Raw genomic sequence first — 72,089 nt, 5'->3', positions numbered from 1 at the left:
TAGTATATTGACAGTATAGTTTTCTTTAAAAAATCCACTTAATTTTCTTTACCCTATTATTAAAAGGGTAATTGACAAAAACAAACTACATTGTCACCAGAAGAGCAATACAAAATGTACAAGTGATATATTAAAATCATCTTTCCAGCTTGAATTTCAATGATGCATTGGGGCAACGATTTTGTGAGAAACATCTTCACCCTTAAATAAAGATTTTCTTAATTCCTTACCTGTGTGCTAATTAGATATCACCTTGTTTTCACATTAAACAGACTTCTACATGAGAAAGCAGCAAGGATGCAGTGGCGTTAATGTTTCCTGGTGTCAACCTGTATTATTTCAGTAGAAATTGATATGAGGATGCATCTTGCTGCCTTTCCAATGAAGCAAGTTTAATTTAGTAATAGGTGAAAAACCATCCCTACAAAGGTGTTAATCAGAGACTTGGCTTTGTGGACACTTTTCAGAGAACAAATTTGTTAGCATAAAAATAAAGCCAGAAAATGAAGAGCTGTTTAATCACTCAATTGGATTTTTTTTGCCAGCATATTTCTTTTTCTCTGCAACCCACTGCTAAATTGTGCTTCCTATCTGTTTTTATAAAATCCTTGAATCAAATCTAACTCTGATTACATCAGAGAAGGCCAGGTACCCTACACCATAACAGGGGGTTTGAAATTTTGACTTGTCTACTTAAAGATCACCAAAATCTGATAACAAGGTCAATTACGTCCCTGGGTGGGATTGAATCACCAACCTTTTGGTTAGTAGCCAGACACACTAACCAATTGCGCCACAGAGACACTTTGTAAAAATTACATACTGACAAAGGCTAATAAGCATACATCTAGAACGTTTCCTAGAAAAACTTTAAAAAGTCAATAATCTGGAGAGTTTTTGTAAGATGTTTCTTCCATCAACTAACGAAGAAACACATTGGTACTTTCCCATGATGAGTGAGTGCTTCAGGATCTCTTGCACTTATATGTGCAGCAGAGTACTCCAATGGAAGCATGCTGGGCCCATAACCCAGAGGTAGGCAGATTGAAACTATCCTCTGCTATATGCATTTTTTTTTGTTAATTAAAGTAATCCAAAACTGGGATTGATATTTTGGTTCTTTTATTTTTACTTAAAGTACAATAACTTTTACCATTTTAATTTGTTTTAATAGTATATTGACAGTATTGTTTTCTTTCAAAAATCCACTTAATTTTCTTTACCCTATTATTAAAATGGTAATTGACAAAAACAAACTACATTGTCACCAGAAGAGCAATACAAAATGTACAAGTGATATATTAAAATCATATTTCCAGCTTGAATTTCAATGATGCATTGGGGCAACGATTTTGTGAGAAACATCTTCACCCTTAAATAAAGATTTTCTTAATTCCTTACCTGTGTGCTAATTAGATATCACCTTGTTTTCACATTAAACAGACTTCCACATGAGAAAGCAGCAAGGATGCAGTGGCGTTAATGTTTCCTGGTGTCAACCCGTATTATTTCAGTAGACATTGAAATGAGGATGCATCTTGCTGCCTTTCCAATGAAGCAAATTTAATTTAGTAATAGGTGAAAAACCATCCCTACAAATGTGTTAATCAGAGACTTGGCTTTGTGGACACTTTTCAGAGAACAAATTTGTTAGCATAAAAATAAAGCCAGAAAATGAAGAGCTGTTTAATCACTCAATTGGATTTTTTTGCCAGCATATTTCTTTTTCTCTGCAACCCACTGCTAAATTGTGCTTCCTAGCTGTTTTTATAAAATCACTGAATCAAATCTAACTCTGATTACATCAGAGAAGGCCAGGTACCCTACACCATAAGAGGGGGTTTGAAATTTTGACTTGTCTACTTAAAGATCACCAAAATCTGATAACAAGGTCAATTACGTGCCTGGGTGGGATTGAACTACTAACCTTTTGGTTTATAGCCGTACACACTAACTGATTGCGCCACAGAGACACTTTGCAAAAGTACTTACTGACATAGGCTAATAAGCATTCATTTAAAACGTTTCCTAGAAAAACTTTAAAAAGTCAATAATCTGGAGAGTTTTTGTAAGATGTTTCTTCCATCCACCAACAAAGAAACACATTGGTACTTTCCCATGATGAGTGAGTGCTTCAGGATCTCTTGCACTTACATGTGCAGCAGAGTACTGCAATGGAAGCATGCTGGGCCCATAACCCAGAGGTAGGCAGATTAAAACTATCCTCTGCTATATGCATTTTTTTTGTTAATTAAAGTAATCCAAAACTGGGATTGATATTTTTGCTCTTTTATTTTTCATTAAAGTACAATAACTTTTACCATTTTAATTTGTTTTAATAGTATATTGAAAGTCTTGTTTTCTTTTAAAAATCCACTTAATTTTCTTTACCCTATTATTAAAATGGTAATTGACAAAAACAAACTACATTGTCACCAGAAGAGCAATACAAAATGTACAAGTGATATATTAAAATCATCTTTCCAGCTTGAATTTCAATGATGCATTGGGGCAACGATTTTGTGAGAAACATTTTCACCCTTAAATAAAGATTTTCTTAATTCCTTACCTGTGTGCTAATTAGATATCACCTTGTTTTCACATTAAACAGACTTCCACATGAGAAAGCAGCAAGGATGCAGTGGCGTTAATGTTTCCTGGTGTCAACCTGTATTATTTCAGTAGACATTGAAATGAGGATGCATCTTGCTGCCTTTCCAATGAAGCAAGTTTAATTTAGTAATAGGTGAAAAACCATCCTTACAAAGGTGTTAATCAGAGACTTGGCTTTGTGGACACTTTTCAGAGAACAAATTTGTTAGCATAAAAATAAAGCCAGAAAATGAAGAGCTGTTTAATCACTCAATTGGATTTTTTTGCCAGCATATTTCTTTTTCTCTGCAACCCACTGCTAAATTGTGCTTCCTAGCTGTTTTTATAAAATCAGTGAATCAAATCTAACTCTGATTACATCAGAGAAGGCCAGGTACCCTACACCATAAGAGGGGGTTTGAAATTTTGACTTGTCTACTTAAAAATCACCAAAATCTGATAACAAGGTCAATTACGTCCCTGGGTGGGATTGAACCACCAACCTTTTGGTTAATAGCCATACACACTAACTGATTGCGCCACAGAGACACTTTGCAAAAGTCCCTACTGACAAAGGCTAATAAGCATTCATCTAAAACGTTTCCTTGAAAAACTTTAAAAAGTCAATAATCTGGAGAGTTTTTGTAAGATGTTTCTTCCATCAACCAACGAAGAAACACATTGGTACTTTCCCATGATGAGTGAGTGCTTCAGGATCTCTTGCACTTACATGTGCAGCAGAGTACAGCAATGGAAGCATGCTGGGCCCATAACCCAGCGGTAGGCAGATTGAAACTATCCTTTGCTATATGCATTTTTTTTGTTAATTTAAGTAATCAAAACTGGGATTGATATTTTTGCTCTTTTATTTTTACTTGAAGTACAATAACTTTTACCATTTTAATTTGTTTGAATAGTATATTGACAGTATAGTTTTCTTTAAAAAATCCACTTAATTTTCTTTACCCTATTATTAAAAGGGTAATTGACAAAAACAAACTACATTGTCACCAGAAGAGCAATACAAAATGTACAAGTGATATATTAAAATCATCTTTCCAGCTTGAATTTCAATGATGCATTGGGGCAACGATTTTGTGAGAAACATCTTCACCCTTAAATAAAGATTTTCTTAATTCCTTACCTGTGTGCTAATTAGATATCACCTTGTTTTCACATTAAACAGACTTCCACATGAGAAAGCAGCAAGGATGCAGTGGCGTTAATGTTTCCTGGTGTCAACCTGTATTATTTCAGTAGAAATTGAAATGAGGATGCATCTTGCTGCCTTTCCAATGAAGCAAGTTTAATTTAGTAATAGGTGAAAAACCATCCCTACAAAGGTGTTAATCAGAGACTTGGCTTTGTGGACACTTTTCAGAGAACAAATTTGTTAGCATAAAAATAAAGCCAGAAAATGAAGAGCTGTTTAATCACTCAATTGGATTTTTTTTGCCAGCATATTTCTTTTTCTCTGCAACCCACTGCTAAATTGTGCTTCCTAGCTGTTTTTATAAAATCACTGAATCAAATCTAACTCTGATTACATCAGAGAAAGCTAGGTACCCTACACCAGAACAGGGGGTTTGAAATTTTGACTTGTCTACTTAAAGATCACCAAAACCTGATAACAAGGTCAATTACGTCCCTGAGTGGGATTGAACCACCAACCTTTTGGTTAATAGCCGTGCACACTAACTGATTGCGCCACAGAGACACTTTGCAAAAGTCCATACTGACAAAGGCTAATAAGCATTCATCTAAAACGTTTCCTAGAAAAACTTTAAAAAGTCAATAATCTGGAGAGTTTTTGTAAGATGTTTCTTCCATCAACCAACGAAGAAACACATTGGTACTTTCCCATGATGAGTGAGTGCTTCAGGATCTCTTGCACTTACATGTGCAGCAGAGTACAGCAATGGAAGCATGCTGGGCCCATAACCCAGCGGTAGGCAGATTGAAACTATCCTCTGCTATATGCATTTTTTTTTGTTAATTAAAGTAATCCAAAACTGGGATTGATATTTTGGCTCTTTTATTTTTACTTAAAGTACAATAACTTTTACCATTTTAATTTGTTTTAATAGTATATTGACAGTATAGTTTTCTTTAAAAAATCCACTTAATTTTCTTTACCCTATTATTAAAAGGGTAATTGACAAAAACAAACTACATTGTCACCAGAAGAGCAATACAAAATGTACAAGTGATATATTAAAATCATCTTTCCAGCTTGAATTTCAATGATGCATTGGGGCAACGATTTTGTGAGAAACATCTTCACCCTTAAATAAAGATTTTCTTAATTCCTTACCTGTGTGCTAATTAGATATCACCTTGTTTTCACATTAAACAGACTTCTACATGAGAAAGCAGCAAGGATGCAGTGGCGTTAATGTTTCCTGGTGTCAACCTGTATTATTTCAGTAGACATTGAAATGAGGATGCATCTTGCTGCCTTTCCAATGAAGCAAGTTTAATTTAGTAATAGGTGAAAAACCATCCCTACAAAGGTGTTAATCAGAGACTTGGCTTTGTGGACACTTTTCAGAGAACAAATTTGTTAGCATAAAAATAAAGCCAGAAAATGAAGAGCTGTTTAATCACTCAATTGGATTTTTTTTGCCAGCATATTTCTTTTTCTCTGCAACCCACTGCTAAATTGTGCATCCTAGCTGTTTTTATAAAATCAATGAATCAAATCTAACTCTGATTACATCAGAGAAGGCCAGGTACCCTACACCATAAAAGGGGGTTTGAAATTTTGACTTGTCTACTTAAAGATCACCAAAATCTGATAACAAGGTCAATTACGTCCCTGGGTGGGATTGAACCACCAACCTTTTGGTTAGTAGCCGGACACACTAACCGATTGCACCACAGAGACACTTTGCAAAAATTACATACTGACAAAGGCTAATAAGCATACATCTAGAACGTTTCCTAGAAAAACTTTAAAAAGTCTATAATCTGGAGAGTTTTTGTAAGATGTTTCTTCCATCAACCAACGAAGAAACACATTGGTACTTTCCCATGATGACTTAGTGCTTCAGGATCTCTTGCACTTACATGTGCAGCAGAGTACTGCAATGGAAGCATGCTGGGCCCATAACCCAGAGGTAGGTAGATTGAAACTATCCTTTGCTATATGCATTTTTTTTTGTTAATTTAAGTAATCAAAACTGGGATTGATATTTTTGCTCTTTTATTTTTACTTAAAGTACAATAACTTTTACCATTTTAATTTGTTTTAATAGTATATTGACAGTATAGTTTTCTTTAAAAAATCCACTTAATTTTCTTTACCCTATTATTAAAAGGGTAATTGACAAAAACAAACTACATTGTCACCAGAAGAGCAATACAAAATGTACAAGTGATATATTAAAATCATCTTTCCAACTTGAATTTCAATGATGAATTGGGGCAACGATTTTGTGAGAAACATCTTCACCCTTAAATAAAGATTTTCTTAATTCCTTACCTGTGTGCTAATTACATGTCACCTTGTTTTCACATAAAACAGACTTCTACATGAGAAAGCAGCAAGGATGCAGTGGCGTTAATGTTTCCTGGTGTCAACCTGTATTATTTCAGTAGACATTGAAATGAGGATGCATCTTGCTGCCTTTCCAATGAAGCAAGTTTAATTTAGTAATAGGTGAAAAACCATCCTTACAAAGGTGTTAATCAGAGACTTGGCTTTGTGGACACTTTTCAGAGAACAAATTTGTTAGCATAAAAATAAAGGCAGAAAATGAAGAGCTGTTTAATCACTCAATTGGATTTTTCTACCAGCATATTTTTTTCTCTGCAACCCATTGCTAAATTGTGCTTCCTAGCTGTTTTTTATAAAATCACTGAATCAAATCTAACTCCGATTACATCAGAGAAGGCCAGGTACCCTACACCAAAAGAGGGGGTTTGAAATTTTGACTTGTCTACTTAAATATCACCAAAACCTGATCACAAGGTCAATCATGTCCCTGGGTGGGATTGAACCACCAACCTTTTGGTTAGTAGCCAGACACACTAACCGATTGCGCCACAGAAACACTTTGCAAAAAGTACATACTGACAAAGGCTAATAAGCATTAATCTAGAACGTTTCATAGAAAAACTTTAAAAAGTCAATAATCTGGAGAGTTTTTGTAAGAATTTTCTTAAATCAACCAACGAAGAAACACATTGGTACTTTCCCATGATGAGTGAGTGCTTCAGGATCTCTTGCACTTACATGTGCAGCAGAGTACTGCAATGGAAGCATGCTGGGTCCATTACCCAGAGGTAGGCAGATTGAAACTATCCTCTGCTATATGCATTTTTTTTGTTAAAGTAATCCAAAACTGGGATTGATATGTTAGCTATTTTTTATTTAATTAAAGTACAATAACTTTTACCATTTTAATTTGTTTTAATAGTATATTGACAGTATTGTTTTCTTTCAAAAATCCACTTAATTTTCTTTACCCTATTATTAAAATGGTAATTGACAAAAACAAACTACATTGTCACCAGAAGAGCAATACAAAATGTACAAGTGATATATTAAAATCATCTTTCCAGCTTGAATTTCAATGATGCATTGGGGCAACGATTTTGTGAGAAACATCTTCACCCTTAAATAAAGATTTTCTTAATTCCTTACCTGTGTGCTAATTAGATATCACCTTGTTTTCACATTAAACAGTCTTCCACATGAGAAAGCAGCAAGGATGCATTGGCGTTAATGTTTCCTGGTGTCAACCTGTATTATTTCAGTAGACATTGAAATGAGGATGCATCTTGCTGCCTTTCCAATGAAGCAAGTTTAATTTAGTAATAGGTGAAAAACCATCCTTACAAAGGTGTTCATCAGAGACTTGGCTTTGTGGACACTTTTCAGAGAACATATTTGTTAGCATAAAAATAAAGCCAGAAAATGAAGAGCTGTTTAATCACTCAATTGGATTTTTTTGCCAGCATATTTCTTTTTCTCTGCAACCCACTGCTAAATTGTGCTTCCTAGCTGTTTTTATAAAATCACTGAATCAAATCTAACTCTGATTACATCAGAGAAGGCCAGGTACCCTACACCATAAGAGGGGATTTGAAATTTTGACTTGTCTACTTAAAGATCACCAAAATCTGATAACAAGGTCAATTACGTCCCTGGGTGGGATTGAACCACCAACCTTTTGGTTTATAGCCGTACACACTAACTGATTGCGCCACAGAGACACTTTGCAAAAGTACATACTGACAAAGGCTAATAAGCATTCATCTAAAACGTTTCCTAGAAAAACTTTAAAAAGTCAATAATCTGGAGAGTTTTTGTAAGATGTTTCTTCCATCCACCAACGAAGAAACACATTGGTACTTTCCCATGATGAGTGAGTGCTTCAGGATCTCTTGCACTTACATGTGCAGCAGAGTACTGCAATGGAAGCATGCTGGGCCCATAACCCAGAGGTAGGCAGATTAAAACTATCCTCTGCTATATGCATTTTTTTTGTTAATTAAAGTAATCCAAAACTGGGATTGATATTTTTGCTCTTTTATTTTTCATTAAAGTACAATAACTTTTACCATTTTAATTTGTTTTAATAGTATATTGAAAGTATTGTTTTCTTTTAAAAATCCACTTAATTTTCTTTACCCTATTATTAAAATGGTAATTGACAAAAACAAACTACATTGTCACCAGAAGAGCAATACAAAATGTACAAGTGATATATTAAAATCATCTTTCCAGCTTGAATTTCAATGATGCATTGGGGCAACGATTTTGTGAGAAACATTTTCACCCTTAAATAAAGATTTTCTTAATTCCTTACCTGTGTGCTAATTAGATATCACCTTGTTTTCACATTAAACAGTCTTCCACATGAGAAAGCAGCAAGGATGCATTGGCGTTAATGTTTCCTGGTGTCAACCTGTATTATTTCAGTAGACATTGAAATGAGGATGCATCTTGCTGCCTTTCCAATGAAGCAAGTTTAATTTAGTAATAGGTGAAAAACCATCCTTACAAAGGTGTTAATCAGAGACTTGGCTTTGTGGACACTTTTCAGAGAACAAATTTGTTAGCATAAAAATAAAGCCAGAAAATGAAGAGCTGTTTAATCACTCAATTGGATTTTTTTGCCAGCATATTTCTTTTTCTCTGTAACCCACTGCTAAATTGTGCTTCCTAGCTGTTTTTATAAAATCACTGAATCAAATCTAACTCTGATTACATCAGAGAAGGCCAGGTACCCTACACCATAAGAGGGGGGTTGAAATTTTGACTTGTCTACTTAAAGATCACCAAAATCTGATAACAAGGTCAATTACGTCCCTGGGTGGGATTGAACCACCAACCTTTTGGTTTATAGCCATACACACTAACTGATTGCGCCACAGAGACACTTTGCAAAAGTACATACTGACAAAGGCTAATAAGCATTCATCTAAAACGTTTCCTAGAAAAACTTTAAAAAGTCAATAATCTAGAGAGTTTTTGTAAGATGTTTCTTCCATCAACCAACGAAGAAACACATTGGTACTTTCCCATGATGAGTGAGTGCTTCAGGATCTATTGCACTTACATGTGCAGCAGAGTACAGCAATGGAAGCATGCTGGGCACATAACCCAGAGGTAGGCAGATTGAAACTATCCTCTGCTATATGCATTTTTTTTGTTAATTAAAGTAATCCAAAACTGGGATTGATATGTTGGCTCTTTTATTTTTACTTACAGTACAATAACTTTTACCATTTTAATTTGTTTTAATAGTATATTGACAGTATTGTTTTCTTTCAAAAATCCACTTAATTTTCTTTACCCTATTATTAAAATGGTAATTGACAAAAACAAACTACATTGTCACCAGAAGAGCAATACAAAATGTACAAGTGATATATTAAAATCATCTTTCCAGCTTGAATTTCAATGATGCATTGGGGCAACGATTTTGTGAGAAACATTTTCACCCTTAAATAAAGATTTTCTTAATTCCTTACCTGTGTGCTAATTAGATATCACCTTGTTTTCACATTAAACAGACTTCCACATGAGAAAGCAGCAAGGATGCAGTGGCGTTAATGTTTCCTGGTGTCAACCTGTATTATTTCAGTAGACATTGAAATGAGGATGCATCTTGCTGCCTTTCCAATGAAGCAAGTTTAATTTAGTAATAGGTGAAAAACCATCCTTACAAAGGTGTTAATCAGAGACTTGGCTTTGTGGAAACTTTTCAGAGAACAAATTTGTTAGCATAAAAATAAAGCCAGAAAATGAAGAGCTGTTTAATCACTCAATTGGATTTTTTTGCCAGCATATTTCTTTTTCTCTGCAACCCACTGCTAAATTGTGCTTCCTAGCTGTTTTTATAAAATCAGTGAATCAAATCTAACTCTGATTACATCAGAGAAGGCCAGGTACCCTACACCATAAGAGGGGGTTTGAAATTTTGACTTGTCTACTTAAAAATCACCAAAATCTGATAACAAGGTCAATTACGTCCCTGGGTGGGATTGAACCACCAACCTTTTGGTTAATAGCCATACACACTAACTGATTGCGCCACAGAGACACTTTGCAAAAGTCCCTACTGACAAAGGCTAATAAGCATTCATCTAAAACGTTTCCTTGAAAAACTTTAAAAAGTCAATAATCTGGAGAGTTTTTGTAAGATGTTTCTTCCATCAACCAACGAAGAAACACATTGGTACTTTCCCATGATGAGTGAGTGCTTCAGGATCTCTTGCACTTACATGTGCAGCAGAGTACAGCAATGGAAGCATGCTGGGCCCATAACCCAGCGGTAGGCAGATTGAAACTATCCTTTGCTATATGCATTTTTTTTGTTAATTTAAGTAATCAAAACTGGGATTGATATTTTTGCTCTTTTATTTTTACTTGAAGTACAATAACTTTTACCATTTTAATTTGTTTGAATAGTATATTGACAGTATAGTTTTCTTTAAAAAATCCACTTAATTTTCTTTACCCTATTATTAAAAGGGTAATTGACAAAAACAAACTACATTGTCACCAGAAGAGCAATACAAAATGTACAAGTGATATATTAAAATCATCTTTCCAGCTTGAATTTCAATGATGCATTGGGGCAACGATTTTGTGAGAAACATCTTCACCCTTAAATAAAGATTTTCTTAATTCCTTACCTGTGTGCTAATTAGATATCACCTTGTTTTCACATTAAACAGACTTCCACATGAGAAAGCAGCAAGGATGCAGTGGCGTTAATGTTTCCTGGTGTCAACCTGTATTATTTCAGTAGAAATTGAAATGAGGATGCATCTTGCTGCCTTTCCAATGAAGCAAGTTTAATTTAGTAATAGGTGAAAAACCATCCCTACAAAGGTGTTAATCAGAGACTTGGCTTTGTGGACACTTTTCAGAGAACAAATTTGTTAGCATAAAAATAAAGCCAGAAAATGAAGAGCTGTTTAATCACTCAATTGGATTTTTTTTGCCAGCATATTTCTTTTTCTCTGCAACCCACTGCTAAATTGTGCTTCCTATCTGTTTTTATAAAATCACTGAATCAAATCTAACTCTGATTACATCAGAGAAGGCCAGGTACCCTACACCATAACAGGGGGTTTGAAATTTTGACTTGTCTACTTAAAGATCACCAAAATCTGATAACAAGGTCAATTACGTCACTGGGTGGGATTGAACCACCAACCTTTTAATTAATAGCCATACACACTAACTGATTGCGCCACAGAGACACTTTGCAAAAGAACATACTGACAAAGGCTAATAAGCATTCATCTAAAACGTTTCCTAGAAAAACTTTAAAAAGTCAATAATCTGGAGAGTTTTTGTAAGATGTTTCTTCCATCAACCAACGAAGAAACACATTGGTACTTTCCCATGATGAGTGAGTGCTTCAGGATCTATTGCACTTACATGTGCAGCAGAGTACAGCAATGGAAGCATGCTGGGCACATAACCCAGAGGTAGGCAGATTGAAACTATCCTCTGCTATATGCATTTTTTTTTGTTAATTAAAGTAATCCAAAACTGGGATTGATATGTTGGCTCTTTTATTTTTACTTACAGTACAATAACTTTTACCATTTTAATTTGTTTTAATAGTATATTGACAGTATTGTTTTCTTTCAAAAATCCACTTAATTTTCTTTACCCTATTATTAAAATGGTAATTGACAAAAACAAACTACATTGTCACCAGAAGAGCAATACAAAATGTACAAGTGATATATTAAAATCATCTTTCCAGCTTGAATTTCAATGATGCATTGGGGCAACGATTTTGTGAGAAACATTTTCACCCTTAAATAAAGATTTTCTTAATTCCTTACCTGTGTGCTAATTAGATATCACCTTGTTTTCACATTAAACAGACTTCCACATGAGAAAGCAGCAAGGATGCAGTGGCGTTAATGTTTCCTGGTGTCAACCCGTATTATTTCAGTAGACATTGAAATGAGGATGCATCTTGCTGCCTTTCCAATGAAGCAAGTTTAATTTAGTAATAGGTTAAAAACCATCCCTACAAAGGTGTTAATCAGAGACTTGGCTTTGTGGACACTTTTCAGAGAACAAATTTGTTAGCATAAAAATAAAGCCAGAAAATTAAGAGCTGTTTAATCACTCAATTGGATTTTTTTTGCCAGCATATTTCTTTTTCTCTGCAACCCACTGCTAAATTGTGCTTCCTAGCTGTTTTTATAAAATCACTGAATCAAATCTAACTCTGATTACATCAGAGAAAGCTAGGTACCCTACACCAGAACAGGGGGTTTGAAATTTTGACTTGTCTACTTAAAGATCACCAAAACCTGATAACAAGGTCAATTACGTCCCTGAGTGGGATTGAACCACCAACCTTTTGGTTAATAGCCGTGCACACTAACTGATTGCGCCACAGAGACACTTTGCAAAAGTCCATACTGACAAAGGCTAATAAGCATTCATCTAAAACGTTTCCTAGAAAAACTTTAAAAAGTCAATAATCTGGAGAGTTTTTGTAAGATGTTTCTTCCATCAACCAACGAAGAAACACATTGGTACTTTCCCATGATGAGTGAGTGCTTCAGGATCTCTTGCACTTACATGTGCAGCAGCGTACAGCAATGGAAGCATGCTGGGCCCATAACCCAGCGGTAGGCAGATTGAAACTATCCTCTGCTATATGCATTTTTTTTTTGTTAATTAAAGTAATCCAAAACTGGGATTGATATTTTGGCTCTTTTATTTTTACTTAAAGTACAATAACTTTTACCATTTTAATTTGTTTTAATAGTATATTGACAGTATAGTTTTCTTTAAAAAATCCACTTAATTTTCTTTACCCTATTATTAAAAGGGTAATTGACAAAAACAAACTACATTGTCACCAGAAGAGCAATACAAAATGTACAAGTGATATATTAAAATCATCTTTCCAGCTTGAATTTCAATGATGCATTGGGGCAACGATTTTGTGAGAAACATCTTCACCCTTAAATAAAGATTTTCTTAATTCCTTACCTGTGTGCTAATTAGATATCACCTTGTTTTCACATTAAACAGACTTCTACATGAGAAAGCAGCAAGGATGCAGTGGCGTTAATGTTTCCTGGTGTCAACCTGTATTATTTCAGTAGACATTGAAATGAGGATGCATCTTGCTGCCTTTCCAATGAAGCAAGTTTAATTTAGTAATAGGTGAAAAACCATCCCTACAAAGGTGTTAATCAGAGACTTGGCTTTGTGGACACTTTTCAGAGAACAAATTTGTTAGCATAAAAATAAAGCCAGAAAATGAAGAGCTGTTTAATCACTCAATTGGATTTTTTTTGCCAGCATATTTCTTTTTCTCTGCAACCCACTGCTAAATTGTGCATCCTAGCTGTTTTTATAAAATCAATGAATCAAATCTAACTCTGATTACATCAGAGAAGGCCAGGTACCCTACACCATAACAGGGGGTTTGAAATTTTGACTTGTCTACTTAAAGATCACCAAAATCTGATAACAAGGTCAATTACGTCCCTGGGTGGGATTGAACCACCAACCTTTTGGTTAGTAGCCGGACACACTAACCGATTGCACCACAGAGACACTTTGCAAAAATTACATACTGACAAAGGCTAATAAGCATACATCTAGAACGTTTCCTAGAAAAACTTTAAAAAGTCTATAATCTGGAGAGTTTTTGTAAGATGTTTCTTCCATCAACCAACGAAGAAACACATTGGTACTTTCCCATGATGACTTAGTGCTTCAGGATCTCTTGCACTTACATGTGCAGCAGAGTACTGCAATGGAAGCATGCTGGGCCCATAACCCAGAGGTAGGTAGATTGAAACTATCCTTTGCTATATGCATTTTTTTTTGTTAATTTAAGTAATCAAAACTGGGATTGATATTTTTGCTCTTTTATTTTTACTTAAAGTACAATAACTTTTACCATTTTAATTTGTTTTAATAGTATATTGACAGTATAGTTTTCTTTAAAAAATCCACTTAATTTTCTTTACCCTATTATTAAAAGGGTAATTGACAAAAACAAACTACATTGTCACCAGAAGAGCAATACAAAATGTACAAGTGATATATTAAAATCATCTTTCCAGCTTGAATTTCAATGATGCATTGGGGCAACGATTTTGTGAGAAACATCTTCACCCTTAAATAAAGATTTTCTTAATTCCTTACCTGTGTGCTAATTAGATATCACCTTGTTTTCACATTAAACAGTCTTCCACATGAGAAAGCAGCAAGGATGCATTGGCGTTAATGTTTCCTGGTGTCAACCTGTATTATTTCAGTAGACATTGAAATGAGGATGCATCTTGCTGCCTTTCCAATGAAGCAAGTTTAATTTAGTAATAGGTGAAAAACCATCCCTACAAAGGTGTTAATCAGAGACTTGGCTTTGTGGACACTTTTCAGAGAACAAATTTGTTAGCATAAAAATAAAGCCAGAAAATGAAGAGCTGTTTAATCACTCAATTGGATTTTTTTTGCCAGCATATTTCTTTTTCTCTGCAACCCACTGCTAAATTGTGCTTCCTATCTGTTTTTATAAAATCACTGAATCAAATCTAACTCTGATTACATCAGAGAAGGCCAGGTACCCTACACCATAACAGGGGGTTTGAAATTTTGACTTGTCTACTTAAAGATCACCAAAATCTGATAACAAGGTCAATTACGTCACTGGGTGGGATTGAACCACCAACCTTTTAATTAATAGCCATACACACTAACTGATTGCGCCACAGAGACACTTTGCAAAAGAACATACTGACAAAGGCTAATAAGCATTCATCTAAAACGTTTCCTAGAAAAACTTTAAAAAGTCAATAATCTGGAGAGTTTTTGTAAGATGTTTCTTCCATCAACCAACGAAGAAACACATTGGTACTTTCCCATGATGAGTGAGTGCTTCAGGATCTATTGCACTTACATGTGCAGCAGAGTACAGCAATGGAAGCATGCTGGGCACATAACCCAGAGGTAGGCAGATTGAAACTATCCTCTGCTATATGCATTTTTTTTTGTTAATTAAAGTAATCCAAAACTGGGATTGATATGTTGGCTCTTTTATTTTTACTTACAGTACAATAACTTTTACCATTTTAATTTGTTTTAATAGTATATTGACAGTATTGTTTTCTTTCAAAAATCCACTTAATTTTCTTTACCCTATTATTAAAATGGTAATTGACAAAAACAAACTACATTGTCACCAGAAGAGCAATACAAAATGTACAAGTGATATATTAAAATCATCTTTCCAGCTTGAATTTCAATGATGCATTGGGGCAACGATTTTGTGAGAAACATTTTCACCCTTAAATAAAGATTTTCTTAATTCCTTACCTGTGTGCTAATTAGATATCACCTTGTTTTCACATTAAACAGACTTCCACATGAGAAAGCAGCAAGGATGCAGTGGCGTTAATGTTTCCTGGTGTCAACCCGTATTATTTCAGTAGACATTGAAATGAGGATGCATCTTGCTGCCTTTCCAATGAAGCAAGTTTAATTTAGTAATAGGTTAAAAACCATCCCTACAAAGGTGTTAATCAGAGACTTGGCTTTGTGGACACTTTTCAGAGAACAAATTTGTTAGCATAAAAATAAAGCCAGAAAATTAAGAGCTGTTTAATCACTCAATTGGATTTTTTTTGCCAGCATATTTCTTTTTCTCTGCAACCCACTGCTAAATTGTGCTTCCTAGCTGTTTTTATAAAATCACTGAATCAAATCTAACTCTGATTACATCAGAGAAAGCTAGGTACCCTACACCAGAACAGGGGGTTTGAAATTTTGACTTGTCTACTTAAAGATCACCAAAACCTGATAACAAGGTCAATTACGTCCCTGAGTGGGATTGAACCACCAACCTTTTGGTTAATAGCCGTGCACACTAACTGATTGCGCCACAGAGACACTTTGCAAAAGTCCATACTGACAAAGGCTAATAAGCATTCATCTAAAACGTTTCCTAGAAAAACTTTAAAAAGTCAATAATCTGGAGAGTTTTTGTAAGATGTTTCTTCCATCAACCAACGAAGAAACACATTGGTACTTTCCCATGATGAGTGAGTGCTTCAGGATCTCTTGCACTTACATGTGCAGCAGCGTACAGCAATGGAAGCATGCTGGGCCCATAACCCAGCGGTAGGCAGATTGAAACTATCCTCTGCTATATGCATTTTTTTTTTGTTAATTAAAGTAATCCAAAACTGGGATTGATATTTTGGCTCTTTTATTTTTACTTAAAGTACAATAACTTTTACCATTTTAATTTGTTTTAATAGTATATTGACAGTATAGTTTTCTTTAAAAAATCCACTTAATTTTCTTTACCCTATTATTAAAAGGGTAATTGACAAAAACAAACTACATTGTCACCAGAAGAGCAATACAAAATGTACAAGTGATATATTAAAATCATCTTTCCAGCTTGAATTTCAATGATGCATTGGGGCAACGATTTTGTGAGAAACATCTTCACCCTTAAATAAAGATTTTCTTAATTCCTTACCTGTGTGCTAATTAGATATCACCTTGTTTTCACATTAAACAGACTTCTACATGAGAAAGCAGCAAGGATGCAGTGGCGTTAATGTTTCCTGGTGTCAACCTGTATTATTTCAGTAGACATTGAAATGAGGATGCATCTTGCTGCCTTTCCAATGAAGCAAGTTTAATTTAGTAATAGGTGAAAAACCATCCCTACAAAGGTGTTAATCAGAGACTTGGCTTTGTGGACACTTTTCAGAGAACAAATTTGTTAGCATAAAAATAAAGCCAGAAAATGAAGAGCTGTTTAATCACTCAATTGGATTTTTTTTGCCAGCATATTTCTTTTTCTCTGCAACCCACTGCTAAATTGTGCATCCTAGCTGTTTTTATAAAATCAATGAATCAAATCTAACTCTGATTACATCAGAGAAGGCCAGGTACCCTACACCATAACAGGGGGTTTGAAATTTTGACTTGTCTACTTAAAGATCACCAAAATCTGATAACAAGGTCAATTACGTCCCTGGGTGGGATTGAACCACCAACCTTTTGGTTAGTAGCCGGACACACTAACCGATTGCACCACAGAGACACTTTGCAAAAATTACATACTGACAAAGGCTAATAAGCATACATCTAGAACGTTTCCTAGAAAAACTTTAAAAAGTCTATAATCTGGAGAGTTTTTGTAAGATGTTTCTTCCATCAACCAACGAAGAAACACATTGGTACTTTCCCATGATGACTTAGTGCTTCAGGATCTCTTGCACTTACATGTGCAGCAGAGTACTGCAATGGAAGCATGCTGGGCCCATAACCCAGAGGTAGGTAGATTGAAACTATCCTTTGCTATATGCATTTTTTTTTGTTAATTTAAGTAATCAAAACTGGGATTGATATTTTTGCTCTTTTATTTTTACTTAAAGTACAATAACTTTTACCATTTTAATTTGTTTTAATAGTATATTGACAGTATAGTTTTCTTTAAAAAATCCACTTAATTTTCTTTACCCTATTATTAAAAGGGTAATTGACAAAAACAAACTACATTGTCACCAGAAGAGCAATACAAAATGTACAAGTGATATATTAAAATCATCTTTCCAGCTTGAATTTCAATGATGAATTGGGGCAACGATTTTGTGAGAAACATCTTCACCCTTAAATAAAGATTTTCTTAATTCCTTACCTGTGTGCTAATTACATGTCACCTTGTTTTCACATAAAACAGACTTCTACATGAGAAAGCAGCAAGGATGCAGTGGCGTTAATGTTTCCTGGTGTCAACCTGTATTATTTCAGTAGACATTGAAATGAGGATGCATCTTGCTGCCTTTCCAATGAAGCAAGTTTAATTTAGTAATAGGTGAAAAACCATCCTTACAAAGGTGTTAATCAGAGACTTGGCTTTGTGGACACTTTTCAGAGAACAAATTTGTTAGCATAAAAATAAAGGCAGAAAATGAAGAGCTGTTTAATCACTCAATTGGATTTTTCTACCAGCATATTTTTTTCTCTGCAACCCATTGCTAAATTGTGCTTCCTAGCTGTTTTTTATAAAATCACTGAATCAAATCTAACTCCGATTACATCAGAGAAGGCCAGGTACCCTACACCAAAAGAGGGGGTTTGAAATTTTGACTTGTCTACTTAAATATCACCAAAACCTGATCACAAGGTCAATCATGTCCCTGGGTGGGATTGAACCACCAACCTTTTGGTTAGTAGCCAGACACACTAACCGATTGCGCCACAGAAACACTTTGCAAAAAGTACATACTGACAAAGGCTAATAAGCATTAATCTAGAACGTTTCATAGAAAAACTTTAAAAAGTCAATAATCTGGAGAGTTTTTGTAAGAATTTTCTTAAATCAACCAACGAAGAAACACATTGGTACTTTCCCATGATGAGTGAGTGCTTCAGGATCTCTTGCACTTACATGTGCAGCAGAGTACTGCAATGGAAGCATGCTGGGTCCATTACCCAGAGGTAGGCAGATTGAAACTATCCTCTGCTATATGCATTTTTTTTGTTAAAGTAATCCAAAACTGGGATTGATATGTTAGCTATTTTTTATTTAATTAAAGTACAATAACTTTTACCATTTTAATTTGTTTTAATAGTATATTGACAGTATTGTTTTCTTTCAAAAATCCACTTAATTTTCTTTACCCTATTATTAAAATGGTAATTGACAAAAACAAACTACATTGTCACCAGAAGAGCAATACAAAATGTACAAGTGATATATTAAAATCATCTTTCCAGCTTGAATTTCAATGATGCATTGGGGCAACGATTTTGTGAGAAACATCTTCACCCTTAAATAAAGATTTTCTTAATTCCTTACCTGTGTGCTAATTAGATATCACCTTGTTTTCACATTAAACAGTCTTCCACATGAGAAAGCAGCAAGGATGCATTGGCGTTAATGTTTCCTGGTGTCAACCTGTATTATTTCAGTAGACATTGAAATGAGGATGCATCTTGCTGCCTTTCCAATGAAGCAAGTTTAATTTAGTAATAGGTGAAAAACCATCCTTACAAAGGTGTTCATCAGAGACTTGGCTTTGTGGACACTTTTCAGAGAACATATTTGTTAGCATAAAAATAAAGCCAGAAAATGAAGAGCTGTTTAATCACTCAATTGGATTTTTTTGCCAGCATATTTCTTTTTCTCTGCAACCCACTGCTAAATTGTGCTTCCTAGCTGTTTTTATAAAATCACTGAATCAAATCTAACTCTGATTACATCAGAGAAGGCCAGGTACCCTACACCATAAGAGGGGATTTGAAATTTTGACTTGTCTACTTAAAGATCACCAAAATCTGATAACAAGGTCAATTACGTCCCTGGGTGGGATTGAACCACCAACCTTTTGGTTTATAGCCGTACACACTAACTGATTGCGCCACAGAGACACTTTGCAAAAGTACATACTGACAAAGGCTAATAAGCATTCATCTAAAACGTTTCCTAGAAAAACTTTAAAAAGTCAATAATCTGGAGAGTTTTTGTAAGATGTTTCTTCCATCCACCAACGAAGAAACACATTGGTACTTTCCCATGATGAGTGAGTGCTTCAGGATCTCTTGCACTTACATGTGCAGCAGAGTACTGCAATGGAAGCATGCTGGGCCCATAACCCAGAGGTAGGCAGATTAAAACTATCCTCTGCTATATGCATTTTTTTTGTTAATTAAAGTAATCCAAAACTGGGATTGATATTTTTGCTCTTTTATTTTTCATTAAAGTACAATAACTTTTACCATTTTAATTTGTTTTAATAGTATATTGAAAGTATTGTTTTCTTTTAAAAATCCACTTAATTTTCTTTACCCTATTATTAAAATGGTAATTGACAAAAACAAACTACATTGTCACCAGAAGAGCAATACAAAATGTACAAGTGATATATTAAAATCATCTTTCCAGCTTGAATTTCAATGATGCATTGGGGCAACGATTTTGTGAGAAACATTTTCACCCTTAAATAAAGATTTTCTTAATTCCTTACCTGTGTGCTAATTAGATATCACCTTGTTTTCACATTAAACAGACTTCCACATGAGAAAGCAGCAAGGATGCAGTGGCGTTAATGTTTCCTGGTGTCAACCTGTATTATTTCAGTAGAAATTGAAATGAGGATGCATCTTGCTGCCTTTCCAATGAAGCAAGTTTAATTTAGTAATAGGTGAAAAACCATCCCTACAAAGGTGTTAATCAGAGACTTGGCTTTGTGGACACTTTTCAGAGAACAAATTTGTTAGCATAAAAATAAAGCCAGAAAATGAAGAGCTGTTTAATCACTCAATTGGATTTTTTTTGCCAGCATATTTCTTTTTCTCTGCAACCCACTGCTAAATTGTGCTTCCTATCTGTTTTTATAAAATCACTGAATCAAATCTAACTCTGATTACATCAGAGAAGGCCAGGTACCCTACACCATAACAGGGGGTTTGAAATTTTGACTTGTCTACTTAAAGATCACCAAAATCTGATAACAAGGTCAATTACGTCACTGGGTGGGATTGAACCACCAACCTTTTAATTAATAGCCATACACACTAACTGATTGCGCCACAGAGACACTTTGCAAAAGAACATACTGACAAAGGCTAATAAGCATTCATCTAAAACGTTTCCTAGAAAAACTTTAAAAAGTCAATAATCTGGAGAGTTTTTGTAAGATGTTTCTTCCATCAACCAACGAAGAAACACATTGGTACTTTCCCATGATGAGTGAGTGCTTCAGGATCTATTGCACTTACATGTGCAGCAGAGTACAGCAATGGAAGCATGCTGGGCACATAACCCAGAGGTAGGCAGATTGAAACTATCCTCTGCTATATGCATTTTTTTTTGTTAATTAAAGTAATCCAAAACTGGGATTGATATGTTGGCTCTTTTATTTTTACTTACAGTACAATAACTTTTACCATTTTAATTTGTTTTAATAGTATATTGACAGTATTGTTTTCTTTCAAAAATCCACTTAATTTTCTTTACCCTATTATTAAAATGGTAATTGACAAAAACAAACTACATTGTCACCAGAAGAGCAATACAAAATGTACAAGTGATATATTAAAATCATCTTTCCAGCTTGAATTTCAATGATGCATTGGGGCAACGATTTTGTGAGAAACATTTTCACCCTTAAATAAAGATTTTCTTAATTCCTTACCTGTGTGCTAATTAGATATCACCTTGTTTTCACATTAAACAGACTTCCACATGAGAAAGCAGCAAGGATGCAGTGGCGTTAATGTTTCCTGGTGTCAACCCGTATTATTTCAGTAGACATTGAAATGAGGATGCATCTTGCTGCCTTTCCAATGAAGCAAGTTTAATTTAGTAATAGGTTAAAAACCATCCCTACAAAGGTGTTAATCAGAGACTTGGCTTTGTGGACACTTTTCAGAGAACAAATTTGTTAGCATAAAAATAAAGCCAGAAAATTAAGAGCTGTTTAATCACTCAATTGGATTTTTTTTGCCAGCATATTTCTTTTTCTCTGCAACCCACTGCTAAATTGTGCTTCCTAGCTGTTTTTATAAAATCACTGAATCAAATCTAACTCTGATTACATCAGAGAAAGCTAGGTACCCTACACCAGAACAGGGGGTTTGAAATTTTGACTTGTCTACTTAAAGATCACCAAAACCTGATAACAAGGTCAATTACGTCCCTGAGTGGGATTGAACCACCAACCTTTTGGTTAATAGCCGTGCACACTAACTGATTGCGCCACAGAGACACTTTGCAAAAGTCCATACTGACAAAGGCTAATAAGCATTCATCTAAAACGTTTCCTAGAAAAACTTTAAAAAGTCAATAATCTGGAGAGTTTTTGTAAGATGTTTCTTCCATCAACCAACGAAGAAACACATTGGTACTTTCCCATGATGAGTGAGTGCTTCAGGATCTCTTGCACTTACATGTGCAGCAGCGTACAGCAATGGAAGCATGCTGGGCCCATAACCCAGCGGTAGGCAGATTGAAACTATCCTCTGCTATATGCATTTTTTTTTGTTAATTAAAGTAATCCAAAACTGGGATTGATATTTTGGCTCTTTTATTTTTACTTAAAGTACAATAACTTTTACCATTTTAATTTGTTTTAATAGTATATTGACAGTATAGTTTTCTTTAAAAAATCCACTTAATTTTCTTTACCCTATTATTAAAAGGGTAATTGACAAAAACAAACTACATTGTCACCAGAAGAGCAATACAAAATGTACAAGTGATATATTAAAATCATCTTTCCAGCTTGAATTTCAATGATGCATTGGGGCAACGATTTTGTGAGAAACATCTTCACCCTTAAATAAAGATTTTCTTAATTCCTTACCTGTGTGCTAATTAGATATCACCTTGTTTTCACATTAAACAGACTTCTACATGAGAAAGCAGCAAGGATGCAGTGGCGTTAATGTTTCCTGGTGTCAACCTGTATTATTTCAGTAGACATTGAAATGAGGATGCATCTTGCTGCCTTTCCAATGAAGCAAGTTTAATTTAGTAATAGGTGAAAAACCATCCCTACAAAGGTGTTAATCAGAGACTTGGCTTTGTGGACACTTTTCAGAGAACAAATTTGTTAGCATAAAAATAAAGCCAGAAAATGAAGAGCTGTTTAATCACTCAATTGGATTTTTTTTGCCAGCATATTTCTTTTTCTCTGCAACCCACTGCTAAATTGTGCATCCTAGCTGTTTTTATAAAATCAATGAATCAAATCTAACTCTGATTACATCAGAGAAGGCCAGGTACCCTACACCATAACAGGGGGTTTGAAATTTTGACTTGTCTACTTAAAGATCACCAAAATCTGATAACAAGGTCAATTACGTCCCTGGGTGGGATTGAACCACCAACCTTTTGGTTAGTAGCCGGACACACTAACCGATTGCACCACAGAGACACTTTGCAAAAATTACATACTGACAAAGGCTAATAAGCATACATCTAGAACGTTTCCTAGAAAAACTTTAAAAAGTCTATAATCTGGAGAGTTTTTGTAAGATGTTTCTTCCATCAACCAACGAAGAAACACATTGGTACTTTCCCATGATGACTTAGTGCTTCAGGATCTCTTGCACTTACATGTGCAGCAGAGTACTGCAATGGAAGCATGCTGGGCCCATAACCCAGAGGTAGGTAGATTGAAACTATCCTTTGCTATATGCATTTTTTTTTGTTAATTTAAGTAATCAAAACTGGGATTGATATTTTTGCTCTTTTATTTTTACTTAAAGTACAATAACTTTTACCATTTTAATTTGTTTTAATAGTATATTGACAGTATAGTTTTCTTTAAAAAATCCACTTAATTTTCTTTACCCTATTATTAAAAGGGTAATTGACAAAAACAAACTACATTGTCACCAGAAGAGCAATACAAAATGTACAAGTGATATATTAAAATCATCTTTCCAGCTTGAATTTCAATGATGAATTGGGGCAACGATTTTGTGAGAAACATCTTCACCCTTAAATAAAGATTTTCTTAATTCCTTACCTGTGTGCTAATTACATGTCACCTTGTTTTCACATAAAACAGACTTCTACATGAGAAAGCAGCAAGGATGCAGTGGCGTTAATGTTTCCTGGTGTCAACCTGTATTATTTCAGTAGACATTGAAATGAGGATGCATCTTGCTGCCTTTCCAATGAAGCAAGTTTAATTTAGTAATAGGTGAAAAACCATCCTTACAAAGGTGTTAATCAGAGACTTGGCTTTGTGGACACTTTTCAGAGAACAAATTTGTTAGCATAAAAATAAAGGCAGAAAATGAAGAGCTGTTTAATCACTCAATTGGATTTTTCTACCAGCATATTTTTTTCTCTGCAACCCATTGCTAAATTGTGCTTCCTAGCTGTTTTTTATAAAATCACTGAATCAAATCTAACTCCGATTACATCAGAGAAGGCCAGGTACCCTACACCAAAAGAGGGGGTTTGAAATTTTGACTTGTCTACTTAAATATCACCAAAACCTGATCACAAGGTCAATCATGTCCCTGGGTGGGATTGAACCACCAACCTTTTGGTTAGTAGCCAGACACACTAACCGATTGCGCCACAGAAACACTTTGCAAAAAGTACATACTGACAAAGGCTAATAAGCATTAATCTAGAACGTTTCATAGAAAAACTTTAAAAAGTCAATAATCTGGAGAGTTTTTGTAAGAATTTTCTTAAATCAACCAACGAAGAAACACATTGGTACTTTCCCATGATGAGTGAGTGCTTCAGGATCTCTTGCACTTACATGTGCAGCAGAGTACTGCAATGGAAGCATGCTGGGTCCATTACCCAGAGGTAGGCAGATTGAAACTATCCTCTGCTATATGCATTTTTTTTGTTAAAGTAATCCAAAACTGGGATTGATATGTTAGCTATTTTTTATTTAATTAAAGTACAATAACTTTTACCATTTTAATTTGTTTTAATAGTATATTGACAGTATTGTTTTCTTTCAAAAATCCACTTAATTTTCTTTACCCTATTATTAAAATGGTAATTGACAAAAACAAACTACATTGTCACCAGAAGAGCAATACAAAATGTACAAGTGATATATTAAAATCATCTTTCCAGCTTGAATTTCAATGATGCATTGGGGCAACGATTTTGTGAGAAACATCTTCACCCTTAAATAAAGATTTTCTTAATTCCTTACCTGTGTGCTAATTAGATATCACCTTGTTTTCACATTAAACAGTCTTCCACATGAGAAAGCAGCAAGGATGCATTGGCGTTAATGTTTCCTGGTGTCAACCTGTATTATTTCAGTAGACATTGAAATGAGGATGCATCTTGCTGCCTTTCCAATGAAGCAAGTTTAATTTAGTAATAGGTGAAAAACCATCCTTACAAAGGTGTTCATCAGAGACTTGGCTTTGTGGACACTTTTCAGAGAACATATTTGTTAGCATAAAAATAAAGCCAGAAAATGAAGAGCTGTTTAATCACTCAATTGGATTTTTTTGCCAGCATATTTCTTTTTCTCTGCAACCCACTGCTAAATTGTGCTTCCTAGCTGTTTTTATAAAATCACTGAATCAAATCTAACTCTGATTACATCAGAGAAGGCCAGGTACCCTACACCATAAGAGGGGATTTGAAATTTTGACTTGTCTACTTAAAGATCACCAAAATCTGATAACAAGGTCAATTACGTCCCTGGGTGGGATTGAACCACCAACCTTTTGGTTTATAGCCGTACACACTAACTGATTGCGCCACAGAGACACTTTGCAAAAGTACATACTGACAAAGGCTAATAAGCATTCATCTAAAACGTTTCCTAGAAAAACTTTAAAAAGTCAATAATCTGGAGAGTTTTTGTAAGATGTTTCTTCCATCCACCAACGAAGAAACACATTGGTACTTTCCCATGATGAGTGAGTGCTTCAGGATCTCTTGCACTTACATGTGCAGCAGAGTACTGCAATGGAAGCATGCTGGGCCCATAACCCAGAGGTAGGCAGATTAAAACTATCCTCTGCTATATGCATTTTTTTTGTTAATTAAAGTAATCCAAAACTGGGATTGATATTTTTGCTCTTTTATTTTTCATTAAAGTACAATAACTTTTACCATTTTAATTTGTTTTAATAGTATATTGAAAGTATTGTTTTCTTTTAAAAATCCACTTAATTTTCTTTACCCTATTATTAAAATGGTAATTGACAAAAACAAACTACATTGTCACCAGAAGAGCAATACAAAATGTACAAGTGATATATTAAAATCATCTTTCCAGCTTGAATTTCAATGATGCATTGGGGCAACGATTTTGTGAGAAACATTTTCACCCTTAAATAAAGATTTTCTTAATTCCTTACCTGTGTGCTAATTAGATATCACCTTGTTTTCACATTAAACAGACTTCCACGTGGCGTTAATGTTTCCTGGTGTCAACCTGTATTATTTCAGTAGACATTGAAATGAGGATGCATCTTGCTGCCTTTCCAATGAAGCAAGTTTAATTTAGTAATAGGTGAAAAACCATCCTTACAAAGGTGTTAATCAGAGACTTGGCTTTGTGGACACTTTTCAGAGAACAAATTTGTTAGCATAAAAATAAAGCCAGAAAATGAAGAGCTGTTTAATCACTCAATTGGATTTTTTTGCCAGCATATTTCTTTTTCTCTGTAACCCACTGCTAAATTGTGCTTCCTAGCTGTTTTTATAAAATCACTGAATCAAATCTAACTCTGATTACATCAGAGAAGGCCAGGTACCCTACACCATAAGAGGGGGGTTGAAATTTTGACTTGTCTACTTAAAGATCACCAAAATCTGATAACAAGGTCAATTACGTCCCTGGGTGGGATTGAACCACCAACCTTTTGGTTTATAGCCATACACACTAACTGATTGCGCCACAGAGACACTTTGCAAAAGTACATACTGACAAAGGCTAATAAGCATTCATCTAAAACGTTTCCTAGAAAAACTTTAAAAAGTCAATAATCTAGAGAGTTTTTGTAAGATGTTTCTTCCATCAACCAACGAAGAAACACATTGGTACTTTCCCATGATGAGTGAGTGCTTCAGGATCTATTGCACTTACATGTGCAGCAGAGTACAGCAATGGAAGCATGCTGGGCACATAACCCAGAGGTAGGCAGATTGAAACTATCCTCTGCTATATGCATTTTTTTTGTTAATTAAAGTAATCCAAAACTGGGATTGATATGTTGGCTCTTTTATTTTTACTTACAGTACAATAACTTTTACCATTTTAATTTGTTTTAATAGTATATTGACAGTATTGTTTTCTTTCAAAAATCCACTTAATTTTCTTTACCCTATTATTAAAATGGTAATTGACAAAAACAAACTACATTGTCACCAGAAGAGCAATACAAAATGTATAAGTGATATATTAAAATCATCTTTCCAGCTTGAATTTCAATGATGCATTGGGGCAACGATTTTGTGAGAAACATTTTCACCCTTAAATAAAGATTTTCTTAATTCCTTACCTGTGTGCTAATTAGATATCACCTTGTTTTCACATTAAACAGACTTCCACATGAGAAAGCAGCAAGGATGCAGTGGCGTTAATGTTTCCTGGTGTCAACCTGTATTATTTCAGTAGACATTGAAATGAGGATGCATCTTGCTGCCTTTCCAATGAAGCAAGTTTAATTTAGTAATAGGTTAAAAACCATCCTTACAAAGGTGTTAATCAGAGACTTGGCTTTGTGGACACTTTTCAGAGAACAAATTTGTTAGCATAAAAATAAAGCCAGAAAATTAAGAGCTGTTTAATCACTCAATTGGATTTTTTTTGCCAGCATATTTCTTTTTCTCTGCAACCCACTGCTAAATTGTGCTTCCTAGCTGTTTTTATAAAATCACTGAATCAAATCTAACTCTGATTACATCAGAGAAGGACAGGTACCCTACACCAGAAAAGGGGGATTTGAAATTTTGACTTGTCTTCTTAAAGATCATCAAAATCTGATAACAAGGTCAATTACGTCCCTGGGTGGGATTGAACCACCAACCTTTTGGTTAATAGCCGTGCACACTAACTGATTGCGCCACAAAGACACTTTGCAAAAGTTCTTACTGACAAAGGCTAATAAGCATTCATCTAAAACGTTTCCTAGAAAAACTTTAAAAAGTCAATAATCTGGAGAGTTTTTGTAAAATGTTTCTTCCATCAACCAACGAAGAAACACATTGGTACTTTCCCATGATGAGTGAGTGCTTCAGGATCTCTTGCACTTACATGTGCAGCAGAGTACAGCAATAGAAGCATGCTGGGCCCATAACCCAGCAGTAGGCAGATTGAAACTATCCTCTGCTATATGCATTTTTTTTTGTTAATTAAAGTAATCCAAAACTGGGATTGATATTTTGGCTCTTTTATTTTTACTTAAAGTACAATAACTTTTACCATTTTAATTTGTTTTAATAGTATATTGACAGTAATGTTTTCTTTCAAAAATCCACTTAATTTTCTTTACCCTATTATTAAAATGGTAATTGACAAAAACAAACTACATTGTCACCAGAAGAGCAATACAAAATGTACAAGTGATATATTAAAATCATCTTTCCAGCTTGAATTTCAATGATGCATTGGGGCAACGATTTTGTGAGAAACATTTTCACCCTTAAATAAAGATTTTCTTAATTCCTTACCTGTGTGCTAATTATATATCACCTTGTTTTCACATTAAACAGACTTCCACATGAGAAAGCAGCAAGGATGCAGTGGCGTTAATGTTTCCTGGTGTCAACCTGTATTATTTCAGTAGACATTGAAATGAGGATGCATCTTGCTGCCTTTCCAATGAAGCAAGTTTAATTTAGTAATAGGTTAAAAACCATCCTTACAAAGGTGTTAATCAGAGACTTGGCTTTGTGGACACTTTTCAGAGAACAAATTTGTTAGCATAAAAATAAAGCCAGAAAATTAAGAGCTGTTTAATCACTCAATTGGATTTTTTTTGCCAGCATATTTCTTTTTCTCTGCAACCCACTGCTAAATTGTGCTTCCTAGCTGTTTTTATAAAATCACTGAATCAAATCTAACTCTGATTACATCAGAGAAGGCCAGGTACCCTACACCAGAACAGGGGGATTTGAAATTTTGACTTGTCTACTTAAAGATCACCAAAATCTGATAACAAGGTCAATTACGTCCCTGGGTGGGATTGAACCACCAACCTTTTGGTTAATAGCCGTGCACACTAACTGATTGCGCCACAAAGACACTTTGCAAAAGTCCATACTGACAAAGGCTAATAAGCATTCATCTAAAACGTTTCCTAGAAAAACTTTAAAAAGTCAATAATCTGGAGAGTTTTTGTAAAATGTTTCTTCCATCAACCAACGAAGAAACACATTGGTACTTTCCCATGATGAGTGAGTGCTTCAGGATCTCTTGCACTTACATGTGCAGCAGAGTACAGCAATGGAAGCATGCTGGGCCCATAACCCAGCGGTAGGCAGATTGAAACTATCCTTTGCTATATGCATTTTTTTTTGTTAATTAAAGTAATCCAAAACTGGGATTGATATTTTGGCTCTTTTATTTTTACTTAAAGTACAATAACTTTTACCATTTTAATTTGTTTTAATAGTATATTGACAGTATTGTTTTCTTTCAAAAATCCACTTAATTTTCTTTACCCTATTATTAAAATGGTAATTGACAAAAACAAACTACATTGTCACCAGAAGAGCAATACAAAATGTACAAGTGATATATTAAAATCATCTTTCCAGCTTGAATTTCAATGATGCATTGGGGCAACGATTTTGTGAGAAACATCTTCACCCTTAAATAAAGATTTTCTTAATTCCTTACCTGTGTGCTAATTAGATATCACCTTGTTTTCACATTAAACAGACTTCCACATGAGAAAGCAGCAAGGATACAGTGGCGTTAATGTTTCCTGGTGTCAACCTGTATTATTTCAGTAGACATTGAATTGAGGATGCATCTTGCTGCCTTTCCAATGAAGCAAGTTTAATTTAGTAATAGGTGAAAAACCATCCCTACAAAGGTGTTAATCAGAGACTTGGCTTTGTGGACACTTTTCAAAGAACAAATTTGTTAGCATAAAAATAAAGCCAGAAAATGAAGAGCTGTTTAATCACTCAATTGGATTTTTTTTGCCAGCATATTTCTTTTTCTCTGCAACCCACTGCTAAATTGTGCTTCCTAGCTGTTTTTATAAAATCACTGAATCAAATCTAACTACATCAGAGAAGGCCAGGTACCCTACACCATAACAGGGGGTTTGAAATTTTGACTTGTCTACTTAAAGATCACCAAAATCTGATAACAAGGTCAATTACGTTCCTGGTTGAGATTGAACCACCAACCTTTTGGTTAGTAGCCGGACACACTAACCGATTGCGCCACAGAGACACTTTGCAAAAAGTATATACTGACAAAGTCTAATAAGCATACATCTAGAACGTTTCCTAGAAAAACTTTAAAAAGTCAATAATCTGGAGAGTTTTTGTAAGATGTTTCTTCCATCAACCAATGAAGAAACACATTGGTACTTTCCCATGATGAGTGAGTGCTTCAGGATCTCTTGCACTTACATGTGCAGCAGAGTACTGCAATGGAAGCATGCTGGGCCCATAACCCAGAGGTAGGCAGATTGAAACTATCCTTTGCTATATGCATTTTTTTTTGTTAATTTAAGTAATCAAAACTGGGATTGATATTTTTGCTCTTTTATTTTTACTTAAAGTACAATAACTTTTACCATTTTAATTTGTTTTAATAGTATATTGACAGTATAGTTTTCTTTAAAAAATCCACTTAATTTTCTTTACCCTATTATTAAAAGGGTAATTGACAAAAACAAACTACATTGTCACCAGAAGAGCAATACAAAATGTACAAGTGATATATTAAAATCATCTTTCCAGCTTGAATTTCAATGATGCATTGGGGCAACGATTTTGTGAGAAACATCTTCACCCTTAAATAAAGATTTTCTTAATTCCTTACATGTGTGCTAATTAGATATCACCTTGTTTTCACATTAAACAGACTTCTACATGAGAAAGCAGCAAGGATGCAGTGGCGTTAATGTTTCCTGGTGTCAACCTGTATTATTTCAGTAGACATTGAAATGAGGATGCATCTTGCTGCCTTTCCAATGAAGCAAGTTTAATTTAGTAATAGGTGAAAAAACATTCCTACAAAGGTGTTAATCAGAGACTTGGCTTTGTGGACACTTTTCAGAGAACAAATTTGTTAGCATAAAAATAAAGCCAGAAAATGAAGAGCTGTTTAATCACTCAATTGGATTTTTTTTGCCAGCATATTTCTTTTTCTCTGCAACCCACTGCTAAATTGTGCTTCCTAGCTGTTTTTATAAAATCACTGAATCAAATCTAACTCTTATTACATCAGAGAAGGCCAGGTACCCTACACCATAACAGGGGGTTTGAAATTTTGACTTGTCTACTTAAAGATCACCAAAATCTGATAACAAGGTCAATTACGTCCCTGGTTGGGATTGAACCACCAACCTTTTGGTTAGTAGCCGGACACACTAACCGATTGCGCCACAGAGACACTTCCCAAAAAGTACATACTGACAAAGGCTAATAAGCATACATCTAGAACGTTTCCTAGAAAAACTTTAAAAAGTCAATAATCTGGAGAGTTTTTGTAAAATGTTTCTTCCATCAACCAACGAAGAAACACATTGGTACTTTCCCATGATGAGTGAGTGCTTCAGGATCTCTTGCACTTACATGTGCAGCAGAGTACTGCAATGGAAGCATGCTGGGCCCATAACCCAGAGGTAGGCAGATTGAAACTATCCTTTGCTATATGCATTTTTTTTTGTTAATTTAAGTAATCAAAACTGGGATTGATATTTTTGCTCTTTTATTTTTACTTAAAGTACAATAACTTTTACCATTTTAATTTGTTTTAATAGTATATTGACAGTATAGTTTTCTTTAAAAAAGCCACTTAATTTTCTTTACCCTATTATTAAAAGGGTAATTGACAAAAACAAACTACATTGTCACCAGAAGAGCAATACAAAATGTACAAGTGATATATTAAAATCATCTTTCCAGCTTGAATTTCAATGATGCATTGGGGCAACGATTTTGTGAGAAACATTTTCACCCTTAAATAAAGATTTTCTTAATTCCTTACCTGTGTGCTAATTAGATATCACCTTGTTTTCACATTAAACAGACTTCCACATGAGAAAGCAGCAAGGATGCAGTGGCGTTAATGTTTCCTGGTGTCAACCTGTATTATTTCAGTAGACATTGAAATGAGGATGCATCTTGCTGCCTTTCCAATGAAGCAAGTTTAATTTAGTAATAGGTTAAAAACCATCCTTACAAAGGTGTTAATCAGAGACTTGGCTTTGTGGACACTTTTCAGAGAACAAATTTGTTAGCATAAAAATAAAGCCAGAAAATTAAGAGCTGTTTAATCACTCAATTGGATTTTTTTTGCCAGCATATTTCTTTTTCTCTGCAACCCACTGCTAAATTGTGCTTCCTAGCTGTTTTTATAAAATCACTGAATCAAATCTAACTCTGATTACATCAGAGAAGGCCAGGTACCCTACACCAGAACAGGGGGATTTGAAATTTTGACTTGTCTACTTAAAGATCACCAAAATTTGATAACAAGGTCAATTACGTCCCTGGGTGGGATTGAACCACCAACCTTTTGGTTAATAGCCATGCACACTAACTGATTGCGCCACAAAGACACTTTGCAAAAGTACATACTGACAAAGGCTAATAAGCATTCATCTAAAACGTTTCCTAGAAAAACTTTAAAAAGTCAATTATCTGGAGAGTTTTTGTAAAATGTTTCTTCCATCAACCAACGAAGAAACACATTGGTACTTTCCCATGAATAGTGAGTGCTTCAGGATCTCTTGCACTTACATGTGCAGCAGAGTACAGCAATGGAAGCAAGCTGGGCCCATAACCCAGCGGTAGGCAGATTGAAACTATCCTTTGCTATATGCATTTTTTTTTGTTCATTTAAGTAATCAAAACTGGGATTGATATTTTTGCTCTTTTATTTTTACTTAAAGTACAATAACTTTTACCATTTTAATTTGTTTTAATAGTATATTGACAGTATTGTTTTCTTTCAAAAATCCACTTAATTTTCTTTACCCTATTATTAAAATGGTAATTGACAAAAACAAACTACATTGTCACCAGAAGAGCAATACAAAATGTACAAGTGATATATTAAAATCATCTTTCCAGCTTGAATTTCAATGATGCATTGGGGCAACGATTTTGTGAGAAACATCTTCACCCTTAAATAAAGATTTTCTTAATTCCTTACCTGTGTGCTAATTAGATATCACCTTGTTTTCACATTGGCCCTCATTCCGAGTTGTTCGCTCGGTATTTTTCATCGCATCGCAGTGAAAATCCGCTTAGTACGCATGCGCAATGTTCGCACTGCGACTGCGCCAAGTAACTTTACTATGAAGAAAGTATTTTTACTCACGGCTTTTTCTTCGCTCCGGCGATCGTAATGTGATTGACAGGAAATGGGTGTTACTGGGCGGAAACACGGCGTTTCAGGGGCGTGTGGCTGAAAACGCTACCGTTTCCGGAAAAAACGCAGGAGTGGCCGGAGAAACGGTGGGAGTGCCTGGGCGAACGCTGGGTGTGTTTGTGACGTCAACCAGGAACGACAAGCACTGAACTGATCGCACAGGCAGAGTAAGTCTGGAGCTACTCTGAAACTGCTAAGTAGTTAGTAATCGCAATATTGCGAATACATCGGTCGCAATTTTAAGAAGCTAAGATTCACTCCCAGTAGGCGGCGGCTTAGCGTGTGTAACTCTGCTAAATTCACCTTGCGACCGATCAACTCGGAATGAGGGCCATTAAATAGACTTCCACATGAGAAAGCAGCAATGATACAGTGGCGTTAATGTTTCCTGGTGTCAACCTGTATTATTTCAGTAGACATTGAATTGAGGATGCATCTTGCTGCCTTTCCAATGAAGCAAGTTTAATTTAGTAATAGGTGAAAAACCATCCCTACAAAGGTGTTAATCAGAGACTTGGCTTTGTGGACACTTTTCAAAGAACAAATTTGTTAGCATAAAAATAAAGCCAGAAAATGAAGAGCTGTTTAATCACTCAATTGGATTTTTTTTGCCAGCATATTTCTTTTTCTCTGCAACCCACTGCTAAATTGTGCTTCCTAGCTGTTTTTATAAAATCACTGAGTCAAATCTAACTACATCAGAGAAGGCCAGGTACCCTACAGCATAACAGGGGGTTTGAAATTTTGACTTGTCTACTTAAAGATCACCAAAATCTGATAACAAGGTCAATTACGTCCCTGGTTGGGATTGAACCACCAACCTTTTGGTTAGTAGCCGGACACACTAACCGATTGCGCCACAGAGACACTTTGCAAAAAGTACATATTGACAAAGTCTAATAAGCATACATCTAGAACGTTTCCTAGAAAAACTTTAAAAAGTCAATAATCTGGAGAGTTTTTGTAAGATGTTTCTTCCATCAACCAACGAAGAAACACATTGGTACTTTCCCATGATGAGTGAGTGCTTCAGGATCTATTGCACTTACATGTGCAGCAGAGTACAGCAATGGAAGCATGCTGGGCATATAACCCAGAGGTAGGCAGATTGAAACTATCCTCTGCTATATGCATTTTTTTTTGTTAATTAAAGTAATCCAAAACTGGGATTGATATGTTGGCTCTTTTATTTTTACTTACAGTACAATAACTTTTACCATTTTAATTTGTTTTAATAGTATATTGACAGTATAGTTTTCTTTAAAAAATCCACTTAATTTTCTTTACCCTATTATTAAAATGGTAATTGACAAAAACAAACTACATTGTCACCAGAAGAGCAATACAAAATGTACAAGTGATATATTAAAATCATCTTTCCAGCTTAAATTTCAATGATGCATTGGGGCAACGATTTTGTGAGAAACATTTTCACCCTTAAATAAAGATTTTCTTAATTCCTTACCTGTGTGCTAATTAGATATCACCTTGTTTTCACATTAAACAGACTTCCACATGAGAAAGCAGCAAGGATGCAGTGGCGTTAATGTTTCCTGGTGTCAACCTGTATTATTTCAGTAGACATTGAAATGAGGATGCATCTTGCTGCCTTTCCAATGAAGCAAGTTTAATTTAGTAATAGGTTAAAAACCATCCTTACAAAGGTGTTAATCAGAGACTTGGCTTTGTGGACACTTTTCAGAGAACAAATTTGTTAGCATAAAAATAAAGCCAGAAAATTAAGAGCTGTTTAATCACTCAATTGGATTTTTTTTGCCAGCATATTTCTTTTTCTCTGCAACCCACTGCTAAATTGTGCTTCCTAGCTGTTTTTATAAAATCACTGAATCAAATCTAACTCTGATTACATCAGAGAAGGCCAGGTACCCTACACCAGAACAGGGGGATTTGAAATTTTGACTTGTCTACTTAAAGATCACCAAAATCTGATAACAAGGTCAATTACGTCCCTGGGTGGGATTGAACCACCAACCTTTTGGTTAATAGCCGTGCACACTAACTGATTGTGCCACAAAGACACTTTGCAAAAGTTCTTACTGACAAAGGCTAATAAGCATTCATCTAAAACGTTTCCTAGAAAAACTTTAAAAAGTCAATAATCTGGAGAGTTTTTGTAAAATGTTTCTTCCATCAACCAACGAAGAAACACATTGGTACTTTCCCATGATGAGTGAGTGCTTCAGGATCTCTTGCACTTACATGTGCAGCAGAGTACAGCAATAGAAGCATGCTGGGCCCATAACCCAGCGGTAGGCAGATTGAAACTATCCTCTGCTATATGCATTTTTTTTTGTTAATTAAAGTAATCCAAAACTGGGATTGATATTTTGGCTCTTTTATTTTTACTTAAAGTACAATAACTTTTACCATTTTAATTTGTTTTAATAGTATATTGACAGTATTGTTTTCTTTCAAAAATCCACTTAATTTTCTTTACCCTATTATTAAAATGGTAATTGACAAAAACAAACTACATTGTCACCAGAAGAGCAATACAAAATGTACAAGTGATATATTAAAATCATCTTTCCAGCTTGAATTTCAATGATGCATTGGGGCAACGATTTTGTGAGAAACATCTTCACCCTTAAATAAAGATTTTCTTAATTCCTTACCTGTGTGCTAATTAGATATCACCTTGTTTTCACATTAAACAGACTTCCACATGAGAAAGCAGCAAGGATACAGTGGCGTTAATGTTTCCTGGTGTCAACCTGTATTATTTCAGTAGACATTGAATTGAGGATGCATCTTGCTGCCTTTCTAATGAAGCAAGTTTAATTTAGTAATAGGTGAAAAACCATCCCTACAAAGGTGTTAATCAGAGACTTGGCTTTGTGGACACTTTTCAAAGAACAAATTTGTTAGCATAAAAATAAAGCCAGAAAATGAAGAGCTGTTTAATCACTCAAATGGGTTTTTTTTGCCAGCATATTTCTTTTTCTCTGCAACCCACTGCTAAATTGTGCTTCCTAGCTGTTTTTATAAAATCACTGAATCAAATCTAACTACATCAGAGAAGGCCAGGTACCCTACACCATAACAGGGGGTTTGAAATTTTGACTTGTCTACTTAAAGATCACCAAAATCTGATAACAAGGTCAATTACGTTCCTGGTTGGGATTGAACCACCAACCTTTTGGTTAGTAGCCAGACACACTAACCGATTGCGCCACAGAGACACTTTGCTAAAAGTACATACTGACAAAGTCTAATAAGCATACATCTAGAACGTTTCCTAGAAAAACGTTAAAAAGTCAATAATCTGGAGAGTTTTTGTAAGATGTTTCTTCCATCAACCAATGAAGAAACACATTGGTACTTTCCCATGATGAGTGAGTGCTTCAGGATCTCTTGCACTTACATGTGCAGCAGAGTACTGCAATGGAAGCATGCTGGGCCCATAACCCAGAGGTAGGCAGATTGAAACTATCCTTTGCTATATGCATTTTTTTTTTGTTAATTTAAGTAATCAAAACTGGGATTGATATTTTTGCTCTTTTATTTTTACTTAAAGTACAATAACTTTTACCATTTTAATTTGTTTTAATAGTATATTGACAGTATAGTTTTCTTTAAAAAATCCACTTAATTTTCTTTACCCTATTATTAAAAGGGTAATTGACAAAAACAAACTACATTGTCACCAGAAGAGCAATACAAAATGTACAAGTGATATATTAAAATCATCTTTCCAGCTTGAATTTCAATGATGCATTGGGGCAACGATTTTGTGAGAAACATCTTCACCCTTAAATAAAGATTTTCTTAATTCCTTACATGTGTGCTAATTAGATATCACCTTGTTTTCACATTAAACAGACTTCTACATGAGAAAGCAGCAAGGATGCAGTGGCGTTAATGTTTCCTGGTGTCAACCTGTATTATTTCAGTAGACATTGAAATGAGGATGCATCTTGCTGCCTTTCCAATGAAGCAAGTTTAATTTAGTAATAGGTGAAAAACCATCCCTACAAAGGTGTTAATCAGAGACTTGGCTTTGTGGACACTTTTCAGAGAACAAATTTGTTAGCATAAAAATAAAGCCAGAAAATGAAGAGCTGTTTAATCACTCAATTGGATTTTTTTTGCCAGCATATTTCTTTTTCTCTGCAACCCACTGCTAAATTGTGCTTCCTAGCTGTTTTTATAAAATCACTGAATCAAATCTAACTCTTATTACATCAGAGAAGGCCAGGTACCCTACACCATAACAGGGGGTTTGAAATTTTGACTTGTCTACTTAAAGATCACCAAAATCTGATAACAAGGTCAATTACGTCCCTGGTTGGGATTAAACCACCAACCTTTTGGTTAGTAGCCGGACACACTAACCGATTGCGCCACAGAGACACTTCCCAAAAAGTACATACTGACAAAGGCTAATAAGCATACATCTAGAACGTTTCCTAGAAAAACTTTAAAAAGTCAATAATCTGGAGAGTTTTTGTAAAATGTTTCTTCCATCAACCAACGAAGAAACACATTGGTACTTTCCCATGATGAGTGAGTGCTTCAGGATCTCTTGCACTTACATGTGCAGCAGAGTACAGCAATGGAAGCATGCTGGGCCCAAAACCCAGCGGTAGGCAGATTGAAACTATCCTTTGCTATATGCATTTTTTTTTGTTCATTTAAGTAATCAAAACTGGGATTGATATTTTTGCTCTTTTATTTTTACTTAAAGTACAATAACTTTTACCATTTTAATTTGTTTTAATAGTATATTGACAGTATTGTTTTCTTTCAAAAATCCACTTAATTTTCTTTACCCTATTATTAAAATGGTAATTGACAAAAACAAACTACATTGTCACCAGAAGAGCAATACAAAATGTACAAGTGATATATTAAAATCATCTTTCCAGCTTGAATTTCAATGATGCATTGGGGCAACGATTTTGTGAGCAACATCTTCACCCTTAAATAAAGATTTTCTTAATTCCTTACCTGTGTGCTAATTAGATATCACCTTGTTTTCACATTAAACAGACTTCCACATGAGAAAGCAGCAAGGATACAGTGGCGTTAATGTTTCCTGGTGTCAACCTGTATTATTTCAGTAGACATTGAAATGAGGATGCATCTTGCTGCCTTTCCAATGAAGCAAGTTTAATTTAGTAATAGGTGAAAAACCATCCCTACAAAGGTGTTAATCAGAGACTTGGCTTTGTGGACACTTTTCAAAGAACAAATTTGTTAGCATAAAAATAAAGCCAGAAAATGAAGAGCTGTTTAATCACTCAATTGGATTTTTTTTGCCAGCATATTTCTTTTTCTCTGCAACCCACTGCTAAATTGTGCTTCCTAGCTGTTTTTATAAAATCACTGAGTCAAATCTAACTACATCAGAGAAGGCCAGGTACCCTACAGCATAACAGGGGGTTTGAAATTTTGACTTGTCTACTTAAAGATCACCAAAATCTGATAACAAGGTCAATTACGTCCCTGGTTGGGATTGAACCACCAACCTTTTGGTTAGTAGCCGGACACACTAACCGATTGCGCCACAGAGACACTTTGCAAAAAGTACATACTGACAAAGTCTAATAAGCATACATCTAGAACGTTTCCTAGAAAAACTTTAAAAAGTCAATAATCTGGAGAGTTTTTGTAAGATGTTTCTTCCATCAACCAATGAAGAAACACATTGGTACTTTCCCATGATGAGTGAGTGCTTCAGGATCTCTTGCACTTACATGTGCAGCAGAGTACTGCAATGGAAGCATGCTGGGCCCATAACCCAGAGGTAGGCAGATTGAAACTATCCTTTGCTATATGCATTTTTTTTGTTAATTTAAGTAATCAAAACTGGGATTGATATTTTTGCTCTTTTATTTTTACTTGAAGTACAATAACTTTTACCATTTTAATTTGTTTGAATAGTATATTGACAGTATAGTTTTCTTTAAAAAATCCACTTAATTTTCTTTACCCTATTATTAAAAGGGTAATTGACAAAAACAAACTACATTGTCACCAGAAGAGCAATACAAAATGTACAAGTGATATATTAAAATCATCTTTCCAGCTTGAATTTCAATGATGCATTGGGGCAACGATTTTGTGAGAAACATCTTTACCCTTAAATAAAGGTTTTCTTAATTCCTTACCTGTGTGCTAATTAGATATCACCTTGTTTTCACATTAAACAAACTTCCACATGTGAAAGCAGCAAGGATGCAGTGGCGTTAATGTTTCCTGGTGTCAACCTGTATTATTTCAGTAGAAATTGAAATGAGGATGCATCTTGCTGCCTTTCCAATGAAGCAAGTTTAATTTAGTAATAGGTGAAAAACCATCCCTACAAAGGTGTTAATCAGAGACTTGGCTTTGTGGACACTTTTCAGAGAACAAATTTGTTAGCATAAAAATAAAGCCAGAAAATGAAGAGCTGTTTAATCACTCAATTGGATTTTTTTTGCCAGCATATTTCTTTTTCTCTGCAACCCACTGCTAAATAGTGCTTCCTAGCTGTTTTTATAAAATCACTGAATCAAATCTAACTCTGATTACATCAGAGAAGGCCAGGTACCCTACACCATAACAGGGGATTTGAAATTTTGACTTGTCTACTTAAAGATCACCAAAATCTGATAACAAGGTCAATTACGTCCCTGGGTGGGATTGAACCACCAACTTTTTGGTTAGTAGCCAAACACACTAACCGATTGCGCCACAGAGACACTTTGTAAAAAGTACATACTGACAAAGGCTAATAAGCATACATCTAGAACGTTTCCTAGAAAAACTTTAAAAAGTCAATAATCTGGAGAGTTTTTGTAAGATGTTTCTTCCATCAACCAACGAAGAAACACATTGGTACTTTCCCATGATGACTGAGTGCTTCAGGATCTCTTGCACTTACATGTGCAGCAGAGTACTGCAATGGAAGCATGCTGGGCCCATAACCCAGAGGTAGGCAGATTGAAACTATCCTTTGCTATATGCATTTTTTTTTGTTAATTTAAGTAATCAAAACTGGGATTGATATTTTTGCTCTTTTATTTTTACTTAAAGTACAATAACTTTTACCATTTTAATTTGTTTTAATAGTATATTGACAGTATAGTTTTCTTTAAAAAATCCACTTAATTTTCTTTACCCTATTATTAAAAGGGTAATTGACAAAAACAAACTACATTGTCACCAGAAGAGCAATACAAAATGTTCAAGTGATATATTAAAATCATCTTTCCAGCTTGAATTTCAATGATGCATTGGGGCAACGATTTTGTGAGAAACATCTTCACCCTTAAATAAAGATTTTCTTAATTCCTTACCTGTGTGCTAATTAGATATCACCTTGTTTTCACATTAAACAGACTTCTACATGAGAAAGCAGCAAGGATGCAGTGGCGTTAATGTTTCCTGGTGTCAACCTGTATTATTTCAGTAGACATTGAAATGAGGATGCATCTTGCTGCCTTTCCAATGAAGCAAGTTTAATTTAGTAATAGGTGAAAAACCATCCCTACAAAGGTGTTAATCAGAGACTTGGCTTTGTGGACACTTTTCAAAGAACAAATTTGTTAGCATAAAAATAAAGCCAGAAAATGAAGAGCTGTTTAATCACTCAAATGGATTTTTTTTGCCAGCATATTTCTTTTTCTCTGCAACCCACTGCTAAATTGTGCTTCCTAGCTGTTTTTATAAAATCACTGAATCAAATCTAACTACATCAGAGAAGGCCAGGTACCCTACACCATAACAGGGGGTTTGAAATTTTGACTTGTCTACTTAAAGATCACCAAAATCTGATAACAAGGTCAATTACGTTCCTGGTTGGGATTGAACCACCAACCTTTTGGTTAGTAGCCAGACACACTAACCGATTGCGCCACAGAGACACTTTGCAAAAAGTACATACTGACAAAGGCTAATAAGCATTCATCTAAAACGTTTCCTAGAAAAACTTTAAAAAGTCAATAATCTGGAGAGTTTTTGTAAGATGTTTCTTCCATCAACCAACGAAGAAACACATTGGTACTTTCCCATGATGACTGAGTGCTTCAGGATCTCTTGCACTTACATGTGCAGCAGAGTACTGCAATGGAAGCATGCTGGGCCCATAACCCAGAGGTAGGCAGATTGAAACTATCCTTTGCTATATGCATTTTTTTTTGTTAATTTAAGTAATCAAAACTGGGATTGATATTTTTGCTCTTTTATTTTTACTTAAAGTACAATAACTTTTACCATTTTAATTTGTTTTAATAGTATATTGACAGTATAGTTTTCTTTAAAAAATCCACTTAATTTTCTTTACCCTATTATTAAAAGGGTAATTGACAAAAACAAACTACATTGTCACCAGAAGAGCAATACAAAATGTTCAAGTGATATATTAAAATCATCTTTCCAGCTTGTATTTCAATGATGCATTGGGGCAACGATTTTGTGAGAAACATCTTCACCCTTAAATAAAGATTTTCTTAATTCCTTACCTGTGTGCTAATTAGATATCACCTTGTTTTCACATTAAACAGACTACTACATGAGAAAGCAGCAAGGATGCAGTGGCGTTAATGTTTCCTGGTGTCAACCTGTATTATTTCAGTAGACATTGAAATGAGGATGCATCTTGCTGCCTTTCCAATGAAGCAAGTTTAATTTAGTAATAGGTGAAAAACCATCCCTACAAAGGTGTTAATCAGAGACTTGGCTTTGTGGACACTTTTCAAAGAACAAATTTGTTAGCATAAAAATAAAGCCAGAAAATGAAGAGCTGTTTAATCACTCAAATGGATTTTTTTTGCCAGCATATTTCTTTTTCTCTGCAACCCACTGCTAAATTGTGCTTCCTAGCTGTTTTTATAAAATCACTGAATCAAATCTAACTACATCAGAGAAGGCCAGGTACCCTACACCATAACAGGGGGTTTGAAATTTTGACTTGTCTACTTAAAGATCACCAAAATCTGATAACAAGGTCAATTACGTTCCTGGTTGGGATTGAACCACCAACCTTTTGGTTAGTAGCCAGACACACTAACCGATTGCGCCACAGAGACACTTTGCAAAAAGTACATACTGACAAAGTCTAATAAGCATACATCTAGAACGTTTCCTAGAAAAACTTTAAAAAGTCAATAATCTGGAGAGTTTTTGTAAGATGTTTCTTCCATCAACCAATGAAGAAACACATTGGTACTTTCCCATGATGAGTGAGTGCTTCAGGATCTCTTGCACTTACATGTGCAGCAGAGTACTGCAATGGAAGCATGTTGGGCCCATAACCCAGAGGTAGGCAGATTGAAACTATCCTTTGCTATATGCATTTTTTTTTTGTTAATTTAAGTAATCAAAACTGGGATTGATATTTTTGCTCTTTTATTTTTACTTAAAGTACAATAACTTTTACCATTTTAATTTGTTTTAATAGTATATTGACAGTATAGTTTTCTTTAAAAAATCCACTTAATTTTCTTTACCCTATTATTAAAAGGGTAATTGACAAAAACAAACTACATTGTCACCAGAAGAGCAATACAAAATGTACAAGTGATATATTAAAATCATCTTTCCAGCTTGAATTTCAATGATGCATTGGGGCAACGATTTTGTGAGAAACATCTTCACCCTTAAATAAAGATTTTCTTAATTCCTTACATGTGTGCTAATTAGATATCACCTTGTTTTCACATTAAACAGACTTCTACATGAGAAAGCAGCAAGGATGCAGTGGCGTTAATGTTTCCTGGTGTCAACCTGTATTATTTCAGTAGACATTGAAATGAGGATGCATCTTGCTGCCTTTCCAATGAAGCAAGTTTAATTTAGTAATAGGTGAAAAACCATCCCTACAAAGGTGTTAATCAGAGACTTGGCTTTGTGGACACTTTTCAGAGAACAAATTTGTTAGCATAAAAATAAAGCCAGAAAATGAAGAGCTGTTTAATCACTCAATTGGATTTTTTTTGCCAGCATATTTCTTTTTCTCTGCAACCCACTGCTAAATTGTGCTTCCTAGCTGTTTTTATAAAATCACTGAATCAAATCTAACTCTTATTACATCAGAGAAGGCCAGGTACCCTACACCATAACAGGGGGTTTGAAATTTTGACTTGTCTACTTAAAGATCACCAAAATCTGATAACAAGGTCAATTACATCCCTGGTTGGGATTAAACCACCAACCTTTTGGTTAGTAGCCGGACACACTAACCGATTGCGCCACAGAGACACTTCCCAAAAAGTACATACTGACAAAGGCTAATAAGCATACATCTAGAACGTTTCCTAGAAAAACTTTAAAAAGTCAATAATCTGGAGAGTTTTTGTAAAATGTTTCTTCCATCAACCAACGAAGAAACACATTGGTACTTTCCCATGATGAGTGAGTGCTTCAGGATCTCTTGCACTTACATGTGCAGCAGAGTACTGCAATGGAAGCATGCTGGGCCCATAACCCAGAGGTAGGCAGATTGAAACTATCCTTTGCTATATGCATTTTTTTTTGTTAATTTAAGTAATCAAAACTGGGATTGATATTTTTGCTCTTTTATTTTTACTTGAAGTACAATAACTTTTACCATTTTAATTTGTTTGAATAGTATATTGACAGTATAGTTTTCTTTAAAAAATCCACTTAATTTTCTTTACCCTATTATTAAAAGGGTAATTGACAAAAACAAACTACATTGTCACCAGAAGAGCAATACAAAATGTACAAGTGATATATTAAAATCATCTTTCCAGCTTGAATTTCAATGATGCATTGGGGCAACGATTTTGTGAGAAACATCTTCACCCTTAAATAAAGATTTTCTTAATTCCTTACCTGTGTGCTAATTAGATATCACCTTGTTTTCACATTAAACAAACTTCCACATGAGAAAGCAGCAAGGATGCAGTGGCGTTAATGTTTCCTGGTGTCAACCTGTATTATTTCAGTAGAAATTGAAATGAGGATGCATCTTGCTGCCTTTCCAATGAAGCAAGTTTAATTTAGTAATAGGTGAAAAACCATCCCTACAAAGGTGTTAATCAGAGACTTGGCTTTGTGGACACTTTTCAGAGAACAAATTTGTTAGCATAAAAATAAAGTCAGAAAATGAAGAGCTGTTTAATCACTCAATTGGATTTTTTTTGCCAGCATATTTCTTTTTCTCTGCAACCCACTGCTAAATTGTGCTTCCTATCTGTTTTTATAAAATCACTGAATCAAATCTAACTCTGATTACATCAGAGAAGGCCAGGTACCCTACACCATAACAGGGAGTTTGAAATTTTGACTTGTCTACTTAAAGATCACCAAAATCTGATAACAAGGTCAATTACGTGCCTGGGTGGGATTGAACCACCAACCTTTTGGTTAATAGCTGTGCACACTAACTGATTGCGCCACAAAGACACTTTGCAAAAGGACATACTGACAAAGGCTAATAAGCATTCATCTAAAACGTTTCCTAGAAAAACTTTAAAAAGTCAATAATCTGGAGAGTTTTTGTAAAATGTTTCTTCCATCAACCAACGAAGAAACACATTGGTACTTTCCCATGATGAGTGAGTGCTTCAGGATCTCTTGCACTTACATGTGCAGCAGAGTACAGCAATGGAAGCATGCTGGGCCCAAAACCCAGCGGTAGGCAGATTGAAACTATCCTTTGCTATATGCATTTTTTTTTGTTCATTTAAGTAATCAAAACTGGGATTGATATTTTTGCTCTTTTATTTTTACTTAAAGTACAATAACTTTTACCATTTTAATTTGTTTTAATAGTATATTGACAGTATTGTTTTCTTTCAAAAATCCACTTAATTTTCTTTACCCTATTATTAAAATGGTAATTGACAAAAACAAACTACATTGTCACCAGAAGAGCAATACAAAATGTACAAGTGATATATTAAAATCATCTTTCCAGCTTGAATTTCAATGATGCATTGGGGCAACGATTTTGTGAGCAACATCTTCACCCTTAAATAAAGATTTTCTTAATTCCTTACCTGTGTGCTAATTAGATATCACCTTGTTTTCACATTAAACAGACTTCCACATGAGAAAGCAGCAAGGATACAGTGGCGTTAATGTTTCCTGGTGTCAACCTGTATTATTTCAGTAGACATTGAATTGAGGATGCATCTTGCTGCCTTTCCAATGAAGCAAGTTTAATTTAGTAATAGGTGAAAAACCATCCCTACAAAGGTGTTAATCAGAGACTTGGCTTTGTGGACACTTTTCAAAGAACAAATTTGTTAGCATAAAAATAAAGCCAGAAAATGAAGAGCTGTTTAATCACTCAATTGGATTTTTTTTGCCAGCATATTTCTTTTTCTCTGCAACCCACTGCTAAATTGTGCTTCCTAGCTGTTTTTATAAAATCACTGAGTCAAATCTAACTACATCAGAGAAGGCCAGGTACCCTACAGCATAACAGGGGGTTTGAAATTTTGACTTGTCTACTTAAAGATCACCAAAATCTGATAACAAGGTCAATTACGTCCCTGGTTGGGATTGAACCACCAACCTTTTGGTTAGTAGCCGGACACACTAACCGATTGCGCCACAGAGACACTTTGCAAAAAGTACATACTGACAAAGTCTAATAAGCATACATCTAGAACGTTTCCTAGAAAAACTTTAAAAAGTCAATAATCTGGAGAGTTTTTGTAAGATGTTTCTTCCATCAACCAATGAAGAAACACATTGGTACTTTCCCATGATGAGTGAGTGCTTCAGGATCTCTTGCACTTACATGTGCAGCAGAGTACTGCAATGGAAGCATGCTGGGCCCATAACCCAGAGGTAGGCAGATTGAAACTATCCTTTGCTATATGCATTTTTTTTGTTAATTTAAGTAATCAAAACTGGGATTGATATTTTTGCTCTTTTATTTTTACTTGAAGTACAATAACTTTTACCATTTTAATTTGTTTGAATAGTATATTGACAGTATAGTTTTCTTTAAAAAATCCACTTAATTTTCTTTACCCTATTATTAAAAGGGTAATTGACAAAAACAAACTACATTGTCACCAGAAGAGCAATACAAAATGTACAAGTGATATATTAAAATCATCTTTCCAGCTTGAATTTCAATGATGCATTGGGGCAACGATTTTGTGAGAAACATCTTCACCCTTAAATAAAGATTTTCTTAATTCCTTACCTGTGTGCTAATTAGATATCACCTTGTTTTCACATTAAACAGACTTCTACATGAGAAAGCAGCAAGGATGCAGTGGCGTTAATGTTTCCTGGTGTCAACCTGTATTATTTCAGTAGACATTGAAATGAGGATGCATCTTGCTGCCTTTCCAATGAAGCAAGTTTAATTTAGTAATAGGTGAAAAACCATCCCTACAAAGGTGTTAATCAGAGACTTGGCTTTGTGGACACTTTTCAGAGAACAAATTTGTTAGCATAAAAATAAAGCCAGAAAATGAAGAGCTGTTTAATCACTCAATTGGATTTTTTTTGCCAGCATATTTCTTTTTCTCTGCAACCCACTGCTAAATTGTGCTTCCTAGCTGTTTTTATAAAATCACTGAATCAAATCTAACTCTTATTACATCAGAGAAGGCCAGGTACCCTACACCATAACAGGGGGTTTGAAATTTTGACTTGTCTACTTAAAGATCACCAAAATCTGATAACAAGGTCAATTACGTCCCTGGTTGGGATTAAACCACCAACCTTTTGGTTAGTAGCCGGACACACTAACCGATTGCGCCACAGAGACACTTCCCAAAAAGTACATACTGACAAAGGCTAATAAGCATACATCTAGAACGTTTCCTAGAAAAACTTTAAAAAGTCAATAATCTGGAGAGTTTTTGTAAAATGTTTCTTCCATCAACCAACGAAGAAACACATTGGTACTTTCCCATGATGAGTGAGTGCTTCAGGATCTCTTGCACTTACATGTGCAGCAGAGTACTGCAATGGAAGCATGCTGGGCCCATAACCCAGAGGTAGGCAGATTGAAACTATCCTTTGCTATATGCATTTTTTTTTGTTAATTTAAGTAATCAAAACTGGGATTGATATTTTTGCTCTTTTATTTTTACTTGAAGTACAATAACTTTTACCATTTTAATTTGTTTGAATAGTATATTGACAGTATAGTTTTCTTTAAAAAATCCACTTAATTTTCTTTACCCTATTATTAAAAGGGTAATTGACAAAAACAAACTACATTGTCACCAGAAGAGCAATACAAAATGTACAAGTGATATATTAAAATCATCTTTCCAGCTTGAATTTCAATGATGCATTGGGGCAACGATTTTGTGAGAAACATCTTCACCCTTAAATAAAGATTTTCTTAATTCCTTACCTGTGTGCTAATTAGATATCACCTTGTTTTCACATTAAACAAACTTCCACATGAGAAAGCAGCAAGGATGCAGTGGCGTTAATGTTTCCTGGTGTCAACCTGTATTATTTCAGTAGAAATTGAAATGAGGATGCATCTTGCTGCCTTTCCAATGAAGCAAGTTTAATTTAGTAATAGGTGAAAAACCATCCCTACAAAGGTGTTAATCAGAGACTTGGCTTTGTGGACACTTTTCAGAGAACAAATTTGTTAGCATAAAAATAAAGTCAGAAAATGAAGAGCTGTTTAATCACTCAATTGGATTTTTTTTGCCAGCATATTTCTTTTTCTCTGCAACCCACTGCTAAATTGTGCTTCCTATCTGTTTTTATAAAATCACTGAATCAAATCTTACTCCGATTACATCAGAGAAGGCCAGGTACCCTACACCATAACAGGGAGTTTGAAATTTTGACTTGTCTACTTAAAGATCACCAAAATCTGATAACAAGGTCAATTACGTGCCTGGGTGGGATTGAACCACCAACCTTTTGGTTAATAGCCGTGCACACTAACTGATTGCGCCACAAAGACACTTTGCAAAAGGACATACTGACAAAGGCTAATAAGCATTCATCTAAAACGTTTCCTAGAAAAACTTTAAAAAGTCAATAATCTGGAGAGTTTTTGTAAAATGTTTCTTCCATCAACCAACGAAGAAACACATTGGTACTTTCCCATGATGAGTGAGTGCTTCAGGATCTCTTGCACTTACATGTGCAGCAGAGTACAGCAATGGAAGCATGCTGGGCCCAAAACCCAGCGGTAGGCAGATTGAAACTATCCTTTGCTATATGCATTTTTTTTTGTTCATTTAAGTAATCAAAACTGGGATTGATATTTTTGCTCTTTTATTTTTACTTAAAGTACAATAACTTTTACCATTTTAATTTGTTTTAATAGTATATTGACAGTATTGTTTTCTTTCAAAAATCCACTTAATTTTCTTTACCCTATTATTAAAATGGTAATTGACAAAAACAAACTACATTGTCACCAGAAGAGCAATACAAAATGTACAAGTGATATATTAAAATCATCTTTCCAGCTTGAATTTCAATGATGCATTGGGGCAACGATTTTGTGAGCAACATCTTCACCCTTAAATAAAGATTTTCTTAATTCCTTACCTGTGTGCTAATTAGATATCACCTTGTTTTCACATTAAACAGACTTCCACGTGAGAAAGCAGCAAGGATACAGTGGCGTTAATGTTTCCTGGTGTCAACCTGTATTATTTCAGTAGACATTGAATTGAGGATGCATCTTGCTGCCTTTCCAATGAAGCAAGTTTAATTTAGTAATAGGTGAAAAACCATCCCTACAAAGGTGTTAATCAGAGACTTGGCTTTGTGGACACTTTTCAAAGAACAAATTTGTTAGCATAAAAATAAAGCCAGAAAATGAAGAGCTGTTTAATCACTCAATTGGATTTTTTTTGCCAGCATATTTCTTTTTCTCTGCAACCCACTGCTAAATTGTGCTTCCTAGCTGTTTTTATAAAATCACTGAATCAAATCTAACTCTGATTACATCAGAGAAGGCCAGGTACCCTACACCATAACAGGGGGTTTGAAATTTTGACTTGTCTACTTAAAGATCACCAAAATCTGATAACAAGGTCAATTACGTCCCTGGGTGGGATTGAACCACCAACTTTTTGGTTAGTAGCCAAACACACTAACCGATTGCGCCACAGAGACACTTTGTAAAAAGTACATACTGACAAAGGCTAATAAGCATACATCTAGAACGTTTCCTAGAAAAACTTTAAAAAGTCAATAATCTGGAGAGTTTTTGTAAGATGTTTCTTCCATCAACCAACGAAGAAACACATTGGTACTTTCCCATGATGACTGAGTGCTTCAGGATCTCTTGCACTTACATGTGCAGCAGAGTACTGCAATGGAAGCATGCTGGGCCCATAACCCAGAGGTAGGCAGATTGAAACTATCCTTTGCTATATGCATTTTTTTTTGTTAATTTAAGTAATCAAAACTGGGATTGATATTTTTGCTCTTTTATTTTTACTTAAAGTACAATAACTTTTACCATTTTAATTTGTTTTAATAGTATATTGACAGTATAGTTTTCTTTAAAAAATCCACTTAATTTTCTTTACCCTATTATTAAAAGGGTAATTGACAAAAACAAACTACATTGTCACCAGAAGAGCAATACAAAATGTTCAAGTGATATATTAAAATCATCTTTCCAGCTTGAATTTCAATGATGCATTGGGGCAACGATTTTGTGAGAAACATCTTCACCCTTAAATAAAGATTTTCTTAATTCCTTACCTGTGTGCTAATTAGATATCACCTTGTTTTCACATTAAACAGACTTCTACATGAGAAAGCAGCAAGGATGCAGTGGCGTTAATGTTTCCTGGTGTCAACCTGTATTATTTCAGTAGACATTGAAATGAGGATGCATCTTGCTGCCTTTCCAATGAAGCAAGTTTAATTTAGTAATAGGTGAAAAACCATCCCTACAAAGGTGTTAATCAGAGACTTGGCTTTGTGGACACTTTTCAGAGAACAAATTTGTTAGCATAAAAATAAAGCCAGAAAATGAAGAGCTGTTTAATCACTCAATTGGATTTTTTTTGCCAGCATATTTCTTTTTCTCTACAACCCACTGCTAAATTGTGCTTCCTAGCTGTTTTTATAAAATCAATGATTCAAATCTAACTCTGATTACATCAGAGAAGGCCAGGTACCCTACACCATAACAGGGGGTTTGAAATTTTGACTTGTCTACTTAAAGATCACCAAAATCTGATAACAAGGTCAATTACGTCCCTGGGTTGGATTGAACCACCAACCTTTTGGTTCGTAGCCGGACACACTAACCGATTGCGCCACAGAGACACTTTGCAAAAGGTACTTACTGACAAAGGCTAATAAGCATACATCTAGAACGTTTCCTAGAAAAACTTTAAAAAGTCAATAATCTGGAGAGTTTTTGTAAGATGTTTCTTCCATCAACCAACGAAGAAACACATTGGTACTTTCCCATGATGACTGAGTGCTTCAGGATCTCTTGCACTTACATGTGCAGCAGAGTACTGCAATGGAAGCATGCTGGGCCCATAACCCAGAGGTAGGCAGATTGAAACTATCCTTTGCTATATGCTTTTTTTTTTGTTAATTTAAGTAATCAAAACTGGGATTGATATTTTTGCTCTTTTATTTTTTCTTAAAGTACAATAACTTTTACCATTTTAATTTGTTTTAATAGTATATTGACAGTATAGTTTTCTTTAAAAAATCCACTTAATTTTCTTTACCCTATTATTAAAAGGGTAATTGACAAAAACAAACTACATTGTCACCAGAAGAGCAATACAAAATGTACAAGTGATATATTAAAATCATCTTTCCAGCTTGAATTTCAATGATGCATTGGGGCAACGATTTTGTGAGAAACATCTTCACCCTTAAATAAAGATTTTCTTAATTCCTTACCTGTGTGCTAATTAGATATCACCTTGTTTTCACATTAAACAGACTTCTACATGAGAAAGCAGCAAGGATGCAGTGGCGTTAATGTTTCCTGGTGTCAACCTGTATTATTTCAGTAGACATTGAAATGAGGATGCATCTTGCTGCCTTTCCAATGAAGCAAGTTTAATTTAGTAATAGGTGAAAAACCATCCCTACAAAGGTGTTAATCAGAGACTTGGCTTTGTGGACACTTTTCAGAGAACAAATTTGTTAGCATAAAAATAAAGCCAGAAATGAAGAGCTGTTTAATCACTCAATTGGATTTTTTTTGCCAGCATATTTCTTTTTCTCTGCAACCCACTGCTAAATTGTGCTTCCTAGCTGTTTTTATAAAATCAATGAATCAAATCTAACTCTGATTACATCAGAGAAGGCCAGGTACCCTACACCATAACAGGGGGTTTGAAATTTTGACTTGTCTACTTAAAGATCACCAAAATCTGATAACAAGGTCAGTTACGTCCCTGGGTGGGATTGAACCACCAACCTTTTGGTTAGTAGCCGGACACACTAACCGATTGCGCCACAGAGACACTTTGCAAAAAGTACATTCTGACAAAGGCTAATAAGCATACATCTAGAACGTTTCCTAGAAAAACTTTAAAAAGTCAATAATCTGGAGAGTTTTTGTAAGATGTTTCTTCCATCAACCAACGAAGAAACACATTGGTACTTTCCCATGATGACTGAGTGCTTCAGGATCACTTGCACTTACATGTGCAGCAGAGTACTGCAATGGAAGCATGCTGGGCCCATAACCCAGAGGTAGGCAGATTGAAACTATCCTTTGCTATATGCATTTTTTTTTGTTAATTTAAGTAATCAAAACTGGGATTGATATTTTTGCTCTTTTATTTTTACTTGAAGTACAATAACTTTTACCATTTTAATTTGTTTGAATAGTATATTGACAGTATAGTTTTCTTTAAAAAATCCACTTAATTTTCTTTACCCTATTATTAAAAGGGTAATTGACAAAAACAAACTACATTGTCACCAGAAGAGCAATACAAAATGTACAAGTGATATATTAAAATCATCTTTCCAGCTTGAATTTCAATGATGCATTGGGGCAACGATTTTGTGAGAAACATCTTCACCCTTAAATAAAGATTTTCTTAATTCCTTACCTGTGTGCTAATTAGATATCACCTTGTTTTCACATTAAACAGACTTCTACATGAGAAAGCAGCAAGGATGCAGTGGCGTTAATGTTTCCTGGTGTCAACCTGTATTATTTCAGTAGACATTGAAATGAGGATGCATCTTGCTGCCTTTCCAATGAAGCAAGTTTAATTTAGTAATAGGTGAAAAACCATCCCTACAAAGGTGTTAATCAGAGACTTGGCTTTGTGGACACTTTTCAGAGAACAAATTTGTTAGCATAAAAATAAAGCCAGAAAATGAAGAGCTGTTTAATCACTCAATTGGATTTTTTTGCCAGCATATTTCTTTTTCTCTGCAACCCACTGCTAAATTGTGCTTTCTAGCTGTTTTTATAAAATCAATGAATCAAATCTAATTACATCAGAGAAGGCCAGGTACCCTACACCATAACAGGGGGTTTGAAATTTTGACTTGTCTACTTAAAGATCACCAAAATCTGATAACAAGGTCAATTACGTCCCTGGGTGGGATTGAACCACCAACCTTTTGTTAGTAGCCAGACACACTAACCGATTGCGCCACAGAGACACTTTGTAAAAAGTACTTACTGACAAAGGCTAATAAGCATACATCTAGAACGTTTCCTAGAAAAACTTTAAAAAGTCAATAATCTGGAGAGTTTTTGTAAGATGTTTCTTCCATCAACCAACGAAGAAACACATTGGTACTTTCCCATGATGACTGAGTGCTTCAGGATCTCTTGCACTTACATGTGCAGCAGAGTACTGCAATGGAAGCATGCTGGGCCCATAACCCAGAGGTAGGCAGATTGAAACTATCCTTTGCTATATGCATTTTTTTTTGTTAATTTAAGTAATCAAAACTGGGATTGATATTTTTGCTCTTTTATTTTTACTTAAAGTACAATAACTTTTACCATTTTAATTTGTTTTAATAGTATATTGACAGTATAGTTTTCTTTAAAAAATCCACTTAATTTTCTTTACCCTATTATTAAAAGGGTAATTGACAAAAACAAACTACATTGTCACCAGAAGAGCAATACAAAATGTTCAAGTGATATATTAAAATCATCTTTCCAGCTTGAATTTCAATGATGCATTGGGGCAACGATTTTGTGAGAAACATCTTCACCCTTAAATAAAGATTTTCTTAATTCCTTACCTGTGTGCTAATTAGATATCACCTTGTTTTCACATTAAACAGACTTCTACATGAGAAAGCAGCAAGGATGCAGTGGCGTTAATGTTTCCTGGTGTCAACCTGTATTATTTCAGTAGACATTGAAATGAGGATGCATCTTGCTGCCTTTCCAATGAAGCAAGTTTAATTTAGTAATAGGTGAAAAACCATCCCTACAAAGGTGTTAATCAGAGACTTGGCTTTGTGGACACTTTTCAAAGAACAAATTTGTTAGCATAAAAATAAAGCCAGAAAATGAAGAGCTGTTTAATCACTCAATTGGATTTTTTTTTGCCAGCATATTTCTTTTTCTCTGCAACCCACTGCTAAATTGTGCTTCCTAGCTGTTTTTATAAAATCACTGAATCAAATCTAACTCCATCAGAGAAGGCCAGGTACCCTACACCAGAACAGGGGGATTTGAAATTTTGACTTGTCTACTTAAAGATCACCAAAATCTGATAACAAGGTCAATTACGTCCCTGGGTGGGATTGAACCACCAACCTTTTGGTTAATAGCCGTGCACACTAACTGATTGCGCCACAAAGACACTTTGCAAAAGTACATACTGACAAAGGCTAATAAGCATTCATCTAAAACGTTTCCTAGAAAAACTTTAAAAAGTCAATAATCTGGAGAGTTTTTGTAAAATGTTTCTTCCATCAACCAACGAAGAAACACATTGGTACTTTCCCATGATGAGTGAGTGCTTCAGGATCTCTTGCACTTACATGTGCAGCAGAGTATAGCAATGGAAGCATGCTGGGCCCAAAACCCAGCGGTAGGCAGATTGAAACTATCCTTTGCTATATGCATTTTTTTTTGTTCATTTAAGTAATCAAAACTGGGATTGATATTTTTGCTCTTTTATTTTTACTTAAAGTACAATAACTTTTACCATTTTAATTTGTTTTAATAGTATATTGACAGTATTGTTTTCTTTCAAAAATCCACTTAATTTTCTTTACCCTATTATTAAAATGGTAATTGACAAAAACAAACTACATTGTCACCAGAAGAGCAATACAAAATGTACAAGTGATATATTAAAATCATCTTTCCAGCTTGAATTTCAATGATGCATTGGGGCAACGATTTTGTGAGCAACATCTTCACCCTTAAATAAAGATTTTCTTAATTCCTTACCTGTGTGCTAATTAGATATCACCTTGTTTTCACATTAAACAGACTTCCACATGAGAAAGCAGCAAGGATACCGTGGCGTTAATGTTTCCTGGTGTCAACCTGTATTATTTCAGTAGACATTGAATTGAGGATGCATCTTGCTGCCTTTCCAATGAAGCAAGTTTAATTTAGTAATAGGTGAAAAACCATCCCTACAAAGGTGTTAATCAGAGACTTGGCTTTGTGGACACTTTTCAAAGAACAAATTTGTTAGCATAAAAATAAAGCCAGAAAATGAAGAGCTGTTTAATCACTCAATTGGATTTTTTTTTCCAGCATATTTCTTTTTCTCTGCAACCCACTGCTAAATTGTGCTTCCTAGCTGTTTTTATAAAATCACTGAGTCAAATCTAACTACATCAGAGAAGGCCAGGTACCCTACAGCATAACAGGGGGTTTGAAATTTTGACTTGTCTACTTAAAGATCACCAAAATCTGATAACAAGGTCAATTACATCCCTGGTTGGGATTGAACCACCAACCTTTTGGTTAGTAGCCGGACACACTAACCGATTGCGCCACAGAGACACTTTGCAAAAATTACATACTGACAAAGTCTAATAAGCATACATCTAGAACGTTTCCTAGAAAAACTTTAAAAAGTCAATAATCTGGAGAGTTTTTGTAAGATGTTTCTTCCATCAACCAATGAAGAAACACATTGGTACTTTCCCATGATGAGTGAGTGCTTCAGGATCTCTTGCACTTACATGTGCAGCAGAGTACTGCAATGGAAGCATGCTGGGCCCATAACCCAGAGGTAGGCAGATTGAAACTATCCTTTGCTATATGCATTTTTTTTGTTAATTTAAGTAATCAAAACTGGGATTGATATTTTTGCTCTTTTATTTTTACTTGAAGTACAATAACTTTTACCATTTTAATTTGTTTGAATAGTATATTGACAGTATAGTTTTCTTTAAAAAATCCACTTAATTTTCTTTACCCTATTATTAAAAGGGTAATTGACAAAAACAAACTACATTGTCACCAGAAGAGCAATACAAAATGTACAAGTGATATATTAAAATCATCTTTCCAGCTTGAATTTCAATGATGCATTGGGGCAACGATTTTGTGAGAAACATCTTTACCCTTAAATAAAGGTTTTCTTAATTCCTTACCTGTGTGCTAATTAGATATCACCTTGTTTTCACATTAAACAAACTTCCACATGTGAAAGCAGCAAGGATGCAGTGGCGTTAATGTTTCCTGGTGTCAACCTGTATTATTTCAGTAGAAATTGAAATGAGGATGCATCTTGCTGCCTTTCCAATGAAGCAAGTTTAATTTAGTAATAGGTGAAAAACCATCCCTACAAAGGTGTTAATCAGAGACTTGGCTTTGTGGACACTTTTCAGAGAACAAATTTGTTAGCATAAAAATAAAGCCAGAAAATGAAGAGCTGTTTAATCACTCAATTGGATTTTTTTTGCCAGCATATTTCTTTTTCTCTGCAACCCACTGCTAAATAGTGCTTCCTAGCTGTTTTTATAAAATCACTGAATCAAATCTAACTCTGATTACATCAGAGAAGGCCAGGTACCCTACACCATAACAGGGGGTTTGAAATTTTGACTTGTCTACTTAAAGATCACCAAAATCTGATAACAAGGTCAATTACGTCCCTGGGTGGGATTGAACCACCAACTTTTTGGTTAGTAGCCAAACACACTAACCGATTGCGCCACAGAGACACTTTGTAAAAAGTACATACTGACAAAGGCTAATAAGCATACATCTAGAACGTTTCCTAGAAAAACTTTAAAAAGTCAATAATCTGGAGAGTTTTTGTAAGATGTTTCTTCCATCAACCAACGAAGAAACACATTGGTACTTTCCCATGATGACTGAGTGCTTCAGGATCTCTTGCACTTACATGTGCAGCAGAGTACTGCAATGGAAGCATGCTGGGCCCATAACCCAGAGGTAGGCAGATTGAAACTATCCTTTGCTATATGCATTTTTTTTTGTTAATTTAAGTAATCAAAACTGGGATTGATATTTTTGCTCTTTTATTTTTACTTAAAGTACAATAACTTTTACCATTTTAATTTGTTTTAATAGTATATTGACAGTATAGTTTTCTTTAAAAAATCCACTTAATTTTCTTTACCCTATTATTAAAAGGGTAATTGACAAAAACAAACTACATTGTCACCAGAAGAGCAATACAAAATGTTCAAGTGATATATTAAAATCATCTTTCCAGCTTGAATTTCAATGATGCATTGGGGCAACGATTTTGTGAGAAACATCTTCACCCTTAAATAAAGATTTTCTTAATTCCTTACCTGTGTGCTAATTAGATATCACCTTGTTTTCACATTAAACAGACTTCTACATGAGAAAGCAGCAAGGATGCAGTGGCGTTAATGTTTCCTGGTGTCAACCTGTATTATTTCAGTAGACATTGAAATGAGGATGCATCTTGCTGCCTTTCCAATGAAGCAAGTTTAATTTAGTAATAGGTGAAAAACCATCCCTACAAAGGTGTTAATCAGAGACTTGGCTTTGTGGACACTTTTCAGAGAACAAATTTGTTAGCATAAAAATAAAGCCAGAAAATGAAGAGCTGTTTAATCACTCAATTGGATTTTTTTTGCCAGCATATTTCTTTTTCTCTACAACCCACTGCTAAATTGTGCTTCCTAGCTGTTTTTATAAAATCAATGAATCAAATCTAACTCTGATTACATCAGAGAAGGCCAGGTACCCTACACCATAACAGGGGGTTTGAAATTTTGACTTGTCTACTTAAAGATCACCAAAATCTGATAACAAGGTCAATTACGTCCCTGGGTTGGATTGAACCACCAACCTTTTGGTTAGTAGCCGGACACACTAACCGATTGCGCCACAGAGACACTTTGCAAAAGGTACTTACTGACAAAGGCTAATAAGCATACATCTAGAACGTTTCCTAGAAAAACTTTAAAAAGTCAATAATCTGGAGAGTTTTTGTAAGATGTTTCTTCCATCAACCAATGAAGAAACACATTGGTACTTTCCCATGATGACTGAGTGCTTCAGGATCTCTTGCACTTACATGTGCAGCAGAGTACTGCAATGGAAGCATGCTGGGCCCATAACCCAGAGGTAGGCAGATTGAAACTATCCTTTGCTATATGCATTTTTTTTGTTAATTTAAGTAATCAAAACTGGGATTGATATTTTTGCTCTTTTATTTTTTCTTAAAGTACAATAACTTTTACCATTTTAATTTGTTTTAATAGTATATTGACAGTATAGTTTTCTTTAAAAAATCCACTTAATTTTCTTTACCCTATTATTAAAAGGGTAATTGACAAAAACAAACTACATTGTCACCAGAAGAGCAATACAAAATGTACAAGTGATATATTAAAATCATCTTTCCAGCTTGAATTTCAATGATGCATTGGGGCAACGATTTTGTGAGAAACATCTTCACCCTTAAATAAAGATTTTCTTAATTCCTTACCTGTGTGCTAATTAGATATCACCTTGTTTTCACATTAAACAGACTTCCACATGAGAAAGCAGCAAGGATGCAGTGGCGTTAATGTTTCCTGGTGTCAACCCGTATTATTTCAGTAGACATTGAAATGAGGATGCATCTTGCTGCCTTTCCAATGAAGCAAATTTAATTTAGTAATAGGTGAAAAACCATCCCTACAAAGGTGTTAATCAGAGACTTGGCTTTGTGGACACTTTTCAGAGAACAAATTTGTTAGCATAAAAATAAAGCCAGAAAATGAAGAGCTGTTTAATCACTCAATTGGATTTTTTTGCCAGCATATTTCTTTTTCTCTGCAACCCACTGCTAAATTGTGCTTCCTAGCTGTTTTTATAAAATCACTGAATCAAATCTAACTCTGATTACATCAGAGAAGGCCAGGTACCCTACACCATAAGAGGGGGTTTGAAATTTTGACTTGTCTACTTAAAGATCACCAAAATCTGATAACAAGGTCAATTATGTCCCTGGGTGGGATTGAACCACCAACCTTTTGGTTAGTAGCCGGACACACTAACCGATTGCGCCACAGAGACACTTCACAAAAAGTACCTACTGACAAAGGCTAATAAGCATACATCTAGAACGTTCCCTAGAAAAACTTTAAAAAGTCAATAATCTGGAGAGTTTTTGTAAAATGTTTCTTCCATCAACCAACGAAGAAACACATTGGTACTTTCCCATGATGAGTGAGTGCTTCAGGATCTCTTGCACTTACATGTGCAGCAGAGTACTGCAATGGAAGCATGCTGGGCCCATAACCCAGAGGTAGGCAGATTGAAACTGTCCTTTGCTATATGCATTTTTTTTGTTAATTTAAGTAATCAAAACTGGGATTGATATTTTTGCTCTTTTATTTTTACTTGAAGTACAATAACTTTTACCATTTTAATTTGTTTAAATCCACTTAATTTTCTTTACCCTATTATTAAAAGGGTAATTGACAAAAACAAACTACATTGTCACCAGAAGAGCAATACAAAATGTACAAGTGATATATTAAAATCATCTTTCCAGCTTGAATTTCAATGATGCATTGGGGCAACGATTTTGTGAGAAACATCTTCACCCTTAAATAAAGATTTTCTTAAATCCTTACCTGTGTGCTAATTAGATATCACCTTGTTTTCACATTAAACAGACTTCCACATGAGAAAGCAGCAAGGATGCAGTGGCGTTAATGTTTCCTGGTGTCAACCCGTATTATTTCAGTAGACATTGAAATGAGGATGCATCTTGCTGCCTTTCCAATTAAGCAAATTTAATTTAGTAATAGGTGAAAAACCATCCCTACAAAGGTGTTAATCAGAGACTTGGCTTTGTGGACACTTTTCAGAGAACAAATTTGTTAGCATAAAAATAAAGCCAGAAAATGAAGAGCTGTTTAATCACTCAATTGGATTTTTTTGCCAGCATATTTCTTTTTCTCTGCAACCCACTGCTAAATTGTGCTTCCTAGCTGTTTTTATAAAATCACTGAATCAAATCTAACTCTTATTACATCAGAGAAGGCCAGGTACCCTACACCATAAGAGGGAGTTTGAAATTTTGACTTGTCTACTTAAAGATCACCAAAATCTGATAACAAGGTCAATTACGTCTCTGGGTGGGATTGAACCACCAACCTTTTGGTTAATAGCCATACACACTAACTGATTGCGCCACAGAGACACTTTGCAAAAGTACATACTGACAAAGGCTAATAAGCATTCATCTAAAACGTTTCCTAGAAAAACTTTAAAAATTCAATAATCTGGAGAGTTTATGTAAGATGTTTCTTCCATCAACCAACGAAGAAACACATTGGTACTTTCCCATGATGAGTGAGTGCTTCAGGATCTACTGCACTTACATGTGCAGCAGAGTACAGCAATGGAAGCATGCTGGGCACATAACCCAGAGGTAGGCAGATTGAAACTATCCTCTGCTATATGCATTTTTTTTTGTTAATTAAAGTAATCCAAAACTGGGATTGATATTTTGGCTCTTTTATTTTTACTTACAGTACAATAACTTTTACCATTTTAATTTGTTTTAATAGTATATTGACAGTATTGTTTTCTTTCAAAAATCCACTTAATTTTCTTTACCCTATTATTAAAATGGTAATTGACAAAAACAAACTACATTGTCACCAGAAGAGCAATACAAAATGTACAAGTGATATATTAAAATCATCTTTCCAGCTTGAATTTCAATGATGCATTGGGGCAACGATTTTGTGAGAAACATTTTCACCCTTAAATAAAGATTTTCTTAATTCCTTACCTGTGTGCTAATTAGATATCACCTTGTTTTCACATTAAACAGACTTCCACATGAGAAAGCAGCAAGGATGCAGTGGCGTTAATGTTTCCTGGTGTCAACCTGTATTATTTCAGTAGACATTGAAATGAGGATGCATCTTGCTGCCTTTCCAATGAAGCAAGTTTAATTTAGTAATAGGTGAAAAACCATCCTTACAAAGGTGTTAATCAGAGACTTGGCTTTGTGGACACTATTCAGAGAACAAATTTGTTAGCATAAAAATAAAGCCAGAAAATGAAGAGCTGTTTAATCACTCAATTGGATTTTTTTGCCAGCATATTTCTTTTTCTCTGCAACCCACTGCTAAATTGTGCTTCCTAGCTGTTTTTATAAAATCACTGAATCAAATCTAACTCTGATTACATCAGAGAAGGCCAGGTACCCTACACCATAAGAGGGGGTTTGAAATTTTGACTTGTCTACTTAAAGATCACCAAAATCTGATAACAAGGTCAATTACGTCTCTGGGTGGGATTGAACCACCAACCTTTTGGTTAATAGCCATACACACTAACTGATTGCGCCACAGAGACACTTTGCAAAAGTACATACTGACAAAGGCTAATAAGCATTCATCTAAAACGTTTCCTAGAAAAACTTTAAAAATTCAATAATCTGGAGAGTTTATGTAAGATGTTTCTTCCATCAACCAACGAAGAAACACATTGGTACTTTCCCATGATGAGTGAGTGCTTCAGGATCTACTGCACTTACATGTGCAGCAGAGTACAGCAATGGAAGCATGCTGGGCACATAACCCAGAGGTAGGCAGATTGAAACTATCCTCTGCTATATGCATTTTTTTTGTTAATTAAAGTAATCCAAAACTGGGATTGATATGTTGGCTCTTTTATTTTTACTTACAGTACAATAACTTTTACCATTTTAATTTGTTTTAATAGTATATTGACAGTATTGTTTTCTTTCAAAAATCCACTTAATTTTCTTTACCCTATTATTAAAATGGTAATTGACAAAAACAAACTACATTGTCACCAGAAGAGCAATACAAAATGTACAAGTGATATATTAAAATCATCTTTCCAGCTTGAATTTCAATGATGCATTGGGGCAACGATTTTGTGAGAAACATTTTCACCCTTAAATAAAGATTTTCTTAATTCCTTACCTGTGTGCTAATTAGATATCACCTTGTTTTCACATTAAACAGACTTCCACATGAGAAAGCAGCAAGGATGCAGTGGCGTTAATGTTTCCTGGTGTCAACCTGTATTATTTCAGTAGACATTGAAATGAGGATGCATCTTGCTGCCTTTCCAATGAAGCAAGTTTAATTTAGTAATAGGTTAAAAACCATCCTTACAAAGGTGTTAATCAGAGACTTGGCTTTGTGGACACTTTTCAGAGAACAAATTTGTTAGCATAAAAATAAAGCTAGAAAATTAAGAGCTGTTTAATCACTCAATTGGATTTTTTTTGCCAGCATATTTCTTTTTCTCTGCAACCCACTGCTAAATTGTGCTTCCTAGCTGTTTTTATAAAATCACTGAATCAAATCTAACTCTGATTACATCAGAGAAGGCCAGGTACCCTACACCAGAACAGGGGGTTTGAAATTTTGACTTGTCTACTTAAAGATCACCAAAATCTGATAACAAGGTCAATTACGTCCCTGGGTGTAATTGAACCACCAACCTTTTGGTTAATAGCCATGCACACTAACTGATTGCGCCACAGAGACACTTTGCGAAAGTCCATACTGACAAAGGCTAATAAGCATTCATCTAAAACGTTTCCTAGAAAAACTTTAAAAAGTCAATAATCTGGAGAGTTTTTGTAAGATGTTTCTTCCATCAACCAACGAAGAAACACATTGGTACTTTCCCATGATGAGTGAGTGCTTCAGGATCTCTTGCACTTACATGTGCAGCAGAGTACAGCAATGGAAGCATGCTGGGCCCATAACCCAGCGGTAGGCAGATTGAAACTATCCTCTGCTATATGCATTTTTTTTTGTTAATTAAAGTAATCCAAAACTGGGATTGATATTTTGGCTCTTTTATTTTTACTTAAAGTACAATAACTGTTACCATTTTAATTTGTTTTAATAGTATATTGACAGTATTGTTTTCTTTCAAAAATCCACTTAATTTTCTTTACCCTATTATTAAAATGGTAATTGACAAAAACAAACTACATTGTCACCAGAAGAGCAATACAAAATGTACAAGTGATATATTAAAATCATCTTTCCAGCTTGAATTTCAATGATGCATTGGGGCAACGATTTTGTGAGAAACATCTTCACCCTTAAATAAAGATTTTCTTAATTCCTTACCTGTGTGCTAATTAGATATCACCTTGTTTTCACATTAAACAGACTTCCACATGAGAAAGCAGCAAGGATACAGTGGCGTTAATGTTTCCTGGTGTCAACCTGTATTATTTCAGTAGACATTGAAATGAGGATGCATCTTGCTGCCTTTCCAATGAAGCAAGTTTAATTTAGTAATAGGTGAAAAATCATCCCTACAAAGGTGTTAATCAGAGACTTGGCTTTGTGGACACTTTTCAAAGAACAAATTTGTTAGCATAAAAATAAAGCCAGAAAATGAAGAGCTGTTTAATCACTCAATTGGATTTTTTTTGCCAGCATATTTCTTTTTCTCTGCAACCCACAGCTAAATTGTGCTTCCTAGCTGTTTTTATTAAATCACTGAATCAAATCTAACTCTGATTACATCAGAGAAGGCCAGGTACCCTACACCATAACAGGGGGTTTGAAATTTTGACTTGTCTACTTAAAGATCACCAAAATCTGATAACAAGGTCAATTACGTCCCTGGTTGGGATTGAACCACTAACCTTTTGGTTAGTAGTCGGACACACTAACCGATTGCGCCACAGAGACACTTTGCAAAAAGTACATACTGACAAAGTCTAATAAGCATACATCTAGAACGTTTCCTAGAAAAACTTTAAAAAGTCAATAATCTGGAGAGTTTTTGTAAGATGTTTCTTCCATCAACCAACGAAGAAACACATTGGTACTTTCCCATGATGAGTGAGTGCTTCAGGATCTCTTGCACTTACATGTGCAGCAGAGTACTGCAATGGAAGCATGCTGGGCCCATAACCCAGAGGTAGGCAGATTGAAACTATCCTTTGCTATATGCATTTTTTTTGTTAATTTAAGTAATCAAAACTGGGATTGATATTTTTGCTCTTTTATTTTTACTTAAAGTACAATAACTTTTACCATTTTAATTTGTTTTAATAGTATATTGACAGTATTGTTTTCTTTAAAAAATCCACTTAATTTTCTTTACCCTATTATTAAAAGGGTAATTGACAAAAACAAACTACATTGTCACCAGAAGAGCAATACAAAATGTACAAGTGATATATTAAAATCATCTTTCCAGCTTGAATTTCAATGATGCATTGGGGCAACGATTTTGTGAGAAACATCTTCACCCTTAAATAAAGATTTTCTTAATTCCTTACCTGTGTGCTAATTAGATATCACCTTGTTTTCACATTAAACAGTCTTCCACATGAGAAAGCAGCAAGGATGCATTGGCGTTAATGTTTCCTGGTGTCAACCTGTATTATTTCAGTAGACATTGAAATGAGGATGCATCTTGCTGCCTTTCCAATGAAGCAAGTTTAATTTAGTAATAGGTGAAAAACCATCCCTACAAAGGTGTTAATCAGAGACTTGGCTTTGTGGACACTTTTCAGAGAACAAATTTGTTAGCATAAAAATAAAGCCAGAAAATGAAGAGCTGTTTAATCACTCAATTGGATTTTTTTTGCCAGCATATTTCTTTTTCTCTGCAACCCACTGCTAAATTGTGCTTCCTAGCTGTTTTTATTAAATCACTGAATCAAATCTAACTCTGATTACATCAGAAAAGGCCAGGTACCCTACACCATAACAGGGGGTTTGAAATTTTGACTTGTCTACTTAAAGATCACCAAAATCTGATAACAAGGTCAATTACATCCCTGGGTGGGATTGAACCACCAACCTTTTGGTTAGTAGCCGGACACACTAACCGATTGCGCCACAGAGACACTTCGCGAAAAATACATACTGACAAAGGCTAATAAGCATACATCTAAAACTTTTCCTAGAAAAACTTTAAAAAGTCAATAATCTGGAGAGTTTTTTTAAGACAGGCCTGGCCAACCTGTGGCTCTCCAGCTGTTGTAAAACTACAAGCCCCATCATGCTTTGCCACAGTTTTGCTATTAGGGAATGCTAAAACTGTGGCAAGGCATGCTGGGATGTGTAGTTTCACAACATCTGGAGAGCCACAGGTTGGCCATGCCTGTTTTAAGATGTTTCTTCCATCAACCAACGAAGAAACACATTGGTACTTTCCCATGATGAGTGAGTGCTTTAGGATCTCTTGCACTTACATGTGCAGCAGAGTACTGCAATGGAAGCATGCTGGGCCCATTACCCAGAGGTAGGCAGATTGAAACTATCCTCTGCTATATGCATTTTTTTTGTTAATTAAAGTAATCCAAAACTGGGATTGATATGTTAGCTCTTTTATGTTTTCTTAAAGTACAATAACTTTTACCATTTTAATTTGTTTATATAGTATATTGACAGTATTGTTTTCTTTCAAAAATCTACTTAATTTTTTTTACCCTATTATTAAAATGGTAATTGACAAAAACAAACTACATTTGTTTGGGAGAAAAATGCAAAGGTACAAGACAGCTTTTCCTTGCCAATATCTCTCTTTTGCAAAGAGCTACGCATTGGAAAATTCAGAGCTATACCGTGTAGATGAAGCACTAACAGGAGGCTTTAAAATTTTCATTCTAGTGTCCTTCGTTTGGGAGAAAAATCCAATGGTACAAGACAGCTTTTCCTTGCCAATATCTCTCTTTTGCAAAGAGCTGCGCATTGGAAAATTCAGGGCTATGCCGTGTAGATGATGGCCTAACAGGAGGCTTTAAAATTTTCTTTCTAGTGTCCTTCGTTTGGGAGAAAAATGCAAAGGTACAAGACAGCTTTTCCTTGCCAATATCTCTCTTTTGCAAAGAGCTGCGCATTGGAAAATTCAGGGCTATGCCGTGTAGATGATGGCCTAACAGGAGGCTTTAAAATTCCAAACGAAGGACACTAGAAAGAAAATTTTAAAGCCTCCTGTTAGGCCATCATCTACACGGCATAGCCCTGAATTTTCCAATGCGCAGCTCTTTGCGATTACAATCCAACCTGAATCAGGCTCTATTACCTATCACAATGCACTGCAGGTAGTACAAAATGGGGTTAATATAGGAGAAAAACCCCCAGAGCTGTGCTCCTTAACTGTCCCTGGTGGCTAGTGGAGCGGCTGCCCAGTAATCAGTGTCCACGCCAGTGCGCACACGGCCCGCCCCCTACAGCCACGCTGGATCTCGGTATAGTGTGGGCACAGAAGCCCCTTACCTCCCTTTCATCAGCGGCCTCGTGATCCCGGAGGGCGGTGTGTGTGTGACTGACCTTAGGAAGAAACCGGAGCCTCCGCTGCAGTGACCCAGCAACCAGGGCACGGGAGTATACTGCGCCGCTGGGAGTGATTGAGCTGCAGTAAAGATGTCTATTAGACCTAGCCTGCTGCAGCCCTTGTAGATTCTTATAAAAAAAGTTCTTCTTTTCTTGTCAAAATTAATAGCTAAGAATAGGCTGCCTGAGGCAGCCCCCTGTTAAGTGGCCTGCTACTGAAGGCACCAACTACAAACTGAGCTCCCTGTTCATGGAAGCGAGGTTATAGAGCAGGGGGCGCTGAGCATCTTGGGAACAGTCAAAAGCTTTGAGCCTGTTGGTGCCTCAGATCAAGATCCTACTCTACACCCCAATGTGAATCCTTGTGGAGTCCAGTGTACCCCACGGAAGAAATGAATGTGTCACACCCATTGGCAGCAACATTAGAATAGCTGCTGATGGGCACAATTGAGAAAGGAAGGGGGGAAAACATTTGAATCCAGCACATATATGTAATTTGAATATGTAATTTGTACCTTCCTACTTTAAAATGTAATGGATGAACCTCACCCTGTGAGAACTATCTTTATGATCAAGAGATCTCATATGCAAGATAAGTATGTGTTGGCAGAGGCGCTCACTGGGCAGAGATGCTGATCGCATCTCTGGCATGTGCCGGTGCACTGCGGCACCAGCACACACACACACTTCAGACCTGATCTCCTGTTGTGTGAATATGCACAGCAGAGATCAGGTCTGAATTAGGCCCTATATACAGCTGTCAGTAAGGCAGGGATCTGCTGCTGCCAGTGAGGCAGGGATCTGCTGCTGCCAGTGAGGCAGGGATCTGCTGCTGCCAGTGAGGCAGGGATGTGCTGCTGTCAGTGAAGCAGTGATCTGCTGCTGTCAGTGAGGCAGTGATCTGCTGCTGTCAGTAAGGCAGGGATGTGCTGCTATAAGTGAGGCAGGGATGTGCTGCTGTCAGTGAAGCAGGGATGTGCTGCTGTCAGCAAGGCAGTGATCTGCTGCCCACTATCTCCCTATCACCCCTGCCTGAGTCACACACTTTCCCTGTCACCCCTGCCCCAGTTACCCACTATCTCCCAGTCACCGCTGCCTCAGTTAACCACTATACCTGCGACCCCTGCCTCAGTCACCCACTATACCAGTCACCCCTGCTTTAGTCACCCACTATCTCTGTCACCCCGGCCTCAGTCACCCACTATCTCCCACTCATACATGCTTCAGTCACCCACTATCTCCCAGTCATCCCTGCCTCAGTCACCTACTGACACCAGTGCAGACATTTCTGCTGCGGCCTCTCCACTCTCCAGCGTGAACGTCCTGACGACTGAGGAAATCCGCTTCCCAGTTGAGGACTCCGGGAATGAACACTGCCGATATTGCTGGCAGATGACGTTCTACCCAACTGAGGATTTTTGATACTTCCAGCTTTGCTATGCAATTTCGAGTGCCGCCTTGATGATTTGTGTACACTACCGTGGTGGCGTTGTCCGATTGTACTTGAACAGGCCTGTTCTGTACTAGAGGCAGGGCCAGTGTCAATGAATTGAACACTGCCTGCAATTCCAGAATGTTTATCGGGAGGAGAGATTCCTCCCTGGTCCACCGATGGTGAAGGGTCGTCATCACGGCCATGACCTTGGTGAATTTCCGAGGTGCCGTGGCCAAACCAGAAGGCAGGACCTGAAATCCAAAAACTAACCAGGCTTAGCTTCCAACATCAGATGAGATTGGACATATCCAGTGTGATGCGGCTGTAGATGATTTTTGCTGTTTCTAACTTCTACTTCTAACTACTGGTACATCAATGAATAAGTTTCAAAATAGAATGCATCAAGAGAACGGTGTTGGTAGTATAAAACTACCTACAGCACCTGGTATTCCCAGGTGGTCTCACATCCAAGAACATACCAGGCCTAAAATCAGGTGATATTGGGCATATACAGTGTGGTGTGGCTGTAGATGAGCTTAGTGGTTTCTGTTAGAGTTCTTCTACTTCTAACTACTCGTACATAAATGAGTAAGCAGACGATTTATTAAACCTGGTGAAATGATAATTTGCATGGTGATAAAGTACCAGCCAATCAGCTCCTAATTGCCATGTCACAGGCTGGGTTTGAAAAATGACAGTTAGGAGCTGACTGGCTGGTACTTTATCACCTTGCACTTTATCAGTTCACCAGGCTTAATAGATCTGCCCCAATGTTTCAAAATGGAATGCATCAAGAGAACGGTGTTAGTATTGTAAAAATACACACAGCTCCTGGTATTTCCTGGTGGTCTCCCATCCAAGTACTAAAACCAGGACCAACACTGCTCAGCTTCCATGATCAGGAGAGATTGGGCAAATCCAGTGTGCTGTGGCTGTAGATGAGCTGGTGGTTTTTATTACAGCTCTTCTACTTCTAACTTCTGGTACATAAAAGAATACATGTAAAAATTAAATGTACCAAGAAAATGGTGTTGGTAGTTTAAAAACACCTAAAGAATCTGATACTACCAAGCAGTCTCCCATCCATGTATTAACAAAGTCCAATACTGCTTTGCTTCAAAAATCAAATGAGATTGGGCATATCCAGTGTGGTGTGGCTTTAGATAAGCTTTGTGGTTTCTGTTAGAGCTCTTCTACTTCTAACTACTGGTACATTAATGAATATGTATAAGGTTGTAGTTTATCCAATATGCCTTTACTACCTTACCTTTCAACCCCCCCTCCCCTCTTCTCCTTATAGCTTCCTTAGTTCTCTCCTCCTCATGTGTGCGTTATTTGTTTTCTCATACGTCCTAGATGATGCTGGGGTCACATTAAGAACCTTGGGGTATAGACTGGATCCGCAGGAGACATGGGCACTTTAAGACTTTCAAAGGGTGTGAACTGTCTCCTCCCTCTATGCCCCTCCTCCAGACTCCAGTTTTAGTATTGTGCGCAGTGATACTGGATGCACTACAGGGGAGCTCTACTGAGTTTCTCTGAAAAGACTTGTTAGTTTTTTTTATTTTCAGGGAGGCTGCTGGCAACAGTCTCCCTGCTTCGTGGGACTTAGGGGAGAGAAGTATGACCAACTTCTAGTGAGTTCAATAGCTCTGCTTCAGGCTGACAGGACACCATTAGCTCCTGAGGGTGCTGATCGCTGGGTACGCCTAGATGCACACTCCCGCAGCCTGCCGTCACCCCCTTACAGAGCCAGAAGACAGGTGAGTAGCAGAAGAACAGAAGACTTCTTCTCCAGTGATTGCATTCTGAGGTACCGAGCAGCGAGCGGAACGCTGCGCGCCATGCTCCCACACAAACACAGGCACTGCAGGGTGCAGGGCACAGGGGGGGGGGCACCCTGGGCAGCATAAATTCCTCACAAAAGGCTGGAAAAAGTGGACATTAGTGCCTGGGCACTGTCCTTACCCCGCTAGCGTAATTAATTATTTCTGAGCAGGACAGATACGCGCCATTACAGTAGCGGGGCTTCTTCCTCACCTCACCAGAACATCTTTAGAGCATTACAAGTCTATCACTATAGAGTTTATTATTTCCCAGACTGTGTACTTTTGGCGCTGGATTGTGAGCTGAAAAATCCTCTGTGTCCCTCTGACAGATTTACTGACGGTCTGTCCCCCATAAGCCGATGTGTCTGTGGGTACTTGGTACATGTGTGTCAACATGTCGATGGCTGAATGTTTTTCCCAAGAGGAAACTATATTAGGAATGCAGACATATGATGGTGGCCCTGTTGGCACCACCAATAACTGACTGGGTAAAAGTTTCAGTAATATCAGAGTAAGGTTGGATAAATCTGTGTCCCAGACACAGACGTAGAGAATAGATGTGATGTTCTTGGCTATGTTTCTTTTCCCTCAGGCCCCGCGGGGTCGCAAAAATGTTATTTTGCCCAGTTACTACACACTGATACTGACACGGATACTGATTCCTATGTCGACCATAATGTTTCCTGATTAGATCCAATATTGGCAAGGAGCATTCAGTACATGATTGTGGATATTAAGGACATATTAAAATCACTGAAGACCCTGCTGTTCCTGAGAAAGGGGTCTATATGTATGTATATATAGATATAAAATGAAAGCTGATGTAACGTTCCTCCATCTCTGTTTGAGAAAGTCTGGGCCAGCTCGACAAGATGGTTTCAAATCCCCAAAAGGATTCTGGTTGTTTATTCATTTCCCGCCGCGGACAGAATAAAGTGGGAGTCACCCCCTGTTCTGCACGGGGCCCTGTCACAAATCCAGCGGATCGTATGCAGGAAGCTACATTATTTCTAGTTATGTAACCAAGGGTACATTACTTAGACCTGCCATTACATGTGCATGGGTGAGTAGTAGTATTCAAGAATTGGTCGAATACCTTGTCATCCGATATAGATACCTTGGAGAGATGGGATACTCCTTACGTTGTATCATATCAAGGACACTGCAGCATACTTACGTGAGACTGCAAGGGATATAGGACTCTTGAGTTCACGGGCCAATTTCATGGCAGTCTCGGATAGGAGGGCATTGTGGATTCACCAAGAGAATGCTGATGCTGACTCCAAGAAGAAAGGGAGTCCCTTCCCTATGAAGGTGAAGCGTTGTTTGGTGACTGCCTAGTTAATTTGATCTCGGCAGCTCCCGCAGGTAAGTCAACCTTCTTGCCCTATGTTCCCTCCCAACGGATGAAGACGCATCATTATCTGATGCAGTCATTTCGGCCCAATAGATATGCAAGAAGTTAAGATTCCCCTTTCTTTGCAGGTAGAGGAAGGAGAAGAGGGAAGAGGTCTGCATCCTCTTCAAGATCGCAGGAGCAGAGATCATCCTCTGCTTCTGCCAAATCCACCGCATGACGCTGGGGCTCTCTTGCAGGAGCCCGCACCAGTGGGGGCACGTCTAAAACTCTTCAGTCAGTTCTGGATTCATTCGGACATGGACTCGTGTGTTTTACAAATAGTGTCCCAAGGGTACAAACTGGGGTTTCAAGACGTTCCCCCTCACCGATTGTTCAAATCGGCTTTAGTCAGCAGGGAGAAGGTTTTTATTCAAGCCTCTTCGTGGTCCCTAAGCCGGACAGCTCAGTCAGACCAATCTGAAATCTGAAATCCCTCAATTTCTACCTAAGGAAATTAAATTTCAAGATGGAATCTCTCAGTGCAGTGATCTCCAGTCCGGAGGAAGGAGATTTCATGGTTTTGGTAGACATAAAGGATGCCTACTTACATGTTCCCATTTAGCCTCTGCATCAAGCTACCTGAGGTTTGCAATTCAGTATTGCCATTACCAATTTCAGACATTGCCGTTTGGTCTGTCCACGGCTCTGAGGATTTTCACCAGGGTGATCGCAAGCAAGGAGTAACAATTATCCCGTACTTGGATGATCTTTTGATAAAGGCGAAATCCAGGGACCAGTTAGTGCAAAACATTGCACTCTCCCTGACAGTTCTTCAACAACATAGTTGGCTCCTAAACTTGCCAAAATCGCAGTTGGTCCCAATGACGCGGTTGTTGTTTTTGGGAGTGATACTGGACACAGAAGAGGTTTTCTTCCAGTGGAAAGGCTCTGGAGATCCAGAGTCTGGTCAAACAAATTCTGAAACCAGCAAGAGTGTTAATCCATCAATGCATTTGGTTGCTGGGTAAGATGGCCTACGAGCCCATTCAGTTTGGCTGGTTCCATGCCAGAGTGTTCCAGTGGGACCTGTTGGACAAGTGGTCCGGATCCCACCTACACACGCACCGGAGGATAATCCTGTCTTCCAAGACCAGAATCTCACTCCATTGGTGGCTGCACAGTTCTCACCTCCTAGAGGGGCGAAGGTTCGGGATCCAGGACTGGATCCTAGGGACCATGGATGCAACCCTCCGAGGCTGGGGAGCAGTCACACAGGGGGAAAACGTCCAAGGAAGATGGTCAAGTCGGGAAAGTTGTCTCCACATAAATGTTCTGGAGTTAAGGGCCATTTAATAACTGCAGACACAGTACGCACTGGGACGGGTGCCCAGCATCCTCTACGGAATAAGAGAACATTAGAATAGCTGCTGATGGGCACAATTGAGAAAGGAAGGGGGGAAAACATTTGAATCCAGCACATATATGTAATTTGAATATGTAATTTGTACCTTCCTACTTTAAAATGTAATGGATGAACCTCACCCTGTGAGAACTATCTTTATGATCAAGAGATCTCATATGCAAGATAAGTATGTGTTGGCAGAGGCGCTCACTGGGCAGAGATGCTGATCGCATCTCTGGCATGTGCCGGTGCACTGCGGCACCAGCACACACACACACTTCAGACCTGATCTCCTGTTGTGTGAAT

The 72,089-nt window shown here is 36.1% G+C and overlaps 10 non-coding genes across 10 annotated transcripts; all 10 read right to left on the bottom strand.

Annotated features, from left to right (window-relative positions):
- Positions 1–6,573: 6,573 nt before the first annotated feature.
- Positions 6,574–6,647, bottom strand: TRNAS-ACU (transfer RNA serine (anticodon ACU)). Its single transcript has one exon. It is a non-coding gene; the product is annotated as a tRNA-Ser (tRNA).
- Positions 6,648–8,906: 2,259 nt separating this feature from the next.
- Positions 8,907–8,980, bottom strand: TRNAY-AUA (transfer RNA tyrosine (anticodon AUA)). The gene has a single exon. It is a non-coding gene; the product is annotated as a tRNA-Tyr (tRNA).
- A 9,282-nt stretch (positions 8,981–18,262) lies between these two features.
- TRNAS-ACU (transfer RNA serine (anticodon ACU)) lies at positions 18,263–18,336 on the bottom strand. Its single transcript has one exon. It is a non-coding gene; the product is annotated as a tRNA-Ser (tRNA).
- Positions 18,337–24,104: 5,768 nt separating this feature from the next.
- On the bottom strand, positions 24,105–24,178 carry TRNAS-ACU (transfer RNA serine (anticodon ACU)). Its single transcript has one exon. It is a non-coding gene; the product is annotated as a tRNA-Ser (tRNA).
- A 2,237-nt stretch (positions 24,179–26,415) lies between these two features.
- TRNAY-AUA (transfer RNA tyrosine (anticodon AUA)) lies at positions 26,416–26,489 on the bottom strand. The gene has a single exon. It is a non-coding gene; the product is annotated as a tRNA-Tyr (tRNA).
- Positions 26,490–39,783: 13,294 nt separating this feature from the next.
- On the bottom strand, positions 39,784–39,857 carry TRNAS-ACU (transfer RNA serine (anticodon ACU)). Its single transcript has one exon. It is a non-coding gene; the product is annotated as a tRNA-Ser (tRNA).
- A 9,266-nt stretch (positions 39,858–49,123) lies between these two features.
- TRNAS-ACU (transfer RNA serine (anticodon ACU)) lies at positions 49,124–49,197 on the bottom strand. The gene has a single exon. It is a non-coding gene; the product is annotated as a tRNA-Ser (tRNA).
- Positions 49,198–51,462: 2,265 nt separating this feature from the next.
- TRNAS-ACU (transfer RNA serine (anticodon ACU)) lies at positions 51,463–51,536 on the bottom strand. Its single transcript has one exon. It is a non-coding gene; the product is annotated as a tRNA-Ser (tRNA).
- Positions 51,537–56,122: 4,586 nt separating this feature from the next.
- On the bottom strand, positions 56,123–56,196 carry TRNAS-ACU (transfer RNA serine (anticodon ACU)). Its single transcript has one exon. It is a non-coding gene; the product is annotated as a tRNA-Ser (tRNA).
- Positions 56,197–58,460: 2,264 nt separating this feature from the next.
- TRNAS-ACU (transfer RNA serine (anticodon ACU)) lies at positions 58,461–58,534 on the bottom strand. The gene has a single exon. It is a non-coding gene; the product is annotated as a tRNA-Ser (tRNA).
- Positions 58,535–72,089: the final 13,555 nt, after the last annotated feature.

The sequence above is a fragment of the Pseudophryne corroboree genome, unplaced genomic scaffold, assembly GCF_028390025.1.
Source record: "Pseudophryne corroboree isolate aPseCor3 unplaced genomic scaffold, aPseCor3.hap2 scaffold_389, whole genome shotgun sequence".
In the NCBI taxonomy this organism is placed as follows: domain Eukaryota; kingdom Metazoa; phylum Chordata; class Amphibia; order Anura; family Myobatrachidae; genus Pseudophryne; species Pseudophryne corroboree.
The sequence above is the reverse complement of the archived record's forward strand: the minus strand, read 5'-3'. Positions and strand labels throughout refer to the sequence as shown.